Raw genomic sequence first — 72,089 nt, 5'->3', positions numbered from 1 at the left:
TCAAGAAAGACTCCTCTTCGTGCTACAAAGACCACGTTTTCACTAGGCCTGTAGAACAAATATCCAAAAGACTGCTTTGGGTAACCAATGAAAACACATTTCTCACTTCTAGCTGCTAGCTTGTCGTGAGTCTCTCGTCTTACGAAAGCTTCACAACCCCAGACTTTAATATGTGCTAACGAGGGAACTTTCCCTGTCCACATTTCGTGAGGTGTTTTGGCAACCTTCTTTGTAGGGACAAGATTGAGGATGTGGGCGGCTGTCTCTAAGGCATACCCCCAGAAGTGAATAGGAAGCGAAGCCCGACTCATAATAGAACGAACCATGTCTAACAAGGTTCGATTGCGCCTCTCAGCTACACCATTTAACTGTGGTGTCCTAGGAGGAGTCAATTGTGAGACTATCCCACATTCTTTCAGATAGTCGTTAAACTCGATACTAAGATACTCCCCGCCTCTATCGGATCTAAGTATCTTTATCTTTCTGCCCAATTGATTTTCGACTTCATGCTTAAACTCTTTGAACTTTTCAAAAGTTTCTGACTTATGCTTGATCAAGTAGATATATCCATATCTGCTATAATCGTCAGTGAAAGTCACATAGAATCGATTAGCATCTCTTGTAGTTGATCTGAAGGGCCCACACAGATCTGTGTGTATGAGATCCAACAGACCTTCACCTCTTTCACAAGACCCTGTGAATGGTGATTTTGTCATCTTTCCCAAAAGACAAGATTCACACATATCATCTGACTTTAGGTCAAATGATTCCAACACTCCATCCTTTTGGAGTTGGGCTATGCGTTTCTTGTTAATGTGTCCAAGACGACAATGCCACAAGCATGCCTTGTCTACACTATTAGACAAGTCAATATTAAGTACACTATTTCCTAAGCTATCAACACAAGTCACTGTTTCATACACACCATTACAAGGCAAAGCTTCAAACATAAAAACACCATTCTTATAAACAGAAATTGAACCATTCAAATCATTAAAAGAATATGTAAAACCTTGTCTGAACAATGCATGAAATGAAATAATGTTTCTCGTCATCTCAGACGAATAGCAACAATTTATTAAATCTAATCTAACATCATTACTAAGCAGAAGCTGATAAACTCCGATCTTGGTTACTGGTGAAGACTTTCTGTTTCCCATGATCAGGTTTATCCTTCCTCGCTCTATCTCCTCACTTTCCTTTAGACCCTGCAAATCAGAACAGATATGAAAACCACATCCTGTGTCAAGGACCCATGAACGAGAAGATAATGAGTTATTAGCATAAATAGTGTAAATACCTGCCGAAGATGGCTTCACTTTGCCATCCTTGATATCTTGCAGATATTGTGGGCAAGATCTCTTCCAATGCCCTTTTTGGTTGCAGTAAAAGCAAACTGCCTCTTTTGGATCAGAAACATGGGGAGTGGAACCATTGGGCTTAGCCTTTGGGCCATTACTAGATGACCCAGCTTGAGCCTTGCTCTTCCAGTTTTGCTTGGGAGGACCTTTCCTCTTTTTCCCCTTTCCCTGTCCAATAGCCAAAACAGGGGCACTAGCAGGTGTGGAGGGTATACTTTTACCCTTCATCCCTGCCTCAGCTGTCTGCAACAAGTTGTGCAATTGGGCCAAGGTCTGCTCAGTATTGTTCAAATGGTAAGTTAGAATAAACTGACCATAACATTCAGGAAGTGAGTTCAAGACCATGTCAATGGCCAATTCCTCATCAAAGTGAATATTGAGCTTGACCAAACGCTCTATGTAGCGTTGCATTCTTTGCACATGTGACACAACCGACTCCCCATCTTTCATCTTGCAAGCCATGAGTGACTTGACTACTTCGAACTTTTCTTGACGAGCTCGCTTATGGTACTTTTCCATAAGGTCCTTGTTCATCTCGAAAGGCCAGTAGTCCTCATAGTACCTCTGCAGTTCTGGGGACATAGTTGCCACCATGATGCATGCCACTTTGGTAGCATCATCGTAATGTTTCTTGTAGGCAGCAAGATCTTCAGGAGTAGCTTCATTCTCATCAAGCTCTTTGAGCTCCTTTTCAAGAACATATTCTTTGTTCTCGAAACGAAGAGCCATCTTGATGTTGCGCATCCAATCGTTATAGTTTGAGCCATCCATAACGACTTTGGAGCATATATTGAGCAAGGAGAAGTTCTGGTTGGAGGAGGATGAAGTAGAAGTGTTTCCAGGAGTAGACATCTGAAAAGAAATAAAGTTTTAGTTAGATTTCAAGATACCTTAATAGAATAACCCAAAGATATAATATCAAGGTTAGGATCCAACTATGAAGATTCACAACTCAGAAATGGGATGCCGAGATCCAAGTGCAAATTTCATAAAGGTAGGCGAATGACGATTCACCAATTCCACCATTAGATGAAACAAACGAAGTGAAATTCCTAATTCTTTTGAGATACATTGAAACTATTCAATGACATGTTTTAATCTCAGATTATGCTCTTCTATTTGTGACTGGGATGCCGAGGATCACAAACAAGATGTGAATAACCATGCAAATGTGCTTGGTAACCTCATTGTCTTTATCATTAACTATTGATGTGCTGGTAAACCACACACGCTCCATCAAAATGAAAATTATGAGATACCCATTACTACTCTTTATTGGTGCCTTTTAGTGTGCTGGTTAACCACACACGCTCCACTAACGACCAATAAAGCATAATGTGCAATTTCATGGATTAGCATACTTTTCACATTTTTCCTAAAGTAACTAGAGTTGGGATTTTGAAAACAATGTTCTAGTACTTTTAATATCATTATACTTTTAATGAGAAGTAGTTGTCCTATCAAATCCATTCTGCTAACGACCCTCCACTAATCAAGGAAGCGGTGGGTGAGAGTGGACACCCATTCAACTACCATTTTATAGGCAGTTTCCTTATACCCCCCTTATAGATTAGCTTCGTGAATGAGGCATACTAGCGATTTGACTGACCATATTCTTATACATATAATATTAAAACTTTAATTATAATATATATAAGGTGTGTTTTAAAACCTTTTAAAACTTCAAGGGTTTATATAAATTTCGAAATTTAAGCTATTAAATTTAAATTTAAATAAACCAATTAACTAGATTTAATATTTATCTTTTAATTAACTATTAATCAAATTATTAAATCTTGTAAGGATTATCTAATTAAATTAATCAATTAATTTAATCCTAATCCTTATCCCTCTAATTTCGAAAAATAGGGTAAGGATAATTATCCAATTAATCTAATTAAGTAACAATTATCCAAAAACAAGAAACCCTAGTTATCTTCTTAGCATATTTCGAAATTCATAAGGGAGGAGGCTAGGGTTTTCAAAACCCTAACCCTAATTTCGATTAGGGTTCTTTGGAGGCTAGGGTTTTCGAAAAAACCCTTTGATCCAAAACCCTAGAAATCAAAAGATTGGCCTTTAGGGTTTAATAGCTATAAACCCTAATTTGCAATTCAACAATTGTAGCAATTCAATTTAAAACAACAATGGCTCTGATACCACTTTTGGGTTTTAGGTACAACAAATAAACTAGAAAACAATTCCTAAGTTCACATGCAACCTACTTTGGATCTATGTTTTAACTATTGAACATACAACTTTGAATTGCAAAACAAGAACCCTAGAGGAGAGAGGCTAATTTCGAAATTAACAAACTAGGGTTTAGGGTTTACATACCTTTCAATTGTTATAGCAAACAATTGATAATCCTCTTGATCTTCTTGGAAACTTTAGCACCACAAGTGTAATGCCTCTAATGGAATCACACCCAAACTAGCAAGAAGGAAAGTAGAAGAGAGAGGGGAGAGGGAGTATGCAAAACTCGGCCTTAAGGTTTCTTCAAAAGAAAGAGTGACCAAAAACATGAACCAGGAGACTCCTTATATAGCTGAGGGATCTAGGGTTAAAGGGAAACCCTAGTTATCCTTTGCTTAGGGCCTAAGCAAACCCAAGGGCCTTATCCAAGCCCCTATGGACGAAATTATTAGGGTTTCCCCTAAAGATTTCGTCCACCCTCTTCCAAGGGGGTTCTAGAGCCTTCCACTCAACTATTAGATAATTGCAAACTAGTCCCTACACCTTATAATTAATTCTTTTAACCCCAAAATCAATTCTGATTAATTTCTGGCTAACAATTAATTAAACATAATGATTTCTAATTAATATATTAATCCATTAACATATTAATAAATCATTTATATTAATTTATTAATCTTATAAATTAATATCTCTCCTTTCATAATTTCCTTGTCCAGTTGCTAGGTTGAGGGCAACCCAAAAGGACTGTGCTGCTATCAATTCAAGTACATACCAATTATAGTTAAGGGCTTAGACACCTAATCCAACAGTAACATCCCAATTTTCAAGGCCAAAAATTTCATTTTTAATTAAGAGACTTATAAAACAATTTACTGAAAAACATCATTGGTTCATATCGTTTCATAAAACATAGCAACGTGTCTCAAACCATATCATCAAAATAGTAATAATGTCATAGTACAATCTCATGGATCTCAAAATGCGGAAATCATATGTGTGCGATACGCTGCTATCGTGCCGGCTCCTTCCCCTTCACTGAAGAGGTACCTGCAACAAAACTGAAAACTGTAAGCATGAAGCTTAGTGAGTTCCCCCATCATACCACATACCATACATCATACATACTGTCAGGCGATTCTGGGGTGCCTGACCTACCCATGTCAAGCCATTATGGGGTGCTTGACTTACCCAGGTCAAGCCATTTTGGGGTGCTTGACTTACCTATCGGTTCATCTGAACCGGCTACGGGGACTATTTCACCCCTACTACTACTACCATATAATAACATAACATAAACATACTGCCAGGCAATTCTGGGGTGCCCGACCTACCCTTCGGTCCTTACGACCGTGACACGGGGATATTTCCCCCTACTACTACTATCACATATCATCAGATCATGCTAACACATAAAACATATCAAGTAGTAGCAAACCTAGATAATTATCACAAAGACAATCATCTAATCAAACAACTCCTACTAGTGGGCCGACATTGTGGCCGTAGACCCACCGCTACTGGAAGGTAACTCACCTCAATGTCATGCCGAAACTGAATTGTCCTCGCTGTCGGGGTCAACTCCACTCAGACTCCTACACATGACATTCTTCCTTAATTATTATCCCATACTCTTGACCCTTCAAAGGTCAACTCAGGTCAAAGTCCAAGTCATGGTCAACACCTTGGTCAAAGTCAACCTTTGGTCAAAGTCAACATCTGGTTGACTCAACTCGCCGAGTTGGTCCACCAACTCGTCGAGTTCCATAATTCAGAGAAACTCGAATTCGCGATCGGACTCGTCGAGTTACCCTCTAACTCGTCGAGTTTCTCCTTTTGACAAAATCGAGACTTTCCACTTGAACTCGTCTAGTCCTTCCTTGGACTCGTCGATTTCTCCTTTATACAGATCAGGGCCTTTTGCCTATGACTCGCCGAGTTCATCCTTGAACTCGTCGAGTCCTTCTTCATGCAAGTTGGTATGTTAGTCCTTGACTCGCCGAGTCTTTCCTTGACTCGTCGAGTTCTTATTCATATACCTTGGGACATTGCCTTGAACTCGTCGAGTCCTTCGATCTCCAAGTCGATATTCCAGTCCATCTTGTTGAGTGCTCTTCTATACTCAACCAGATCGACCAGAAACAGAAAAGGTTGGGGACCATACCCTGACTTGCCGAGTCCTATGAGCGACTCGCCGAGTCCCCCAAAGTCCAAGTCTACCAAGTCGATTTCAGTTGAGCTCATTGCATCCAAAGGATAGATCTGACCTCCTAGGGTCGATATAACACGTAAAGTCACAAACTTTACGCCCATGCATGGGTCTTCAAGCTCAAAAGACCCAAAAATGAAGTCTACAAGATGCATGGGGCTCTCATGGCCATAAAGTTGGCACCTTTATGCCATAAGAATCCTCCAAGGTTCAAGATCTGAAGTCATCACTCTACTATATGCTCTACACTCGATTGTGACTTAGAAATGCCCCAAAAATGACAAGATTCAAGCCCTAAGGAAGATCTAACAAATGGGAAGTCAAGGTTGAAGCTTTTTACCTCAAACAAGCTGGAAATGTAACCAAGACTCTGGATCCACTGTCTTCTTCTTGAACCTCCAAGCCTTTCCTTCCTTCTCCAAGCTTCAAATAACAAAAATAGCACCAAAGCTGGAAATGTAACCAAGACTTTGAAAATAGGGACTAAATGCGCAATTTAGCACTTGAGCGAGGGATGAATCGTGTAATTTACTCTCTCTCTCTCTATATATATATATATATATATATATATATATATATATATATATATATACATACAAAGAGAGAGATATAAGTTTGTGTTCTTTACATCTATTATATGAATCGTAAGAACCAATCAAAATTTAACAATAATTTAATCATTAATTTAACAATAATTTAATCATTAATTAAATTAATAAGGATAAATTAGCAATATATATATATATATAACCATTGATAACCCTTTATGTTATGAATCTGTTTTTTATTTACCTATTAAAACCCTAGATATGCCGTCTTCATCAAAGAATACATTATCGTCTTCATATTCTTTCTCCACTACAACCCATCATACACCACCATTAATCCCCACAAATTACATCAAGACCAACAACCTTATACCAATAACAAATTTGATTAGCAACCCTTCACCCACCATGCGTCATCTTTTTTATCACCATCGTCGTCCTTTTCCCATACCTCACATTTCTTTCAAGCACCTCACAAGCAATAATGAGGTTTTAAAAGCTTTACTGGTTGCTGAATTTTGCCGTAAAAGATGAATATCATCGGAAAAACGGATCTATCGACTATTATATTGTCAAAAGTTCTCAAGATTCAGATCTTTTACATAAACACAATAATGGATCAATTAAATCCAATGATGGAAGATCTGAAAATTCTTGGTAAGCAAGAGCATGGGATGCTAGAATATTACAGGTAAATTTAAGAAATATAATGTGATTAGTTATTTATTCAGTTAAATTGAAATAACTATATCTATCTTCATCATAGTTGAATACATAAATATTATAGTTTAATGAATGAAGAGAAAGGGAGATGCATCTCATTCAAGAAGTCGAGATTAAAATTACAGTTCTTCATCAATCCATTTAACCTTTTAGTAATCACCAAATGTCCCTAAAGTCTACATTTCAAAAAGAAAGAAAGATGCAGCTAAAGAAAAGGATGAAAAGGTATACATATGGTCATATCACTAGATGTCACCTTTTGTTTGATTTTCATTTATGGTCCAAAGGGAAGCGGCCGACGTGATTGCACTCCATCCCTGGAGTTTATTTCGATATTATTTGTTTTGATTTACTATGATATTTGGAATACATTTAAACATTGGTTGACTTTTGAACAAATAATTGTATGGTTTTTGGTAATTTGAATTTTTTTTTCTTGACCATATGAATTTTCATTAATTTAATTATCATCGTACAACGAGTGACATGGAAAACGAGCAATAAGTTGCGCTGCTAAGCCTTTTTGTATGGTAAAACTAATTCTTTTGATGACTACATCCATAGATCTAGAGGATATAACATTGTTATGCATGATCCGTTGTACTCTATTAAGATGCTCCACCGCATCCGGCGAGAGGAAACCAAACGTATCAAATGCAAATTGTATGAACACGTGTTGATTTTCCATGCACGATTTCTCATATTTTGTGACTTTGCCTGTAGTAGCTTTTAAAGCAGTTTGTCCTGCCGTGAAACCCCCAGCCCTCAAGCCCACGAGAGGAGATACCCCTGTAAGGTCCACACATGCGTGTTTCCGTCCACCCATCCAAAAATCAAAACGCCAGCCGGTCTAAGGGTTGACCTTCCTTCTGTCGGGTCAGTCAAGAAATCCACATGTGCCTCTTTCTTGGCGGAAACCCCGACACGATTAAATATATCAAACAAAACATCCCTAACCATATCGTGACTGTATTTGAACCCCGAGAGTTCTTTACAGTGAACTGCATGCTCTCCAAAAGAGTCCAGACATGCCTTGCGACACACTGGACATATCTCGTCAGTTGGGAATATTGAAATCATGATTTGATATTTGAGGATAGTACGATACTCCACAGGAGACATATGTTGGCCAAACCCATCTATAGGGATATCTATAAGAAAATCTTGAGCATGTGGTTCATGTAAGAACTGGAAAACGGCTTTCTGCCGAGCCGTCATGTAGAGATGCACTTCCATATCTTGGACAATTTACGAAAAATGGCACTCGACGATGTATTTTGGGATTTAGGGGGGTGTCTTTAGTAGTAAAACTGCTAAGGTCAATATACGGAAGCTTGTTATGAAGAGAAGCCAAGGCATAATCATAATCAGAATCCATACCATATATGTCACTATCCCGTAAGATGTGGTCTTGTAATACCCAAGATTGGGCCCTTGAGGCAACAAAAGCATATGAGGTAGCATCGACTGCCGAGTATAAAACCAAACCACCAAACCTAATGGGTAAGGAAGCAATTCGCCATTGTATGTCGCCAAAGAAAGGGTCACCACAAACAACAATGTCCTTAATCGCCCTGTGCAACCCATTGTCAAAGAATATGCCGCCTCCATGTGAACGGGTTGGAACATCCTCAGCCCAAAGAAAAGCTTAGCAATACCCATAGAAGACCGAAGTAGAAGGAGCTCACTCTGGGGGTCAGACAATTGTGGAAGAAGGCGCATCAAATTCACAGCGTTTTTGGCTCTCTTTATGGCTAAGTTGCTAATGAAACTAGCATCTCTACTAACAGCTCCCCCAAGAAGTTTCACCCCCAAAGGCAGCCTCTCGATGCCAGCCGGGAATAGCCCCTCACGTAGCTTCCTACCATCACACAAGGGCCAAAAGAGCTCGATTTTCTCTATATTCAGCTGAAGGCCAAATTTTGGGCCAATCACCTTAATAATGTCCAACGCTTTGGTCACCTCCTCCGAATCTCCAATAAGTGTGTCATCATCAAGGTACCATGCATGGAGAAGAAGCTTGCGATTGTCTCTAATATTATGCAAGAGCAGGTGCAACACAAGGGAAAAGAGAAGTGGTCCCAAAGGGTCTCCTTGCTGAACCCCAGTAGTGGACCAAATATGTGTGTCGCCTGGATACAACCTAGGTGCTTGACCATATATGAATTCTACCCACAAGGATATAGAAGGACACCTCAATCTAACCTCATTAAGTAATGCAGATTTGTCGACAAGGTTAAATGCATTAGAGAAGTCCACAGTAATAATGGAAAGAGATCTGTCATCGTGGCACTCACTCAGCACCCTATTGGTGCTATGTAATACGACCTCAGTGCCACCCGATACCCCGACCCCGAACTAAAAATCATTGAGATACTTGGCCATTTCTTTACCAACACATTTCATAGCCAAATTGGAAACCAAACATCTCCATAGAGTGCCTACTGCAATAGGTCGTATTCCCTTGTCAAGTTTTAAGAGCGGCGTGGGAGGAGCAAAGGCAACAAATTCTGCCAAACTCGAAGGGTATCTTCCCCCTAACATAGATTAACCACAGATGTAATAACACCAAGGTTGTAAAAATCGCTCGACGGTAGCTCGACGGTCGACTGGTGTTAAGGGATTAATCGGTCTTGGCGGGGATTAATCGGAAACCATAGATTATTAATAAAATATTAAAATTAATCAAATATTAATATATCTTAAGAAAAACAAGTACTTAAAAAAATGCACCAAACACACACTTTTAGCCTCACACACACACACACTAAAAAATAGGGTTAGATCGATTAGGGTTTTCTTCTGGACGTGAAAGGGTGGTAAGGAGGCTGGAAGGAAGGACTCCAGGTCCTTTAAATAGGGTGCAAACCCTAAAAATTAGGGTTTTCATGCACAACCTCTACTCGTCGAGTTAGGGTCCACCAACTCGTCGAGTAGGTCCCATAAACCACGTGGCCATATCCGTCTCTACACGACGAGTTGCGGCAACCAACTCGTCGAGTAAGTCTCTAATAATGAATATAAAACTTTTAAAATTTATACCTGAGAGTCGGGGTGTTACATAAACAAGGAACATGAAAGAAATCCTAGATCAAGAGTTCCCAGGCTATTCTACATGACTACATACAACCCTTAGAGCACTCAACTAGACAATCATCGAACTTCGTGTACTCTAACCAAAATATAACTACTTCTATATCTTATTATACAAGGATCTACTATAGTGAGGAAACTCACCTGAAATGCAGACTGGATAATACTACAACACTCTCAATTCCTCGCACATGACAGGATTGCGAGTCGACTGTCACCCAACAAAGGTCACACCTTAACCAACAACACCAACCTATAAGTTAGAACCAAGGTCAAACTGGTGAAAAAGTCAACGTTTAACGGTCAACAAAAGTCAACAGTCAACCAAGTCAATGCTTACCACGTCATGGAGACCTCTTGGACACGTTGTGGGCATATCAAAACTAATCAATTGACATACAGGACACCACCACATTGTGGCAAGCCCTTGGCTACGTCATGGTTCTTGGCAAAATGTCATATCCTTCATTAAGTTCTTAATCCTTACGTATCTAAACCCATGACTTCAAATCTGATCCTTTTCAGTGACTTAATGGATAAAGTTTCCAACTTTATCCATTTGGACATCACTACAAGGCAAGATCTACAATCTGAAGTCCATTAAGTCCTTAATGGGACTAAAACATGTGCATGGACACAAGGTGACTCCAAACATGACTCTTTTTCTCAATCATCAGAAACTTATAAACCATTATAGGGCCATAACATGCTCTGGAGTTCCTCAAACTCCAAGAGCATCCATGGAAGGGACCAAAACCACCCAAAATGATCTCAAACTTGTATCTAGAAGAATAAATGCCAAGGTATGAACTTTATACCTCAAATAGCTTAAAAATATGAAGAAGATGTTGGATCCAAGGTTGTTCCTTGCTTCCTCACTCCAAAATTTATTCCTTACTTCGTTAAGCTTCACCAAAGTCTAAAGAACAAGCCCAAATCAAGCAACCAAGCTCTCAATCATGCATGGAGGGTAGGGTTTTGTGTTGAAGGGTTGGAGGCTGAAGAGGATGCGCTAATCCTTTAAATATGGAGAAAACCCTAAAAATCATGGGCTTGGGATGTAACAGTCGTCACGTCGTAGCATACCTCCTACCACGTCGTGGGTTTAACTTAAGTTCCATGCCACGTCGTGGTTACCAACACACCACGTCGTGACATATGTTTTTTTTATTATCAAAAACCATATCTTTGGCCCTTATCAGTCTTTAACTAATCCGTTTTGGAAACTAGGTTTTACACATCATGTCCCAAAAAAAGTTCATTGTATTGATTGTTTTACCCTCCTACTTAAACTAGTAAGGATTGGGTCACAAATGCAGGGGCTTATCATTATAGTCTACATCCTATCACACGTGACCAGGCCCGACCCATCAGGGGGCAAGCTGGACGACAACCTAGGACATGTAGATGGATTGGGGCCCAATCTATGTATATATATATATATATATAAACATATATGTATATAATAATAATAATAATAATAATAATAATAAATATTTATTTTTAGACAAACTTGCAAAAATAGTCTCAATGGTTGTCAAAATTATATAGTTTTGGTTTAAAAAAGTTTGGTGGTGCATCAGTGGTCTAATTTTGGATATCTTGTGTGGTTTTGGTCCCTATTATTGACATTTTTATGTGGTTTTGGTCCACAACCAACTTGAAAAGATTAATATGTCTTATATAATTCTTTTTAAATTTTTTATTTAATTTTTTATTATTTTTATTAAGGAAAGAAAAAGAAAATACTACCCACCCCACCCCTTACTCCAATCACTTATTATCTCTCTCTATCTCTCTCTTTCTCCCTCTCCCATTCTCTCTCTCTTAGCAACATCATCACTGGTCTACCCGACCACCACTTGGCGGACAACACCACATGTCAAACCACCAACATCATCAGACCATCACCACCTGTCAAATATGCCATTGAAAGTCGAAAAACGGTATCTATCTTAGTAGAAAACCCAAACAACCTTTTAGCCACCACCAACACCTTCGTCTGCATCCTTCCCCGGCGAGCCGCCAGTGCTTGTGGATCCCCTAAAGCCACCATCCTTCTCATTTTCCGACACATTAGCATCTTCGTCAAGCAATCTAAAGTTGTCGATCTGGAATATCAACCATTAACACCACCGATCTGCATCGTTGATCATCTCCAGACTCCGCCGGAAACCTTCAGACGTCATTGATCTATGCTCTAACTTTGTCGATCTTCACCATCGATCTCCATAGACCCAAACTCCATCGATCTGCATCATCGAACTTCAAATCCATCACCGACATCGATCTGTACACCCGCCTAGTATGTGGCGTTGTTTGTCCCTACTAGACATCCGCCGACACATCTACACCCACGAATATGAAGACACTCTCCTTTCTTGTATTTATAGTATGAATTTTGGTTTGGATTTTTTGATTTTATTATTGGTTTGAATGTAGTTATGTGTTTGAATGATTTTGAAGAGTGTTTTTTCTAGTGGCGAAGGTGGTGATGCTTTACACCGGTGGCAGAGGTGGTGGTTTTTCAGTTGGTTTAGAAGGAATAGGTGGTTCCCGGTGATAACGGTTTAGGTAGGGAGAGAGAGGACAGTGATGAATGTGGTGGGTGAGCCTCACTTTTAATTTTTTATCTTTTAAATATTTAAGTATTATAACAATTACATAAAAAATAAGAAAAAAGTAGAGTAAATTATAGTTTTGGTCCCTATGGTTTGGTCAGATTCTCACTTTCATTCCAACCTTTGAAATTTTGACAAGAGACATCTATGTGGTTTAAAGACATTGCACTGCACATCCTCGGTCCATTTTAAAAGACAGTTTTACCCTTACTTTTATATTTTTGTCTTTCTTATATATATATATATATATATATATATATATATATATATATATATATATATATATATGGGTGAGATCGGTTGAGAACTCATAGTTTCTCGAGAACCCGAAAACTAAAATTGGAACTTTGGATCAAAAGTAATTCATTAAGGACATGATCGTCATCTTACCAATATCCTTTAATGTTTAATTTTTTTATGTTATTTAATATATTAATATAAATGTCTAAAAATTTACATCATAAATCAAATTTTCAGATTTTTTCAAATATAGTATTTTTCGTTTTTTTTAAAGAAAATGCAGATTTTTTAATTTTTTTTATAGAAAATATGAATTTTTAAAAAAAAATGGAAAAAAATAATTTTTTTTAAAAAACTGTAATTTTTTCAGAAAACTGTAATTAAAAAAAACTGCAATTTTTTTTTTAAAGAAAACTGTATTTTTTCAAAAAAAAACTGCATTTTTTTTAAAACTGCAATTTTTTCAAAAAAACTGCAAGTTTTTTAAAGAAAGTTACATTTTTTTCAAAAAAAAACTGCATTTAAAAAAAACTGCAATTTTTTCTAAAAAATGTTGCATTTTTTTTAAAAAGTAAATTTTTAAGTGCATATATGCATATTTTTTTCAAATGCATATATGTATATTTCTTGTACTATAATATTCGTATGTAAATCACAAAAAAAATCTCATTTTTATTAATTAATCTATAAACATGATAGTACAAATATTTTATTCGATACAAAATAAAATATAAAAAATAAAAAATGCTACAAATTTCAAATCGTTTTCATGTCTTCGTGTCAATATTTCCTTATTTTCTTCAATTTATCATTTTCACCTCTTCAATATTCACCACAATTTCTTCCAAAACCTAAAAGAAAATTAAAAAAAATGATTGATGCAAAAACACTCCCAAAAATACATATGTGATTTTCATGTGATTAACATACGAATCACATGCGATTCACATATGAATCAGATACGATTCCCATATGAATCACATTTACATATGACATCATATGTAAATGTGATTCACATGTGAATCGCATGTGATTCACATATGAATCACATGTGAATCGCATGTGATTCACATATGAATCACATGTGATTCACAGGTAAATCATATGTGATTCACATGTGATTTACATGTGAATCACATATGATTTACATGTGAATCACATATGATTTATATGTGAATCACATGTGAATTATATGTGAATCAAATGTAAATTACATGTGAATCAAATGTGATTTACATGTGAATCAAATGTGATTAATATGTGAATTACATGTTATTTTCATGTGATTAACATATGAATGTGTGCATATATACGTAACTCATATGTAATTCACTTGTGATTTACATGTGAATCACATATCATTCATATATGATTTACATGTGATTAATATGTCAATCACATGAGATTTACATGTGAATCACATATAATCTACATGTGAATCACATGTAATTCACATGTAAATATATGAATCACATCCAAATTAATACAATGGATATTATATACGACAAAATAATTAAATTTGGATAATAATGTAACGAGTTGTTGCTAGATAAATAATTATTGAGATATATGTAAAATTTCCTAACTATCCCTATCTTTTAGCAAATGATTACTCATTTTTAAAATGCACATCCAAAAACTATCTAGGACCCATGTCATAAATAAAAGAACAAACCTTAATAGGCGCGGTGCATAAATACAGAGGGCTGACTCTTGAGTTTTCAGGAAAGCAGGTTGAATGCTGAAAACAATAGACTATCAGGTCTATTTTTTATCCCAAGATGGATAAAAATTACAGCTTTTTGTCCCACCTAAAAAGGTGGGAAAAAATATGTTCTCAAAATTATTATACTTTAAGAAATATATGTAATTATAGTAATGCATTTTTTATTAATTAATTAACAAATGGAAGTAGGATGTTATAAATATAATAAACAAATTGACAAAAGTAGAAAATACAAATGATAAGAACCTGAAATTGGCAGGGGAGAAAACTCCAATCCAGTCATCATTTGATGGATTCAAATTGCTGATGTACACATTCACCCATTCAGAATTTTGGCCCTAGAAATACAAAATAACCAGCATAGATATGTGAGAATGATTAGCAAAATTCAAATATATCACTTCATTATCCTCAAAAACTTTCATTGTTGTAACAAAATAGAATATGATTCTTTTAATTATATTGTAATAACATGAATATGGGGAACTTTGGAGTCACATCGACTAATGATCCATTTAACAGATGAAACAAGATACAAATCCACTTACATAATAGTTGATCGATACAACTGAATCTATGTACAACTTCATTTGGATACCCGAAGCTTTCAACTCCAATAAACCATCAGATTCTAAAGTAATTAAACTCCATCTACGTTGTCTTCCACACATGATTATAGTGGATTCTTGTTCACATATTTGTAGAGCAAATAGCGCGTGGGAATTTTACCAAGTGCAACATACCTGAACAAAAGATTCACAAATTATAATGCAATTAATTTGTTTAACACACACAAAAGATATGATCTAATTCAATAATGTTCATCAAGTCTCTTGCCATTGAGGCACAAATGTAGCCATCCAGATTGAACCCCAAATCAAGATATATGACAAAAACATATATGTGGTTTAAGATTTCAGATCATAAGGTAAAAAAGAAGCACCTATTGATTCTAATGAAGCCAATTATTAAGCAGGTGCAGAGAAATCCAATTACAACAACAACATCTGGATTAACAGGAGCACGACCTTTCCACCAACCAGTACTCAGTATCCAAGTGTACATGGTTGAATGCCCATTTTCCTACCATATTTGATCTCTGATCAACTAATAATGCTTATCATTTTTGCCTCTATTATGTAAACCTGAAGAGAAATATTACCTCAAACATGTGATCTAAGAAGAAGTGGGATAAAGAACCAGCTGATATGAGCAAGAAACATTGGTTCAAGGTAAGGGGGATCTGCACCAAAACATCAGAAACAGTGAAAATATTGTAAGACCTCATTTAATTTTAGGGCACAAAAACATTTGGAACTAGACTGCTATAATATATGATGAAAACAATAATCGATAAAGTGAAAACGAGAATGCAAGTTAGAGAAAATGTCACTTGATGTATTCCAATTTTCGCAAAAGAATGATCTCAATGTGATGTCACTTCTTCTGAGCTCAAAAGAACCCAAAACTCTCTGAGGCATTTCATCGAACAGGTGGTGAGCGGAAGAAGGAGATCACCACTCTCGCGAAAATCAGTGGTTTTGATTCAAAGAGTATTCTATGTCAAACAACATTCGAAGAATAGAATTAAACTGAAGTAAATCAGATTAGCAACATTTCAATGTAACGGATCGAGGTCATGAAAACATATTCAATCATGAAGTGATTGATGATACTTACTTGATAATCGATACATAGGTGGGAACTGTGGAGGTTGGAGCCATATGTGACAATCTTTGTGTAGTTTGTGGCGGTCGGAGGTGCGATTGGAAAAGAAGGCATTGGCGGTATAAGATCCTCGCCAGATAGAGGTGATCCACAAATGTGATTCGACGGTTTATTGTTGCAATCGAACATAAAAATGAATGAAGTATATTTCTTGGATCGTGGATTTGACGTCGTTGATATGCCAGACGAGGACCGTGGATTGGTAGTCGTTTTTGGTTGTCAGAACAGGTAGAGATGGAGGATGGAAGGAGGAGGAAGGCGGTAGATGGAGTGGATCGTCGATCCTTAGTCTGTGCGTCAAATTCGATCCTCAATGTGGCGGTATCCTTGGCGGAAGTCGGTGACGGAAAGATCGCATGGAGAGATATTCATCGGAAGGAGGCGGATGATCGCATGGAGAGATATTCATCGGAAGGAGGCGGATGATGGAGTCGTGAAGAACCTGAGAGATGAGAGATGAAGGGTCCATGTTATGGTTTGGGCTAGGCTTTTGGATGTATAGGTTATTTATACTTTGAGTGTTGTAATAGAAGTGTTTTGGTGTGTTTACGGCCAAGAGTGTGTTTACGGCCGTAAACAAGTTTACGGCCGTAAACCTGTTTACGACCAAGTCCTGTTTACGGTCAGGTCTATTTCCCTATATATATGTTCAGTCTGTGTCTGTTAGTTGTTGTTGATGATCCATACAGTTTACGGCCATTGTCAGAGTTGTACCAGACGTTTTCTGAATACAAACGTGTGCAAGCTTTGATTCATTCTTCTTCTACTCATTTCTCATGTTATTTGATTGTTAGATTGCTTGATCACTGGTTAAGATCCTATTTCTAGGACCTTACAATTGGTGTCAGAGCAAGTCCGGTGTCAAAACATCTTTCAATCACGTTTTCGGTCAAAGGATTTCAGTTTCATCATTCTTCGAGACTGCATTTGGTGTTTTCGTGACATTAGGGGATCAGATCTGCTTACAATTCGCATTTTCATCAAGTTCTGGGCATTTACGGTCAAGTGTTTACGGCCGTAAACTCCCATTCACGACCGTAAACAGACAATCTTCATTGACCGTAAACAGGCAATCTTCAGTGACCGTAAACAGACAATCTCCCTTAACCGTAAACTCTCCTAGACCGTAAACTATCCTCAACCGTAAACTCTCCTTAACCGTAAACTCGCCTAGACCGTAAACTATCCTCAACCATAAACTCGCCTAGACCGTAAACTATCCTCAACCGTAAACCCCTTCCAACCGTAAACTCAACCGTGAACATTGACCGTAAACTCTTGTTTACGGCCGTAATCGTGTGACTGCAAACTACCTTTTTGGCATTTTATTTTATTTTTCAAGTCATTTTCAATTAAAAAAATTAAAAAAATGGATTCTCAAGGTCAAGTACTTCATCATGAATTGGATTCCATCATGGGAACAACTACTCGCATTCCCCGATTGTTATCTGCAGAAGGGTTCCCGGAATGGAAATACAGAATCGAGAAATACATCAAAATGAAAGATTTCAAGGTTTGGAGAAGCATTCTCAAAGGACCAGTCAGAATCACTACGAATCTTCCAACTGGACAAGTAATTGACAAGTTATACGCTGATTACACTGATAAGGATTTTGAAAAGGTTGAAGAACAAGAAAGAGCACTGGCTACTTTGACTATGGCTCTATCACCCGATATTGCTCAAGGTTTCATAGAATACACTTCAGCCAAAGCACTGTGGGAAGCTTTGATTGAGGTCTACGAGGGACATGAAGATATGAAGGAAAGCCGTCAGGATATGTTAAGACGAAAATTCAACATGTTCAACTATATTGTTGGAGAAACCCTAGAAGCTCAGTTGCAACGATTTACTGCACTTACTAATGAGATGAGTACAGCTGGGATTTACTTGACTAAGACAGAGATAAACAAAAAGTTGCTGAACTCACTTCCAAAGTCATGGGACATGAATGTGGTTGTTATCAAGAAGACAAAAGATCTGAATCGTCTTAGTCTTGCTGAAACAATGGCAATCATCAAAGCCTGTGATCTTGATGACAAGAAACGAGAGATTAATCATGTGAATTCCTACTCGACTGCAAATCTTGGGATTTCTTCGAACAACGCCTTTTCATCCTTTACCTCCTCTCCAAATCAAGTTTTTGCTGTTCAACAACCTCAGAATCAAACCTTTACTACCCCATCCGTTGCACCATTTGTTGCCTCAGCATCCGTTTCTCATCCACAAAGTCAGTCTTTTGTTGTCCCTCAAGTTGTTTCCTCCTTAAATGCACCAGTTATGGTTCCTGCTCCCCATTCCAAAGAAAACGATGAAAACTTATCTCTTGCCACTGGACTTGTAAATTGCTAGAATGCTTTTGTAGCTGGAGAGCTTCCACCTCAACTCTTATTTGCTGACCTGGATCAAATTCATCCAGAGGATGTGGAAGAAATGGACATTACTTGGCAGATAGCTATGACAGTGTTCAGGGCAAAGCAATTTGCTAAGAAGACAGGAAAGAATAACTATGGAATGAATGCGGATAAGAAAGTAGGGTTTAACAAGGGAAAGTTGCGTTGCTACAACTGTCACGAGCCGGGTCATTTTGCTCGTAAGTGTCCCAAACCAGACAGAAGAGTAAGTAGTGATCGAACAATGGTTCCAGTGGGAAATGGTCGCGGAAATGCTGCTGTCAACAGTGAGACTGCTAATCTAGCAGTGGTTGCTTAGTCCTTTGACTGGGAGGACCAGATTCAGGCACTGAATATTTCAGGACCTGAAAATGCTCACTTGGCTCAAATCAATGATACTCCTGTGGAAGAAGCTGAAGTTGATCCTGAAGAAGAGATGATGGAGTTGCAGTTTACTTTCATGGTATCTTCTACTTCAGAACCTGAAAAAAATGAGGTAAGTCAGTCTTCTTGTTCTCAAACATGTATTGATAAAGTTAAAAATCTTCTTGAGCATATAGAATTATTACGTAGAGAGAACGAGGACTTGAGATATAAAGGGTATAAACTTAGAAAAGGACAGAAACCCCTGAAGGCTGAATTAGAAGCAAAAACCAAAGACTTTAGAAAACTTCAGGAAGAGTATAGTACTAAGAGTGCACATTATAGATATGTAACTGAACAACTTGTTGAGGTAACTGCTGAGCTTGACACATTGAAAAACAAATTTGAAAATGCAGATTTTACTTTTAGAAAATTTGATGTGTCAAGTGAAGTAGTTGCATCCATGATAGAAACTAATTTGCAATTCAAAAATAATTAGTCAAAGGGTTTAGGATATGATAAAGTGCCTCCTCCTTTTAATCATACCTATACTAATGTTCCTTTGTCAAAAGAGGAAATGGATAGAGAGCCATTTCTTAAATATGGATTTGTGTCAGGAGGTAGTATTAATGTCGAAAATACTAATGTTTCTACTTCCCATGCAGATCAATCTTTATATCACTCAAAGCAAGAAGCTGAAGGATGTGTTTCTCAAAATAAAAATGTTTCTGAACCTGATGTTTTTGTTTCAAAAAATGACTCTTTTGTTTCAAATGTTAAAATCAATGATACTTCTTGTGATGCTTCTGCATCGGATCATGTTGACTCCAATTTTTTTTGACATATTTGATGATTTGTTTGATAATTCTGATGTTCCTGAATTTGATGTTCCTGTTTCAAGCACATCCACTTCACCAATCACACAACCGGATTCACCCCTACCTATCACACATTCTGATTCTTGCACATGTTCTTGTGGAAAAAGTAAGAGTGTCAGTAAAGAAAGCAAATCAGACAAAGGCAGTACCAGTTACAATAATAATAAGCAGATTTGTTTTAACTGTGGTACTGCCGGTCACATCGCTAGGAATTGTCCTAATAGGGCATTTGTGCATTTTTCGTCTCAAAGAGGAAAGAACGAGTCTCGAGGAAGGTCTTTAACTAGAAAGTCCTCGAGATCTCGTCCTCGAGATGATGATTGGAAGACTAATCAAAACAAGAAAAGGGCCGTTTTTCAAAAGAACAAACAAGTTTTCAATAACAAAGTCACAAACAGTTTGCCAAAATCGAGCTCGGCTAAGCCAAGGTCGGTTTCGTCAAAAAGGGAATCTGGATCTTCAACCTCTTCTGGTAGAAAATCCAAATGCCCAAAGCAAACTGAAAAGAAAATTGTTTCAAAATCACCCGTGAGTGTTAAGAAACCTAAATGCCAGTGGGTGCCCAAATTATCTTCCAACCAATCATCATCATCCTCTGAAATTTTTTTACATGATGATTCAAAATCAAAAGGATTAAAAGATAAATCAGTGAATGTTAAGGGTCAATCCAGAGTTGTAATGACCTGGGTCCACAAATCTAAATGATCCCGCTCATTTTACAGGGACAGTTGCGGAGGAATGTCGTCAGACCATGGTATGTCGACAGCGGCTGCTCCCGACATATGACAGGAGACATCTCCCAATTGACCGACATTCAGACTTTTTAATGGGGGATTCGTTTCCTTTGCGGGCGGTGAAGGCGGAAAAATCACTCAGAGAGGAACTGTAACAAACGGAGTGCTGAGTTTCGAAAACGTCAACTATGCTCCTGAGTTAAAGCACAACTTGTTAAGCGTCTCTCAGATTTGCGACAAGGGTTATTCAACGCATTTTACTGATAAAGAGTGTCTGATCTTAAAGCCGGGCATTGTCATCCCGGATGAGTGGATTCTTGTTAAATCAAAGCGGGATGGAAATGCTTACATCATCGACATGAATAGCAACATTCCTGAGCAAGTCACCTGCCTCTTTTCAAAAGTCTCAGAACAAAATGCTATGTTGTGGCACCGACGACTCGGTCATGCGTACGCTAAGAATCTGAATCGCCTTGCTAAAAACAAAACGGTGCGTGGCCTGCCTGTCAGAGACTTCATAACATTTGAAAAGTGTGTCATGTGCCCAAGGAAAGCATCACAGGAAACCACATCTGCCAAAACAGATCAACTCAATCAGCCAGGTGCTCCAATTGTTGCACATGGATTTATTTGGTCCGGTTAATGTCCTAAGCATCAATAGAAATTCATACTGTCTAGTTGTGATTGATGAATTCTCGCGTTTCACGTGGGTTTTCTTCTTAAACAACAAAGTTGGGGTATCTGATCTGATCAAGAAATTCATCGTAATGATTGAGAACCAAACAAATAACCGGGTGAAGGCAGTTCGAACTGATAATGGAACAGAATTCAAGAATGCAGTTCTTGATCACTTTTGCGAAGAAAAGGGAATTGTGCGTCAATACAGTTCAGTTCGCACGCCTCAGCAAAACGGTGTTGCTGAACGGAGAAATCGAACGCTGCAAGACGCTGCAAGGACGATGCTGTGTGATTCAAAGTTACCAATTTTCTTTTGGGCTGAGGCGATCAACACTACTTGCTATGTTCAGAATCGTGTTTTGATGAATAAAGCCCAGATGAAGACTCCATACGAAATTCTATACAGTTACAAGCCATATGTCATCCATTTCCGCGTATGTCGCTGCCCTTGTACCCTTCTTCTGCTGGAGTCCAACCCGAAGTTTAATGCCAAAGCTGATGACTGCTATTTCGTGGGGTATGCTGCTCGCACTGCGTACAGGGTCTACAACAAAAGAACAAAGCAAATTGTAGAATCCTTTTTTTGTGCGTTGGCTGAAGGAGAATGAAACAGATGCTAGAGTGGGTCCTGATTGGCTGTTCGATTACAAATCTTTGTTCAAATCGTTCAATATGTGTTCCGATAGTTTATCTGGTTCTACTTCTGATTCGAAGACTGTACCTGAAGATGAAGACGAAGACGTTGTTTACAGACCGCCGATAGTTTCTTCTGCGATTCCTTCGGTGGAGTCATCTGTTCCAATTACTAGTCCAGAATCTCCAAGCCAACAACATGCTCCTGATGCTAATGCCAATCCTCTTACTCCTGATGAAAGAGAGTTCATGTCACGAGATGCTTCCGCTATTACTCAAAATTTTATGGAACTTCTCTTTCTAGAGCAAATTGCAAATGAGTTTGTGGCAGATCCTACTAATGAGATAGGTTTGTCTGACATGGATCCTTCGGCAAATGATGGAGTTATCAACATTCACAATCTTCCTGTTTCACTCAATGACATCATCCAGGAGATACCTTCACGCATTCAACGCGATCATCCGATCGATAATGTCATTGGCCAGCTGGGTGATGGTGTTAAAACAAGATGCCAGAGTGGAGATGTTAATACATGTCTTTATTCTTGCTTTATCTCTCAAATAGAGCCAAAGAACGTTGAAATGGCTTTGAATGAGCCCTGCTGGGTAGATGCTATGCACGAAGAGTTAAATCAATTTGAAAAGCTCAGAGTTTGGACGCTGGTTGAACTTCCTAAAGGCAAAAAGTCTCTTGACACTCGTTGGGTATACCGCAATAAGCAAGATGATTCCGGAGTCATAGTGCGCAATAAGGCGAGATTGGTGGTTCGTGGGTTTAGACAGATTGAGGGTCTTGACTACACTGAGGTTTATGCTCCGGTGACTCGCTTGGAGGCTATCCGTATCTTCCTTGCATATGCTTCCTACATGAACTTCACTGTTTATCAGATAGATGTCAAGACATCCTTCTTGTATGGCAAAGTGAATGAAGAAATCTACGTTGATCAACCCCCTGGGTTTGTTAACTCGAAGCTTCCCAATCATGTCTACAAGTTGGGCAAGGCGTTGTATGGGTTACATCAAGCTCCTCGAGCGTGGTATGCAACTCTCACAAAGCACTTGCTCGAACATGGATGTTCTCGCAACATTATCGATCAAACTTTGTTGATCAAGCATGTGGGTAATGATCAGATTCTAGTCCAGATCTATGTTAACGACATTATCTTCGGGTCTACAAGTCCACAGCTTTGCAAAGAGTTCGAAGGAGTGATGAAAAAGCGGTTCGAGATGAGCTCGTTAGGCGAAATGACCATGTTTTTGGGGCTTCAGGTCCAACAAAGATCAACCGGAATCCTGATCCATCAAGCAAAGTATGTGGTCGATATACTTGAGAAGTTCGGGTTTCAAGACGCAAAACCTGCTTTGACGCCAATGGCCGAAAGACCCCTGCTGACTCCAGATACTGATGGTGAATCCGTAGATCAAACTCATTACAGATCAATGATCGTTTCGTTGATGTATCAAACTGCAAGCCGACCAGACATCATGTTTGCAGTTTGTCAATGCGCACGTTATCAGGCTAATCCTAAACTTTCACATCTTATTGTTGTCAAAAGAATCTTTCGGTACCTCAAAGGCACCCCAAAATTGGGTCTTTGGTATCCGAAAAATTCTGAATTTGATTTATATGCATTTGCTGACAGTAATTATGGAGGTTGTGAGCTTGACAGGAAATCTACGTCTGGGGGGTGTCAATTCCTTGGTGACCGGCTAGTGTCTTGGCAGTGCAAGAAACAACACACCGTCCCAACCTCAACAGCAGAAGAGGAATATGTTGCTGCCTCTGCCTGTTGCTTTCAAGTTATATGGATCCAACATCAGCTGTTGGATTACGGTTTGAATTACTTAGAAACCCCTATATTCTGTGATAATGAGGCAGCGATTCAGATTGCTAAAAATCCAGTCCAGCATTCGAAAACCAAGCACATTGACATCAAAATTCATTTCATCAGAGATTGTTATGAGCGTTCGCTCATTTGGCTGGAACAGGTTCCTACTGCTAAAAATGTGGCGGATCTGTTCACAAAGCCGTTTAACAAAGCTCGATTCGATGTGCTTGTGAGCTTTTTGAAAATGCTACGTTTTGAGGACTAATTTTTGCTTTAGGTTAGTTTAAATTTTCGCATTTTAATTTCATTCTCACCCATGCACAAATTTAGGGGGAGAAATAAACAAAAACCCAAACAAAAATTAGAAAATTAAAAAAATCCAAAAATAGTGTTATTTCTGTTTTATTTTTTTCAGAAAATATTCCAAAAACATTCGAAAATCAGAAAATCAAAAATATGTTGTTAATAGTTTTTGTTTGTAGGTGATGTGCTGGGAAGTGATATAATCATGTGATAACAGACAATCTGAATCCGTGTAAGGTGCCAAAGTCGAATTGTCTAAGTTCTGTGTTCGATGCGCCGGTAGGCTCGAAAGTTTTAAAATGGACTTGACTAGGATCAGATGAACTTAAGGAATCTAGAGAACTGACAAATCTTGACCTAGATAGTTCCATTTGGCCTGACAATACGACGCTTGGGTAGGTTGAGCAGAGAGATATACATGAAAAACTGCGGATACATTAAATGATATGTATCTAGAACTGTGGATTAACTTTTCCTCGATGTGCGGACTCTGTCCTTAATTCCGGTATTGACGGGGCAACTGGGAATTCCGATAAGTTAGGTCTGTAGAAAGTTATTTTCTTTCTTTCTTTCTTTTAGTCATATATTGTCTCCTCTGTGTGATTGAAATACATCCGACCTGGACTACAACATATGCAATTCTATTTCTCTGCATCTTCTATCTATGCAATTCTTTCTACCTGTTAGCCATATGCTGTCTCCTTGCGTGATTAACAATCCGACCTGGTACACAACATATGCAACCTTCTACTTCTCAATCCCTCTAAACTCTAGTTAGTCATATGTTTCACTCTCTGCGTGATTGGAAGAGATCCGACCTGAGTGTATAACATATGCATTCTAAATCTAACTTCTTCCTTAATAATTGTTTGCTCATCTGATGTAAGGAGTATTCTGGAAGAACTTGATTACTGGGGTATATCAGGAAATGCGAAATGCGTTCTAATACAATTAAAATTGAACATTTTATAGATTGTCTGTAGATCTCGCTGCTCAATTTAGGTGGACAACAATATTCTTGGTGGTCGTCAGCTGAATGGTCTTTTAGGAAAATTATCTAAGTTCATAGGATCTAATGTCTTGTCATTTATAGTATATCCTAAATTTGTCACAACTTTTCGTGTTTAAGTGGACCACAATACCGGCGATCGACCAGACATAGACATGAAGGTAGAAATACCGATAAGCGGAGTAAGGCTGTCTAATAACATTGATCCCAGTGTGTCAAAAATATTTTTAGTATTAGTTAAAGGTGAAATAAGTTTTATTTCTCTTTAAATTTGAGAGAATTTTATTTTATTTTTATTTTTATTTTGATAAAATGTTTGATAATTTTTTTTAAAGATTAGTTTTAGAAATTATTTTTATTCTACTTTAATTTTTTTTTTCTATTTTTGTCCTCAAAATGTTTTATTTTTATTAAGGTTTTCGGGTATTGGACTTTATCATTGTGGATTGCGGCCCATTAATTTTTTGGACCAAGTATATAAAGAAGAATCAGACGTGAACCCTAGTTTACTTCTCATTTTCAACCTCCTGGCCGCAAACTCTCCAGATTCTCTCTCTCTCTAAATTTTTTTTGGTGAAAAATAGTGAAATTGATCCGATAGCTTCAAAGGTATGCTGATTCCGACCAGGAATATGCTATTTTTGCATCAAATCGACATGTTTTCAAGGTTTAATCGAGGAAAAATCAACTGTCGGCGTTTACGGCCAGGCAGTTTACGGCCAAGCTGTTTACGGCCGTGAACTCCCTTTTTGGTCAATAAAATTGATTTTTCTTCGTGTGTTTCACTGAAAAGCTGCAAACATGAGTAAAACATCAATTTTAAATGTTTAAATATATTGTTTTCTCATTTGGCTTGTTTTAGTGCAGATTGAAATGGCAGAGCTCAAGTTTGCTGACAGTTACAACCTGGCTATCCTCTTGGCTGATCCTCCGGCTGCTCACGGAGAATTCAAGTCGATGATGCATGGACTGCGAGAGTGTTGCATGTCTACTGCCCTGACCGTTAATCCAGACATCTATCAAGGCTTGACCAAGGAATTCTGGAGGTCAGCAAAGGTGAAGAAAGGAAATGATGGAGTTGTTTCTGTTGAGGCTTCAGTCAAAAACTGCAAAATCATCATCACTGAACAGTTCATCAGAAGTACGCTCAAAATTGACGACCAATCAACCTTCTCATCTGAGATCGAGATTTCCCAAGTTGAAGAATTTCTTGTCAAAATGGGATATGAAGGTGTCTTCCCTCCAACTATAAAGAAGTTGCTGCCACCGTTCTGGAGATTCTTAGCTCATGTCTTCGTGAGCTGCATTTCCGGAAGAAAGTCTGGCGCAGATGAGATTTCTCTAAGAAACACTGGTGCCATCATCGCTCTGGCTGCGGGACTGAATTACAACTTCTCAAAGTTTATTCTCGAAGAACTGATTTCAAACATCAAAGGAAAAACTAGGGACAAATTCTTGTTGTATCCTAGGTTCATTCAAGTGTTCTTTGATGAACAATTTCCCGATATGGCTAAAGATGGAGAAGTCCTCGACATGAAGTCTCTTGGGCCGAACACCGTCGGGTTAATGAAACAAAACAGAAAGGGAAAAATTACTTTTCAAGGAAAGTTTCCCTTGGTGAAGTTTGGCTTGTTTGCCGATTCTTGTGAGGCATCTGAGTCTCATGTTTCATCTGACCGTGTGACCTCTGAAGACGATGTTATTCCGGTTTCTGATCACGAAGATGTTGATGCTACTCCTGTTGCGATGGTAGCTGAAGAGCATGATTTACACTCTGTAAATGTTGAGAGTGATTTCAACAAGGGACAATCAGAGGATGCAACAGAGAACGAAGAAAATGATTCCTTTGAGGATTTGGATCTTTCGGGCTTTGACAAGGATGATATTCCCTTGAATCTTGGAGGCAATGCAAACTTCTTGTCAAATGACGATCTTGACTCTTTCTTTGACACTATCCATGATGTTGCTCATCCAGCAACGAAGATAAGGGAGTCAGAAGACGTTCTTGAGACTACGCCTCCTTCTCCAAAACAAATGGCTGAAACTTCAACTCCTATGGAGACATCTTCAGAGATTCCTCCCTCTGAGAATGTTCCTCCTACTATTGAGCCAACAGTGAGTGAACCACTAACAACTCAGACTTCCTCGCCTTCATTGAAGAGGAGAAGACTTGATCATAGACCGGGTGTTCTTGTGCCAGAACTATCTCAAGGCTTGTCGACTCCACCAATATCTACTTCTATTGCTACTTCACCTACTCCATCCAATAAAGGACTGAGAACCTTTTATGAAGCTGGTGGTTCATCAGTTCCTTCAGGATCATCTCCTCTTAGGTCCTATCATGATGTTGCATCTGAGAGGCTTGCTCTACAGTTGGCCCACGAACAAAGCTCAGTGACTTCCTCCCAAGCTAAGGGAATTTTTATTGAGGAAGGCCACTCAAAAGAGGATGATCCCACCATAACTGGACTTCAAAAGGAAATTAGCGTGCTTAATCAGAAGAATATTAAGCTTGATATTCGGGTAGCTGATCTTGAAGCTGAAAAAGCCCAACTTAAAATTCAGGTTGCAAATCTTGAAGCGGATAAATCTCTAAAAACTCAGCAAATTTTGGATCTGCAAACCCATTTGGGATCCTTGAATGCAAGTTATTTTGATCTTAAGAAGAAACTGGCAGAAGAATTTGGCGACAAATTCAAGTCTTTAGTTCAACATGTCAACGCTGGCCAGTCTTCTGATCAACAAGTTCAAGACCCCCCTGTTGACCCGCCCACTCAAAGAAGTTGACCCGCCCACTCAAAGAAGAACTACGATTGTCGATCACTTCGATAAGGAACCAGCTCAAGCACCAAGCGTTGTTGCACTCAAGCGTGCCAAGTTAGAAGCTTCTGACAAGAAAAAGCAACTTCTTTTCGAGAAATCCTCTGATCAGAATGCTCCTGAGGGTAAACCCACTATCACCGTCACTGATCTTGAAAAGAAGAAATTTGGACACAGGTACGGTGACAGAACAGGAATTGTCTCATGAGGCTTTCATGACGGGCTAAACATGTGGTTAGTGAGACGTAAAAGCAAAAACGTGGAGTATTACAAAGACTTCCATGATTTCAATTCCTGGACTAGGGTTGACCTTTCAGAATTAGCAAATGCTCCATTCGCCAATCCTTCTGGAGATCTAAAGGCAACTCATTTCAAGCTGTTCTTGGAGGACCAAGTAAAGAAGGGATTTTCTGGCATGAAGACTGCTGAGTCTTTCATTAAGAAATTTCCTAATGTACTGGATCCCAAAACAAATGAGCCCTTTCAGAATGTCATGTGGCCACCAACCAATCAAGTCAGACAAATTCCAGTGCTGCAGACCTTCAGTGATGGATCTCTCGCAAACATGCATTACTGGGTCTATGATGAAACTACCGCGTCTGCTGTCATCAAGTTCCAAGATGGCTGCTTTCGCCTATATGACAAACAAGACCTACTTCAATTTGGGAAGTGGGATATTCATCATCTGGCCCTACATCAGATCAAGGTAGCTGAAGATATTTTCGAGCCTGCTGCTAAAGAGTACACAACAATGGTTGCCGAGATTATTTCAAAGGAGATGTGGCAAGGGGCAATGGGAGGGTCCGATGTACTTGTAATTGAGAAGGACTGAGTCACAGCTAGCCCCAAACCAAGGGGGAGATTGAAGGGTCAATGTTATAGTTTGGGCTAGGCTTTTGGATGTATATGTCATTTGTACTTTGAGTCTTGTAATAGAAGTGTTTTGGTGTGTTTACGGCCAAGAGTGTGTTTACGACCGTAAACTTGTTTACGGCCAAGTCCTGTTTACGGCCAGGTCTATTTCCCTATATATATGTTCAGTCTGTGTATGTTAGTTGTTGTTGATGATCCATACAGTTTACGACCATTGTCAGAGTTGTACCAGACGTTTTCTGAATACAAACGTGTGCAAGCTTTGATTCATTCTTCTTCTACTCATTTCTCATCTTATTTGATTGTTAGATTGCTTGATCACTAGTTAAGATCCTGTTTCTAGGACCTTACAAGAGAGAAAGTGAGAAACACGTGTTTGTGTGTGTGGGTTTTTTTAATTTGTTAAATTGATTATTACGATTGATACTTTTAATTCCTAATTTACCCTTATAAATATTTAAAAAATGTCTAAGATACCATCGAAACAAGTGATAATTACAATTACGCCATGATCAATCTAAGTCATTCAAGATTTTGATCTAACGCTCCATCTTTAGTTCTCGGGTTCTCGAGAAACTTTGAGATCTCAAATGATCATTCCTCTTTCTCTCTCTCTCTCTCTCTCTATATATATATATATATATATATATATATATATATATATATATATATATATATATATATATATAATTTTTTTACATTTTGCCGCTTACATTTTATTTTATTTATATGTTTATGATTTATATTTTTTTGAAATTTTATTCGAATATATTTTTAATGTTTTTTTTTATATTTTGGTCGTTTACATTTTTTGACTTTTTTTTATAATTTTTCTAGTATTTTAATTTTTTTTTTTGATCTTTTGTTTTTTTTATATTTTTATAAAGATTTTTATAAATATTTTTTGTATAAAAAAATATAAAAAAGTTTGTTAAAAGTGAACATGATTAACACATATTAGGTATAAAAGTATTTATTTTGATATGGTTATTGTAAAAGCTAACCGGAATTTGAAACGAGTGTCAATGACTTTGAGTTCAATTTTTTTAATTTTAGAAATTATTTTACATTTTGTTCCGAATAGCAAATGCTAATCAGAATTCCTATAACTCAAACACATGTGTCAATGTTTTCGAGTTCATTTTTTATTTTTAGAAAATTTTTTATTTTTCGAGTTATATGGTTTCCAATTAGCCATTATATAATTTGAAACCCGTTTTCGAATTTCGGTTACCCTATCTATTAATCATATTAGAAAATAATTTTATACCTAATCTATGTTAATAATATTCACATTTAACTAGTTTTTATATTTTTTACAAAAAATATTTTAAAAATAAAAACAAACAAAATGTCAAAAAAAGATTAAAATATATTCAAACATCACGTCAAAAAACTAGAAAAATTATTCAAAAACATAAAAAAAATAATAAAGAACAAAATGTAAATATATTGTTTAATGTTTTTTTTTACATTTTGTTCTTTATTATTTTTTTTATGTTTTTGAATAATTTTTTCTAGTTTTTTTTTTACATTTTGTTCTTTATATATATATATATATATATATATATATATATATATATATATATATATATATATATATATGAAAATTTTCAATAAAGAACCATTATAAATGGTTTTCCAAGGAACAAAATATTTTTCAAGTTTTAGAGTTTGTTGTTTATCGAAAAAAAAAACAAAAAAAAAATCTAAATTCATAACTTCAAATTGTGAATGCTAAAAAATAAATTATATATTTTTCGGATTCACCGTGTGAACTTAGATTCACACTGAGAATCTGCATAGATTCACACTATGAATTTCATGAAAAAAAATAATTTTTTTTATCGAATTTGATATCATTGAAAAAATGATAAAATGTTATCAATTTCTGTATTTTTTATTGATAAAAAATAAATTGTAAAAGTTGAAAAAAAGATTGGTTTGTTGGTTCAATCGTTAATAATTGTTATATATATATATATATATATATATATATAGAGAGAGAGAGAGAGAGAAAGAGAGAGAGAGAGAGACATACACACACATAAAAGAAAAACAAAAATATAGAAGTAAATATAAAATGGTATTTTTAAATCAACGTACAATGTAATTTCTTTGAACCATAGGGATAGGGATGCATCGTATCAAATTTTCAAATGTTGGACTCAATGTGTGGATCTGACCAAACTACAGAAACCAAAACTACAATTTACTATTATTTTTAAAATACGATGTCTTAATAAGCAACAGGTGGAAGTACAATGTTGTAATAAAAAGAAATGATAGGGAAATATAAAATTGTCATTTTTATTATTCAGTATAAAAATTCAGTGGCTTAAACCAATCAACATGTTAAAATTCAAATATTAAAAATTTTGATTTTCTTAGAAATTCAGACCTCTTAATTAATATTTAGACAAAATTGCAAAAATGGTCCCCGTGGTTTCTTATTTTATGTGGTTATGGTCCAAACGTTTGAAAAGTTACAGATTTGGTCCTTTTCCACAAGTTTTATTGTGGTTTTGGTCCTTCATCCATTAAGTTTAACTGGTTGGCTGTTAACTTTTTTAAAATGACAATTTTACCCTCAGGGACCATTTTCGCAGTTTTGTCTTTTACCATACCATAAGGACCATTTTTGCATACATTCTTTTTTATTTTATTGAAGTATTATATATTAATAAATATTATTTTTAATATATAATATTATATATTAATAAATATTGTTTTATTGGATTATTAATTTATTATAGTTGATTTTTTTTAATTTTTTTTGTTAGAGTAATTCTTTTTATTAAGTTATTATATATCAATACATATAGTTTTTAATATATAATATTTATATCATAATAAATATATTATTAGATTATTAATTTCTTTTAGTTAATATTTTTAATTCTTTTTATTTAAATTATTTTTATTGGATTATTTAATTTATTATTTTCTTCATATACTAAATATTGTTTTATTGGATTATTAACTTATTTTAGTTAATTATTTTTTTTTAAAAACAATTGTCGAAGTAATTATTTTTTTATTGAGTTATTATATATCAATAAATATAGTTTTTAATATATAATATTTATATCATAATAAATATTATATTATTGGATTATTATTATCTTTTAGTTAATTTTTGTAATTTTTTTTAAACTATTTTTTATTGGATTATTACTTTTAATTTATTATTTTCTTCATATACTAAATATTATTTTATTTGATTATTAATTTATTTTTAATTATAATAATAGTTCTTGTTAATTTTATTGGTTCCACCATAAAGTCATGGGATACGCAAAACCGTCGTCTCTCATCATCGAAATCGTTAGGATTGCTGCCAAACACTTTCATTTCATCTAGCTTATAATGAGAAACCATAGGGAAAATACCATCACCATCACTCGGTCACTACTACCACTTATAAATGTTATAGGGGTTTGTTGTGCATTATGTGGGATATGAAGGATTCCAGTGGATTATGAAGAGGTTGTCGCAGGTAGCTACCAGCAACGCTAGGTGGAATAGGGTAGGGTATCTATTGAACCTCCAATGAAGGTGTTTGGAGGTGATCCTGCCAATATTTGACGATGATAAGCGACACTTTTACGTATTTCGACGACTTTGTGGTGACACTAATAAAATTAAAAACAATTAATAGTATACATTAAAAATAAAATAATAATCCAATAAGATAATATTTATTATATTAAAAAAATAATATATTAAAAGTAATATTTCAACAAATTAATAATTCAAAAAAACAAATTACAAAAATTAATAATCCAATAATGTATTATTTATTATGATGTAAATATTATATACTAAAAATAATATTTGTTGATATATAATAATCTAATATAAAAAATTGCTCCAACAAAAAAGAAATTATAAAAAGAATCAACTAAAAGAAATTAATAATCTAATAAAATAATATTTTGTAATATATAATAATCCCATAATATAATATTTATTATGATATAAATATTATATATTAAAAACTATATGTACTGATATATAATAATTCAATAAAAAAGAATTACTTAGCCAAAAAAATTAAAAAATATATAATTAACTAAAATAAATTAATAATACAATAAAACAACATTTAGTATATGAAGAAAAAAATAAATTATAAGTAATAATACAATAAAAAATAATTAAAAATTACAAAAATTAACAAAAAAATTTGATAATCCAATAATATAATATTTATTATGATATAAATATTATATATTAAAAAACTATATGTATTGATATATAATAATTCAATAAAAAAGAATTACTCCAACATATTTTTTTTTAAAAAATCAACTAAAATAAATTAATAATCCAATAAAAAATATTTATTAATATATAATATTATATATTAAAAATAATATCTATTAATATATAATACTACATTAAAATAAAAAAGAATGTATGCAAAAATGGTCCTTATAGTATAGTAAAAGACAAAACTGCGAAAATGGTCCATGGGGTTAAAATTGTCATTTTAAGGAAGTTAACGGATGAGGGACTAAAACAACAACAAAACTTGTTGAAAAGGACCAAATCTGCAACTTTTCAAACGTTTGGACCGTAGCCACATAAAATGAGAAACCACAGGGACCATTTTTGCAGTTTTGTCTAATATTTAATACCAAACAACCCTTAAATTTTTATTTTTTTAAGTGTTTAACTTGGTTATGTTTATATATTTTAGTGTGTAAGGGTGTAAATATTGAAGTTTTATTATTATTATTATTATTATTTGTTGTAATTAAAATATCTTTAAAGAAAATGATAAATTTAAATTGATAAAAAAAAAAGTATGATAATACCCCTCCTAAATATCAAGACGTTGAAGAAATATACAAAAAATAAGATGATGTCTACGTAGCAACAGTTTAACGTGATAAATGTGAGACAACTTGTAGCCTAAAACAATATTTTATTATCTGTTGTTATCTAGGAATTTGAAATATCAAAAGCAAGAAAATTAATAAAATAACTAAAATTGAGGGGGTGTTTTAAGTAAGAAAATTTGGGTTTTTGAAAATGACCATAAGATCCGTAGAGAGGATTCTGCAGATCGCTTTGAACCTCTGAGGAACGATGAATAGTACTGATGAATTGACATGACATCACTCAAAGACAAAAAAATATGGTGGAATCCGTAGATAAATCAACAATTCCGTAGAGGTGTTGTAGGGATCCGTAGAGACGGCTTTGCGGATCTGTTGAAGAGGAGTAACTACCATTTTCTTAGAGAATTTAAACTTCCACAGAGGGTTAAATGTATCCGCAAAGCCACCTCTGCGGAACCATAATACCCATCATATTTTTTTGTTTTTTAGTAAAGCCACGTCAATTCCTCAATATTATTCATATTTCCTCATAGTTTTAAAGGGATCTGGAGAGCCCTTTCTGAAACTCATGGTTATTTTCCAAAACTCCAATTTTTTTTAGTTAAATGCTTAAAACACTCTTCAATTCTGATTATTACATGAATTTTCTTACATAAATATTGTCTGCCTATTGAAATGCATTATATAAAATATTAAAATAATAATTAATAAATGTGATCGTGACATTTGCTGAGGGAGCAATGCCCGTCGTATTGTCAGGCGGCTTGTCACACTCACATTGTTCGTATTAGTTGGTTGCTCAAGATTTATCCGTTCATGTGAACTTTTTTTTTTTTTTTTTTTTTTTTTTTTTTTTTTTTTTTTTATAGAATATTCATATTTTTACTATCAATATTTTGTTTGAGGAATTTTGTTTTTACATACTAAAGTTATCAATATTAAGGGTTTTTAGCTTGAATGATTTTATTTTAACGAATGCTTCTATAGAGTTAAATTGATATTTATCGTTTTCTATATTTATTTATAAACAATAATATATTTTATGTGTATGATCATTAACGAAATGCAAGTTGTAAAAAAGAACAACTCTATAGCCATTTATTAACTCCTGTTGTCCACCTATAAATTAAATACTGCAGTTGCTTCGCGCCCGTTCTTCTTGCCATCGACGGTCTCGTGAACAAAGCACTACAGAAGATTTGCAGAAACCTGGAGGCAAGGTTTTTCTCTCAAAAATCTCGATTATCTGAAGTTTATAACCGATTAAAGATTGTAGAACTTACGAAAATGCGGTTTATTTGAAGTTTGAAACTCGTTTATATACTACATATATATTATTATTAGAACGCCAATTAACTCCAACCAACTTTAACATTTGATCCGGAAGTACGAAGTCGAGACCATTTTAGATTTTTTTTGTGATCATGTTACTTTGACGTAACTACCTTCTTCTCGTTCATAATACCCGATCCTATTTCATCACTTTGTATCAATGAATATCATCAAATATGTACATAACCTTTTTAATCACGAAAAGAAGGGAATCATTCACGTATTTGAGATATCGAAGTTTTTATTATCAAGCGGGGTTAAATAAAGGATTTAGGACGCTAGCTGTAGCTAGCATTCATGTGGAGCATATTTAGGATATTTTATCCTACTTATCGCATGCATGTTTGATCTTCATTGTCTTCTAGTCTTTATTAATTGAATCTATTTGGTTTCGCGTTCCATTTGTAGCCATGAAACTTCAACGCCTAAGCTCCGATATAATCAGCAAGCTTCCTCTAAACACAATTGACAAAATTCTCACTCTTATGCCAATACGCGATGCAGTGAGGACGAGCATTCTGTCAAGGAAATGGCGGTATCGTTGGACAAAGATACCTGTACTTGTATTTGATGACAAGCTTGTTAATGGATCATATAGAAGAAGACAACTTAAAAGATATAAGCTTATCAATTCCATCTTTCTTGTTTTGTTACTGCATAAGGGTCCCATATTGGATTTCAGTATCTCTATTGGTGATAGAGAAACTGTTAATGAGCTTGACCAGATAATCCTCCATCTTTCAAGGAGCAACAATAGCAAGAAATTCAACTTTAAGTTGTGTTTAGCTGAACGCTTCGAGATCTACAAGATACCCTCTTCGTTCTTTTCATTGCAAGGATTAGAACACCTAGATCTTACATATTGTGCTTTTGAGCTTCCTTCAATCTTTCATGGATTTATTTTCTTGAAAAGCCTGAGGTTTCGCAATGTTGAGATAGCTGCCAAAATGCTTCAAAAACTACTTACCAGGTGCCCACTGCTTGAGAAATTTATACTGGTAAGGTCCATATAACCACTTATGAAGCTCCAATTAAAGACTTTCTTACAAATGTATTATGCTGCAGATTGAAAATCAAGAAGGCTTTACTACAGGAGGAGACACATGTACATTTATCGAGCTGTTTGAGTGTCTACCTTCGATTCAGGTTCTGAAAATCTCTGAGACTTATATCAAGGTACGTTAAGTGTTAAAGACTAAACCTGATAGTAATTGTGATTAATTAATCTTGGTTTTTGTTATTCGGTCAAAGCACTTTGCTGCAGGTGGTATGCCACAAACGCTCCCCACTCCACTAATCCACCTAAGGATACTTGTTTTCAATGTGTGTTTTCTGGAAAAAGATGAGCTTTCTTCTGTTCTTTGTGTGATCAGCAGCTCCCCTAACCTGGAGAAGATAAGAATGGAGGTGAATATGAACCACATGCTATCACATATGGTAACTTATCTTAGTAATTTTATTGACTATCTGACTTGTATTCGATTAGATGTCTAGCAACGATAAGTTGTCTGCTCAAGAAACTTCCAACAACTTCCTTGATCTTCAAGACTACTCGGGTCTCAAGTTGAATCATCTTAAAGAACTGGAGATAACAAGATTCAGTATTTTGGCTCTTGAGATGGAGTTTCTGAAGCTCATCATGGTAATTTCAACTGTCCTCGAGAAAGCACGAATAGAGCTTAATCCAAATGTTTCGGTTGACCAAGAACTCAATTTGCTTCGAGATTTGGTACGAATGTCATTTCCAAGGGCATCACCAGCAGCAGACGTCATTATTGAACGCCCCAACAAATCTAGGAGTAAATGCAAGTAACTTTTGGTGATTCCAACTTGATTGCTGGTTAAAAAATATGGTTTTTGAAACTGTTAGAATTATAATCTAGACTTGATCTAGTCGGGGTAGTTAATTTAGTTATTATAACCGTCATATTGGTAGTTATTTGGCGGCTATTTTGTATGTCTATATATGTGTACAAAAACAAACCTGTGTAAATCGTGTTAATGCATGTATGATACAAAATTTCTGTGGTTTATTCGGTTTATTCTCTTAAGCAAGCATTTTGCATTCGTAATTTATCCCAGACGAGCTTTAACAGAGCCATCCTCCATGGCATCAAATAGTGATGCTCTGCAACTTCATTTTCCAAAATTAAGTGGCATGAATTACAACCATTGGAGTATACAAATAATGAAGGTAATATATGAATTCAATATTTATGGAACACCGTTGAAAAATGGCATTGCGAACGAAGATCAGACAAGCCTGACCCACAACAAATTACCGATTTGAGTGAAGAGAGACATGAAGGCATCGTTCTTTATTTATCAGACAACTGATGAAGTTATCTTGATATTTACAAAAATGACCAATACTTAATAGTATAACAAAAACTAATCTATTTTTGGATTGAAAAATGACCACAGTTAAGTTAAGGATGCAAGAGAAGAGGGGAACCAAATGGTGCAGGATGTAATAAGAAGTTTGTTTGTTTTTTAACGTCTGCAGGTTACTGCAATAAACTGAAATTTAAACAAACTAACTTTACAAAAATACAATAGTTTTCAACAACAAATTTTAATAATTTCAGTCTTACAACATTAAAATAAAATTCATTACATTTTTTATAAAAACATTCAATACTATTAAATATTATTTACAAATTAAATGAATTAACATTAAAATTACATTGTTTTAGCTAAATAATGTCCTGAATTGCTTCAAATTGCTCTTGATTTGGAGTTCCTTCACAAAAGCTTGATTCAATATTTGGAGCAACATTCTCTTGGATCCTGTTTGCCTTTGTTTCACTTGCCCCACAAATACATGTGTGATTTCAAAGATCATAAATACATCACGTTTTTACCAACATACTTTTGATTACAAGCATAAAAACATCATATTTTTATACTTTTATAAAGAAATTACAGAGATGTGCCAATAGCTTCATAACATGCACAAGCAAATTTGACCATTTACATTTGTTACTAGACATGTGTCGATTAAGATCAAATGAAAAGCAATTAAACTAAAATTCAATATTCTCTCAAGCATTTCATCGAGCACCTGTAATACACAACTTGTTTCCCTCTTAAATTACTACCACTAGATGTATACAGATCCATTCCACTCTTTAGACATCCAATTCAACAAAGAAAGGAAACATATACATGGGTGGAAGCAAATCACCATAAGGGAGGAGGGAGTCATTCCCTCCCAACCCACTGAACCCACTGCCACATCACTTTTTCTCTTTTATTTTTCTTCATCTTTCCGAACCCATAACACACGGAAACCTATCTTTTTGAACCCACTCAACCCACTCAATTAAAAAAAATACAAAACAATCAAATGTAAAATTTTAATTAGCAATAGAGTTATCGGCAGTACCACTCCCGCTTCAACGAGTGGGTTGATTGGTTTCACTAACCCACTTTATCATCTCTCTCTACTTTCTCTTTCTTATTTTCTCTTGTATAGGAATGGCAACGGGGCGGGTTCGGGGCGGGTCATGGTTTCCCAAACCCGCCCCGATAATTTTCGGGTATCTTATCGGGGCGCCCATTGGGTTTCGGGTTTTCCCGTCGGGTTTCGGGTATCTTATCGGGTTTATAACAATTCATAACAAAATCTTTATTCCGTTTTAGGGTACCCTGATGTCTTATAAAAAACACATGTTCTAACCTCCCTTTTAAATTAAAAATATGATGCATCACTTTAATAAAATAAACCGGACGTTATATTAAAAATTATTTTATTTATGTTTAGTATAATACGTCAAAACATAAATAATTGTTAATAACTAAAAAGATTATTTGATTTAAGTTTAGTGTAATATGTCAAAACATAAAAAATGATCATTCACACCAAATTTTTAAACACTAAAAAGATTGTCCACAGTAAGTATTTTATCTTTGAATGCGTGCAATTAACATCAAAAGGATCGTGTGTGTGTGTGTGTGTGTATATATATATATATATATATATATATATATATATATATATATATATATATATATATATATATATATATATATATATATATATATATATATAATCGGGGCGGGGCGGGTCGGGGCGAGGAGAACCCACTCCCTGCCCCGAACCCGATAAAAAACTAAATAACGACCCGTTACCCGACCCAAAATGATCGGGTTTCGGGTTTCCCCGTCGGGTTCGGGCTTTTTTGCCATCCCTACTCTTGTACCATGTGTTTTAAAACTTGTACCTTAGTTGTTTTGTATTTTTTTTTAATTTAGTGGGTTGAGTGGGTTCAAAAAGATAGGATTTCCGTGTGTTGTGGGTTGCAAAAGATGAAAAAAAATAAGAGACAAAAATTGATGTGGCAGTGGGTTCAGTGGGTTGGGAGGGAACGACTCCCTCCTCCCTAACAAAAATCAGATTTTTCCTTGACATTTATCAAATAAGAAAATCAATTTTGAGCAAGTCTGTATATTTTAGCAAATCAGAAAAACTGCAAATCAGAAAAACTATTTCAGCAAATCAGAATCAAAATCGATTTCAGAAATCAACATAACAAAACCTATTTCAGGCTATGCAAAAAGAAAAGGATATGTCGATGATTCACGAGGGATGTGAATAGCTGGGTTGCGACGATAAGAGATCAGGCAAAGAGATGGGACGACGAGATTATATGGAAGGAATAAGATCGGAGCAACATTTACGATACGATGCCCATTTTTTAAGGTTTAGAAGGGTTGAGAAGTGGTTTGAAGAGGCATGCCAACAGTTATGTGGCGTAGAACACACGTAGAAGTTTTTATGTTATAACCCTTTAAAAAACAAACAACTACGAGATAACAAGTGTTGCACATGTGTTGCGCGACACAACTAAAAGTGGTTAGAAGAGGTTTAAAAAAAACAAAAATCTCCTAAGTCGTTTTGGAATCGATAACCTTCGGACTCCGATCTGGGTAAGTGGTCTCCCATATTTAAAAAAGAGAATTCAACTCTGATGGTGAAATAAAATTATAGTCTTGAAGGTGTGATTTAAACAAAAAGAAAAATCAGGATTTGTTTTCTCTGAAAGGTATGCAATGATTTTTGTAACATTTTCTATTTTATAGATGTATGTCTTTTTTAATTCAAAGTGCGATAATTATTTACTATATTGAATTGTATGTGATTAAGTTTTGGATACCTTTGTGGAAAATGAAAAAATTAAGATTCAATACTGTAGAAATTTGGGATGTAATAGAGCACTTGAAATTCTGAGAATCATGTTGAAAACTTTCAAATTGAAGTATTTCGGTGGTACTCCCGAAATCCTCAATTGGATAAGACTTAGAAATGAGAGAAAATAGAAGAAGAGAATGAGAGGTTATGAATTCGGTTCTTGTACCAGAATATGATGACCAAAATTGGTTATAACCATCCATGTCCAAAAACTGTCACCAAATTGTTTTCTATGTCTGGAAATTGCCAAAAACTATCCTTAGACAGTTTTAGCAACCAACAAAATTGCCACAAATTCGGGTTTTCCAAGGATGGTTAAACCAGGTTAATTTTCAGAGAAGCAAATTTCTGATGCATTTTTAATAAAGCAATACAACCCAAATTCAGCTCGACCCCAGCTAGGGGCTCTGCCATTTGGACCCAAATTTCTTATAAATTTAGCTCGACCTAAATTTCTAATAAAGCAATACAACCCAAATTTCTAATAAATTCAACTTGACCCCAGCCAAGGGCTCTTCCCCTTGGACATCGCCAGGGGCTACCGCCCCTTGGACCCCACTCCCAGGGGCGTTGTCCCCGGACCCCCGTTCGTTCAGGGGTTTCGCCCCTAAATGACAGTCTACTTTCAATCTTGAATAAACTTAAACAAGTGTGCACTCCACACCTTCCTTACTTGTTTAATATTCATCAAGATTGATTTTGGTCAACAAATTACACTTAAATACAACTATTAAAAAAATTCACCAGCACATACTTTTCTTCTCTGGGAGTCTTGGCCAAGTTCTTTTTGAAGCAAAACGTTAACTTTAAAATTTAACATTTTTTGCTTCTTTTATTCTTTGTCTTACAACTACTTGATAGATTTGATACCCCTAAAAAATCTCACGGTTTGGATAAAATATTATTTTCTCGGTCTACTTAGTTATTTCATTTTAGTTTTATTAAGAGCTATTTGGGAGTTACTGATTTGAATATTGACTTATTGCTATTTCACATTCACAATAACATGTTTTAAGTATTTGAATACTAACCGGATTATTGTAACATCCTTAAATTTTAGGGTTAAAATATTTTTATTAAATAATTGAAATAAATAAATAAATAATCTGGATAATAATATAGGAAATTAATAAAAACAATAAATATTAATAAAAAATGGAAAATGAAATTAAATATTTAAATAATAAATTATGATTTAGATAAAATTTATGAAAAATAGTCAAACTTGACAAGTTGTTAAAAGATAAGTTTGACAAATGTATTGACTATATTAGGGATGAACATTTGACCTGGTGGAACCGAATCAGCCCGAAAAACACTAGAAGCAGAACTAAATTATAACAGGGTTATAATGTCGATTATTACAATAATCACTTTTTAAAAAATCTTATCTAATAATATGTTCCATCTAGATATTCTCTTTTAGCGGTCTTATCTTTTTAGGTTTAATGTTTACGAAGATTTTATGTTTTAGTTGTTGATTCAAGAAGTGAATTATACATAACTATTTGGATCATGTATGTGTTTTGAAAGGAGTGTTGCAGATTGATAAAATCTAAAACTCTAAGGTTGTGTTTAGTTACGGAAAAACAATTTTCATTTTCCATTTTTTGTATTCCCTTTTCAATTTTCATTTTCCGTTTTCAGTTTTCACTGAAAGGTTTAAAAAACGCGTTTAGTTAAAACTTATTCATTTTTCATTTTCAGTTTTAGAAAATTAGAAAATGTGTTTAGATGTGTATTTTCCTATTGGTTTTCATTTTTAGAAAACAGTAGTGGTGGTAGGGCGGGGTGAGGATGGCGGCGGGGGCAGTGGTGGTTTCGATGATGGCGACGGTGGCAGCGACAGTGGGGTGGCGGTGATGACAGACAGTGGTGGTGACGGCGGCAATTGTGGCAGTTGTGGTGATGGTTGCGGTGGTAGCAGTGATGGTGGCGGCGATGGTGGTGGTGTTGGTGATAGGGTGGTGGTGGTGATGGTGATGGTAGGTCGGTGATTGTAGTAGTGGTGTTGGGTGGATGTATTTTTTTGGGGGGGTGGGAGTGGGTGTGGGTGTGGGTGTGTGTGTGTTTGTAGATTTGTATGTGTTTGTGGGGGTGTAGGTGTGTGTTTGTGGGTGTGTACGTGGTTGTGTGTGTGTGTTTGTGGGGGTGTGGGTGGGGGTAGTTGTGGGTGGGTGTGTGGGTGTTTGTGTATGTTATGGGGGTGTGGGTTTGGGTGGGGGTGTGGGTGTATGTTTGTGTGTGTGTGTGTGTGTTTGTGGGGATGTGGGTGGGGTGAGTATGGGCGTGTGTTCGTGGGTGTGTGTGTATGTGTGTTTGTGCCTTTGTGGGGTTGGGTTGATGTGTGTGTGTGTGTGTGTGTGTCTGAGGGGGTGGGGGTAGGTGGGTGTGGGTAGGTATAGGTGTGGTGGGTTGGGGTGTTAAGGTGGGGGTAGGTAGAGGCGTGTGGGGTGGGAATAGGTGTGTATTTGTATTTTAGAAAAATTTTGAAATTAGAAAAATATGAAAAACACTAATTATTAGTTTTCTAAAAAATTTCAAGTTCTTTGTAATTTTGGAAAATGAAAATTTTTCATTTTCCGTAAAATTTAGAAAAATTGTTGAACTAAACACGTTTTCAAAATATACAAATTTTTTTTCCAAAAAACAGTCTATTTTTTCATAAATAAACGCACCCCAAAATATTTTCTGTGATTAAATAAGAAAGTATACACCGATCAACCCTACTATACTAAGGGCGGGTGGTGGTTTGGAACAATATTTTTTATACAAGGGATAAAATGACATGCCCAGCCCAAATCAAGGGCCGCTAGACCAAGTTGCAACATAGGGCCCAAACAGCCAACAGCCCAACTTGGTAAATCTGGTATTGAGCCTAATTTCTTTCCAAAATCATATAAAGATTGTGCCACAATTAAATTCCTTCAATTCATAAAATATTATTTATATATATATATATCACAAAATACATTATATGTATGTCTCTTTTTTGTAGATTTTCAAAAAGATTCTTTATATTTATTGAATTGTTACAAATTGTGTTATATATTTTTTGTTGCAATAATATTCAAGTTAATTGTTTGTTTTATTAGAATATTTGTAGTGTGAGACATAAATGAATTTTAAGTTTTTATTAAATACGTTAGTGTGTATAGATCAAAATCTTGAAGACTAAAATTATCATATTAAGCTTGACACAATTTCAAATATTATATTATTCTTTTACACTAAAATGGTGCAACCAAATGAGATTTGGTGTTAGGTTGGAGATGTCATAATAATGATGAGCGAAGCGCAATCATAGAAAGTAACAGTTATCATAATGCTAACAATCAATCCAAAAAAGACATTTAAACGAGTTCAAATGGACAATAAAGGCATTGTGCTTCAACAATCCTTAAACTTAACAAAGAAAACTAAAAGCCCAATTGCATCCACATATAATTGTTTAGCGTTCAACAATGATATCCACTCCTAGTGATGCACGTGGAAATGTTAATCGCAACAAATCTCGAAGAATCTTATTTTCTTTATCCACAGAAACATCTGAATTGAGTTCTATTCGTGCTTTCTTAAGCATAGGTGATTTAGCCATGATGAGTTTCACAAACTCCATTTCAGGAGCATAGTTATGGAAACTATTTATCTCAAGTTCTTCAAGGTGATCCAACTTCATTCCCAAATAGTCGTCTTGAAGATCAAGCAAGTCCTTGCAAGTTTCTTCACCACACAGCTTATGGATCCAACACAGCTGATCAAAAAACATGTATTGTATATATATTTTTGTCAACAGAATTGAAGATCTATTGTTACTATGTATGTGATTGTGTGTAGTTTATATCTATCTACCTCTATTTTTATTTTCTCCAAATTTGGGGAGCAGCTGATCACACTGAGAGCATTCGAAAGCTCATCTTGTTTCAGAAAACACAAATCAAGAAAAAGAATCCTCAAGTGGACTAGTAAAGTAGGGAGCTTCTGCATACTGCCTTTAGCAAACTGCTTTAGCCGAATACCAAAACTAGAATTAAAACACAATATTGTTGCATGAGATAAAAGCATCAAGTTAAGTATTTATTACCTTGATATAATACTTTGAGATTTTCAGAACCTGAACCGAAGGTAAACACTTGGATAGCTCAAGAAATGTACACTTGTTTCCTAGTGCAAAAGTGTTGTTTTGAGATCCAATCTGCATCAATATACTTTGTAAGAAGGTTTTAACCAAAGGCGCTTTCATAAATGGTTATATTGGACTTAATTACCAGTATAAATTCCTCAAGTATTGGGCAATTGGTAAGTAATTGTTGAAGCGTCTTCACAGTGATGTTGACATTGCATAACTCGAGACTCCTCAAGGTAATAAATCCATTAAATTTTAATGGAAGCTCAATGATGCAATGTGTGAGATGTAGGTGTTCTAGTCCGTGTAATGAAAAGAACACCGAGGGTAGCTTGTAGCGCTTAAAAAATAATAACTTCATGACGTCATTTGACCAAAACTTACAGATTAGTTTCTTAATATTTTTGCTCTTTGAAAGATGAAGTATTATTTGGTCAATCTGATCAACAATTTCTGTATCAATATTAATAGAGATACTGAATTCTGATACTGGACCATTGTGTAGCATCAAAACATGGAAGATGGCATTGACAAACTTATATTTGTTAATTTCTTTGCTACTTGATGAGCTATTCAAGTACTTGTCATCAAATACAAGTTTAGGCATTCCCTTCCAGCAATGCCTCCATTTCTTTGACAAAATGCTTGTCCTCAATGCATCTCTGATTGGCATATGAGTCAGAATTTTTTCGATTGTGTCTTGAGGAAGAGCGCTAATTCTGTCCTGACTATTGCCTTTACCTTTACCTTTCATTTCTTCTTTTGATGACTTTCTCAAATGCTGCAAAACCAAATAGATTTTCTTTCTTAATTTTATACATATCTAACACAATATTAAAGGGAAAGACCACTGAATTCAAACAACTTATTGGTTTTTTGAAAAAGACTTAAAAAGTTGTGTTTACCGAACATTTTTTTAATTTATTGACTTTTTCAAAAACATTTTGAAATTTGAAAAGCACTCCGAAACACCCCTTTATTCTATGTATTCCACTGAATATTATAATACTTTCCTGAAACCGAACCCAACAAAGACATTGCCTTCGAATCGAACCCAAATGATGTGCTTCATACTTAGATAACCTAGTTCACCCCAATTGGATCGAATCCATCTAAATGAAGAACAAATGGATACCCAGAAAATCAATTGGATTCTTACCTAAAGGAACGTTCGCTTGATTTCGTAGGAGAATGGCTGACAAAAGTTTGTCCAGCAATTCCGAAAACGATGAACGACTAGTAGACTTACCTAAAAGAACGTTGGTTTGATTTGGGTGTTGTTTTGATCGTTTTTCAAACGTCTTCGCTCCAATATGTTGAAGTCAGAACTGATATCACTGAAGTCGCTCTAAGCTGATAAAATCGGAACTGAAATCACACTAAGCTTTTGAAATCGGAACTGAAATCACCGGCGATTGAGCTAGGGCATGGAAGAGAGAGTGAGGACTCATCGTATGTGAGAGTGTGAGGAGGGCAGCGGTGGAGGATGACTTCAGTGGAGGACAAATGTGAGAGAGAGAGGAGAGAGACCGATGAAAAGGACATGTGGGCAAAGAGGCGCTTATTAGTATTTTTTTTTTCAAATTGTGTTATCAAATTTGTTTTTTAATTTTAGAAAGTTTTTATTTTTTTAATTTCTATCGTGATAGAAAGGTAATCAATTTTTATTTATTTATTTTTTATGGTATTCTTTGTGGTTTCAATTTCTATCGTGACTGATAGGGGTTTTTGGTTTTGCAAACCGAACAACAATTAAAAAAAAATGAAAAAAAAATCCCATAAACCGAAATTGAAACTAAAACTGACGGTGTGGTTTTTGGTTTTGCAAAAAATGAAGAATTTCGATGCGGTACGGTTTTTATACAGTAAATAACCGAACTGCACCATATATATATATATATATATATATATATATATATATTATAATATGTGCCGGTGTTCAAATATAGAAAACATACAATGTCTATATGTTGTATTGTGTATATGTTGTGTAATACTATTAAATATGTGTATTATATATATATATATATATTAATATTAATATGTATTAATAACATACAGGCCCGACTTAATACATGGACGAGTTGAGCTTAAGCTCAGGGCATCAAACTAAGGTGGGCATAAATTAAGTCCACTAAGTACTTTGGCCCAAAAATTTAGTCCAAGAAGCCAAGAAGGCAGTCGACTCGACGTCTTGCAAGAGCGGGACTTCTTGAGCGGGACTTTGAGAATTGGAATCGTCAAATCAGGTATCGCCCCAAGAAAAACGTTAGAGATTGAGAGATCGAGGAGACCTCTAAGGCACTAAAGTCTAAATCGAGTTGGAGAGATCGAGGATCTGTTTACCATCCTTCTACATAGGGGTGAGCATTTGGACCGAACCGGACCGGACCGGACCGACTCTTGGACTGGACCGGTTATGGAGAATATTGTGGACCGTGGACCGGACCGGATGAGTCGTGTACGTGTCTGTGTCCGGGTCCGGGTCCAGGTCTGGGTTTTCCGGTTCTTGCACTCGTTTGAACCGGTACAACTTAATTGCATAGAGTATAAGTCGTTAAAATAAGTTTTTGGGTTTGATAGAACTCGTTAAAACGAATATGTTGTTGGGTTTGATACGATACAACTTGTAAAAATGATTACGTTTCCGTGTCATGCATAACTAATCTACCTTGTTGTTATAATATTATAACTTGCAAAATTAATTTTCCAAATAAAAGCGACTAACATATAAATCAAGTTCACCAAGATCCCTTTCATATGATTTATCTGTCAAAGATACATAAAATTCAGAATTATAGTCTAAAATAATAGTTAAAAAGCTGAAATATTTCAGCTTTGATAGCTCAACTTTGAAGGATTGTAACTCACTGAATATAATACCAAAATCAAGAAAATTATAGTCTAAATTCATCTACAAATTGTAAACTAAATGTTTGAAAAAACTGCAGGTCAATCTGATTTAAAACGAATGAGTTATGGTTATTTAAAAAAAATTCACAGATTAAAAAATTTTAAAAATGTTGCTGAAAAGCTGAAATTTTTCAGCTTTGGTAGCTCAACTTTGAAAGACTGTAACTCATTGAATGTAATACCAAAATCAACAAAATTATATTTTAAATTCATCTACAAACTGTAAATTAAACGTTGGAAAAACCGCGTGTCAATCCGACTTAAAACGAATGAGTTATGGTTGTATAAAAAATTTCACATATTACGATTTTTTTTAAATCGGGTCCAACCGGTTCTAAACCCGGTAAAAACCGGACTGGGCCGGGAAAAAAACCGGACCGGTTTTGATGGATTCCCAGAACCGAGAACCGGCCCGGGGGTCCAAAAAAACGGTCCGATGAATTTTTTTAAACAACCATAACTCATTCGTTTTAAGTCGGATTGAACTGCGGTTTTTTCCAACATTTAGTTTACAATTTGTAGATGAATTTAGACTATAATTTTCTTGATTTTGGTATTATATTCAGTGAGTTACAATCCTTCAAAGTTGAGCTATCAAAGCTGAAATATTTCAGCTTTTTAACTATTATTTTAGACTATAATTCTGACTTTTATGTATATTTGACAGATAAATCATATGAAAAAGATCTTGGTGAACTTGATTTATATGTTAGTTGCTTTTATTTGGAAAATTAATTTTGCAAGTTATAATATTATAACAACAAGGTAGATTACTTATGCATGAAACGGAAATGTAATCATTTTTACAAGTTGTATCGTATCAAACTCAACAACATATTCGTTTTAACGAGTTATATCAAACCCAAAACTTATTTTAACGACTTATACTCTATGCAATTAAAGTTGTACCGGTCCAAACGAGTCAAAGAACCGGAAAACCCGGACCTGGACCCGGACCCGGACCCAGACACGGACACAGACACGACTCATCCGGTCCGGTCCACGGTTCACAATATTCTCCATAACCGGTCTGGTCCAAGAGCCGGTCCGGTTCGGTCCAAATGCTCACCCCTAGTATTGCGATTTCAGATTTGCAAGTTGGAATTCGATTTATGATTGTTCGATTTTCTTAACCAGTTAACTGTTAACCTGAAGCAAAACCGGCAAGGAAAGTAGAAAGCCAGAAAGGTCTTGTTGGATTTTTTGATCTGATTTCACTTGAACTGTTTTTGGTGAGTTTTATACATTTATTTTTCTTAATTTTTTCTAATTTCTTTCTAAACCTCCTGACATTGGTTGTGGTTTGTTTCAGGATTTTGATTTTTACCTGTTTGATTTCAATTATAGTTGATATCTCGATTTCTGATTTCTTTTCAACTGATTTGGGTGTTTGGGTGAGTTTGATTTGTATTAATGTGATTATAATTTCTCTCTATACCTGCTGCCCTGAAGTCTGAATTCTGACTTTTGTGGTTTTTTTCAGGAGTTGGGTTTGTATATTTGATTACAGTAGAATGGACCTGGGAGTTTGATCAATTCCAAAGGTCTGATTTCTATCTGTTTGTTCTCGAAATATGTTGGTTTATGTTTGATTTTTGAGATATGCTTTAGGTAAAACTTTGGCTTTTTGAGGTTTGCTTTAGTTACAATTTCTACTGATTTCGATTTTAATTTCTATTCAAGCTTGAAATCTGCTTCCATCAATCTATCTCCTATTAATATGATTTTTGTGGTTTGTTTTAGGAGTTGGATTTTTTGTTTTTGCATGTTGGAGTTCGATTATGATTGTTTTCGATTTTAATTTCTCCCTATTTAAGCTCGAAATCTTGTATCTGGCTTGCTTCAGGTACCACTGTGGTTTGCTTCTGCTATAAATTTCTAAAGTTCCTTTCGTAACTTTTTTGTTCTTGTTTCTTGATGTGAATCTGGAGGCTGATTGAACTTCTTATTTATGTATTTGTTTCTTTGTTTGATGCTTCCAAACTAGTTTTTTTAGTTGATGATGAATAAAAAAATGTTGTTTAAATCCTGCAACAAATTTGACAAATGGTGAAGAATATGATATTGAAAGAATCGGTTTATATATTGAATTACAAATTTTGTAGAAAATGTTGCCATGAAACATAGAGAGCTGAAATTCCTTTGACATCTATTCAAATAATAGAGTATGCAAGTGTTGGATTAGATGTCTAAGCCCATAACTATATTTGGTATGTACTTGACCCGGTAGTAGCATGGTCCTTTTGAGTTGCCTTCACCAAAACAACTTGACTGGATGAATAATTGAGAAAGAGGATAAATGTGGTTTATTAATATATTACGTGAATAATATATTAAAAGATAAATCATATTATTTAATTAACATTGGTCAATAATTAATTTAGAATTAATTTGTGGTCAAAAGAGGTTAATTAAATTAAGGGGACTGATATTGTAATTATGTGATAGTTGCAATATGGGCTGAGGAACCCTAAAGAAGGGATTGACGAATTCTATGGGGAAGCCAACATAGAAATCGTCCAAGGAGCCTTCTGGAAGGATCCTTTGGGCTGCTTAAGGACTAAGCAACTGGATTAGGGTTTTGACTGAAACCCTAACTGCTTAGCTATATAATGAACCCTTGGGATAGCCAAAATCGGCCACTGAACCCTAAGAAGGATAGCCAGCCGACTTTTGAGCCTCCTCCCTCTCTCTCCAAGATTCTCCAATTTCTTTGGTGTTTGTGATCGATTAGAGGCATCACATTTGAGGTGCTAGGTTCTCAAAGGTTCAAGATTATCAAGCTACAATCAAAGGTAACATTCTAACTTGTTTATTAGATGTAGTTTTTCGATTATAGTATGCTAGTATTAGGGTTTACAAGCTTTGGATGATTATTGCATGTACAATTAGAAAAACCTAGATCCAAAGCTTTAGGGTTTGCATGTGCACCATAGGATTGATGTTTTGCTCATAACCTAACAGTGGTGTCAGAGCCTATGTCGTTTTTCTTTTGTTTTTGATGAATAACTAAATTGTTCAAAGCTCAAAAGTCGAAAAATTTGCATCTGACTGATGAACTCGTCGAGTCACCTGATGAACTCGACGAGTCAGGGCTACTCGACGAGTCCAGTCTGTGACTCGGCGAGTTGGCTCGTCTGTTGGCAGATTTTTCGGGATTTTAGTCAGAATTGAATTGGGATAATTACCAAAAACATTTTTGACCGATAAAATTCGAATTTTTCAATATGGTATTGATTATCCTAATACAATTAAAAGATAATTGTCAATAAATAAGATAAAATTAATTATTTGTATTTTTTATTTGAATTATCTTGCCTTGAAATAGATTAGGTCAAATTATGTGATAAAGATTAATAATATGATTAATTAATTATTTTTCAAATTTGATCTATAAGATGTTTTGAAAAGTTTCAAAAACTTGCCCTCAAGTTTTGGAATTTAAATTTTTGATTAATAGTTTTAATTTTGAGATATTTAAATTCTAAACCCTAGAATTTTACAAGTTTAAAATTCAACCCTTATACTATTATAATATTATAAGATTAATAGTTATATATATATGTATAAGATAAGCTAGTCTTACTGTTAGTAGGCCTCATTTATGAAGCCGATCTATAAGGGGGTATAATGTTACTGCCTATAAAATGGTGGTTTAATGGGTGTCCAATCTCACCCACCGCTTCCTTGATTGGTGGAGGGTCGTTAGCCGAACGGGTAGGATAGGGCAACTGATTCCTCATTAATAAGTATAATGATTTTAATAAAGTAACTAAATGTTTTTATAAATTCCCAATTTTAGTTACTTTAGGTAAAATGTGAAATGATGCTATTCCATGAAATTACACTTTGCACCTTGCCCAGTCGTTAGTGGAGCGTGTGTGGTTAACCGACAAACTAATTTAGGACTAGCAAAGGTGGCAAAGGGTAGCTAGATGTTTATCATAGATTAATGGAGCGTGTGTGGCTAACCGACACATAACATTTGCATGGTTATTCACACCTTGTTTGTGATCCTCGGTATCCCAGTCATAAACTTGAAGGGCATATCGAGATTTAAACATGCCATTGAAAAGTTCAATTAATCTTAAAAGAATCTAGGAATTTCAATTCATTTAAAACTTAAAATCATTTTCGTTTTTCATGGTGGAAATTGGTAAATTGTCACCTACCTTCATATTATTTGCAATTAGATTACGACATCCCTCTTCTGAATTGTAAATAATCATGTTGGGTCCTAGCCCTAATTTCTCCTTTGGGTGTTTAATTGAGGATTATTATCTAATCTAAACTTTGTTCATTTTCTATTTCAGATGTCTACTCAAAACAACAACGCTTCTGGCTCGACCCCTTCTGGCTCATTCTCACTCATGAACTTGTGTGGGAGGGTGATATTTGATGGAACCAATTTTAATGATTGGATCTGCAACATACGCATGGTGACCCGCTACGAGGACAAAGAGTATGTTCTCGACAAGGAGCTGAAGGAAGTTAACGTGAACACTGCTACTCCTGAGGAAATTGCGGCGTACGAAACTCATGAGCGAGATGCTATGAAGGTTCATTGAATCATGCTCGTAACAATGACTGTTGAACTCCAAAAGTCCTACGAGGACTACTATCCATACGAGATGCATCAAGATTTGATGGAAAGATACCATCAAAGTGCTAGGCAGGAGAGGTACGAGATCATCGCCTCGATGATCACTACCAAAAAGAAGGATGAAGAGTCCATCACGGGCCCACTTGCAGAAAATGCAAAGGTTTGTGGACCGCTTGCTAAAGTTGAATGTGAACTTCGACGAGGAGCTGCCATAGATATCATTCTACACTCGCTACCTCCTTGTTATGACTAGTTTCGTATGACCTATCATATGAACAAGGAGGAGGTCACTCTGAGCAAGCTTCAAGGCATGCTAAGGACTGTTGATTGTAGTCTAAAAGGGAAATCTGCTGCATCTACTCCTACTACTGTTGCCCCTGTCTTGGCTATTGGGCAAGGGAAAGGAAAGAAGAGGAAGGCTCCTTCTAAGAGCCACAGCGGTAAACCCCATGATAGATCCTCTTCTAGCGGGACCAAAGCTGGTACTGGTACTCCTTCTTCCAACCCAAAAGAAGCAGAGTGCTTCTACTGTCACGACAAATGGCATTGGAAACGAAGCTGCCTGGAGCATCTGCAGGACATCAAGGATGGGAAGATAAAGCCCTCCTTCGCAAGTATTTATACTATTCAATTAACAACTCATAATTCTTGGGTCCTTGATACAGGATGTGGTTTTCACATTTGTTCTGATTTGCAGGGTCTAAGAAGAAGTAGGGATGTGGAGCATGGGAAGATGAACCTGATAATGGGGAATAGGAAAGCGTCGCCTGTCACCAAGATTGGAGTTTACTCTTTAGTGTGTAGTAGTGAGTTAGGTTTAGATTAAATGATTGTTTCTACCCGTCAGAAATGGCGGGAAACATTATTTCTTTTCATGGTTTGTACAGACAAGGTTTTAGATTTTCGTTTAATAATGAAATTGGTTCTATTAATGCTTTCTTGAATGGTACTTTCTATTTTGAAGCATTGCCTTGTAATGGAGTATATGAAACTATGAATGTTGTAGATAACTTAGGAAATAATATGTTGCACATTTATTTGTCCAATGGTTTGGACAAAGCATGCTTGTGGCATTGTCGTCTTGGACATGTCAACAAGAAGCGCATAGCCCAACTCCAAAAGGATGGAGTGTTGGAGTCTTTCGACCTCAAGTCAGATGACACGTGCGGATCTTGTTTACTTGGAAAGATGACCAAGTCACCATTCACTGGTTCTTGTGAAAGGGGTGAGGGTTTATTGGATCTCATACATACGGATGTATGTGGACCCTTTAGATCCACCACAAGGGATACGAACTGCTTCTATGTGATTTTTACCAATGATTATATCAGATATGGGTATATCTACTTAATCAAGCACAAGTCGGAAACCTTTGAAAAGTTCAAAGAGTTTAAGCAAGAAGTGGAGAATTAGTTGGGCAGGAAAATTAAGATGCTCCGATCCGATCGAGGATCCGAGTACCTTAGTATTGAATTCCACGACTACCTCAAGGAATGCGGAATCGTTTCGCAATTGACGCCACCTAGGACACTACAGTTGAATGGTGTGGCTGAGAGGCACAATCGAACCTTGTTGGACATGGTTCATTTCATGATGAGTCGAGCTTCGTTACCTATCTCATTCTGGGGGTATGCCTTAGAAACTGTCGCCCATATCCTTAATCTAGTCCCAACTAAGAAGGTTGACAAAACACCTCACGAGATGTGGACAGGGAAGGTTCCCTCGTTGGCACATATCAAGGTTTAGGGTTGCAAGGCTTGCGTAAGACGAGAGACTCACGACAAGCTCGAACCTCGAAGTGAGCGGTGTATTTTCATCGACTATCCACAAAAGTCCTTTTGATATCTCTTCTATAGACCGAGTGACAATGTTGTCTTCGTTGCGAGGAGATGGGTTTTCTGAGAAAGATAACTCATATGCCAAGAGGACGGTGGGAGGCAAATTGATCTTGAAGAGCTTCAAGAATCAAACGATGAAGGAACCTCTAACACTGGCGCTCAACCCTAAGAGGAAACTCCTGTTGAACCGATTGACGAATCCTTACCTCTTAGACGTTCCAGTAGAGTTAGTGTTCCACCCGTGTTGTATGGTTTCCATATAACAAGTGAAGGTGATACTTATTAGTGATAGTACACTAATAAATTTGGATGAACCTAACAACTACAAGGAAGTCATGGCAGGCCCGGAGTCTGCGAAATGGAAAGAGGCTATGGATAGCGAGATTCAGTCCATGTATGACAATCAAGTTTGGAACTTGGTTGACAATATGTCAGGTCGTAAGATGGTTGGGTGCAAATGGATCTTCAAGAAGAAGACCTACATGGATGGGAAAGTACACACATATAAGGCACGATTGGTTGCGAACGGCTTTACTCAAACTTCTGGAGTTGACTATGATGAGACCTTCTCACCAATAGCAAAAAAATTAAGTCTATAAGGGTTATGCTAGCCATAGCTGCATTTCATGATTATGAAATATGGCAAATGGATGTCAAAACCGCTTTCCTAAATGGGAAGTTGGCTGAATATGTTTACATGAGTCAGCCAAAGGGTTTTGTCGATGCGAAGCACCTTAATAGAGTGTGTAAGCTTGAGAAATCCATCTATGGATTGAAACAAGCGTCTTGCAGATGGAATCTTTATTTTGATGAGAAATTCAAAGAGTTTGGTTTCTCGAGAAGCGAGGATGAGTCCTGTATATATGTCAAACCCAGTGGGAGTATAGTTAGCTTTCTCATTTTGTATGTGGATGACATACTGCTCATAGGAAATGACATACCAACCTTGCAGGAGGTTAAGTCCTGGCTTGGGTAGTGCTTCGCTATGAAGGACCTCGAAAAAGCTGCTTATATTCTAGGGATAAGGATATTGAGAAATAGGAGTAGGAGGCTAATAGGACTTAGTCAAAGTACTTACTTGGATAAAGTGTTGAAACGTTTCAGCATGGAAAATTCCAATAAAGGGGAGTTACCGATCCAAAGCAATACCAAGTTGAGTAAGACTTAAAGTCCGAGTACCGATGTCGAGATAGCAGAGATGAGCATAGTACATTATGCTTCCACAGTTGGCTCAATTATGTATGATATGACATGTACTCGCCCTGATGTGGCCTTTGCTTTAAGCATGGTCAGCAAATATCAAGGGAATCCTCGTATAACTCATTGGACTGCGGTAAAGAACATTCTTATGTACCTGCGGAGGACTAAAGACTGGGCTCTTGTCCTCTGTGGGAGCGATGACTTGAGAGTGCGAGGGTATAGTGACGCCAGTTTTTAGACCGACCGAGATAATTTCCGCTCTCAGTCGGGTTGGGTCTTTACCCTAAATGGAGGAGCAGTGACCTGGAAAAGTTCCAAGCATAAGACCGTAGCTGATTCAACGTGCGAATCAGAGTGCATAGCAGCGAGCGAAGCGTCGAAGGAGGCGATATGGCTAAAGAACTTCATCGGAGACCTTGGAGTTGTACCTGCCATAAAGGAGCCTATGGATATTTTCTGCGATAACGAAAGTGCGGTTGCCTTAACCAAGGAACCGAGGGATCATGGTAGATCCAGACATATCGACAAAAAATATCACTTTATTAGACATTGGGTAGAAGAGGGACTCCTCGTAGTGAAGAGGGTATCGTCAGAGGATAACCCAGCAGATCCCTTTACGAAGGGACTGAGTAGGGTTAAGCACTTACAGCATGCTAGGAGCATTGGGCTGAAGGACGATATTACTTTTAGTGATTAGATAGCTTTTAGAAACTTGTAATAGATAAATTGTAATTAACATTTGATGATTAAATAAAGGAGTATTATTTATAAGTAATGTTACTGTCTTATGTTGATTATTTACTATTGTTTCACTTTGCATGTTTTGACTTCCTAAATAATAAGATTATTTAAACTATCCACAGTCGATCATACGTTGGGAGTAAGTATGAATCAAGACTGTCATGAATTGGCTTGTAGATTGTCTAAGTGTTTAGACATAGCAAAGGTTTGCTGCAACATTCATGAGTGCTTATGAAATATGATTTGAGTATTGGATTAAACCCGCGCTCACATGAATCACTTCATGGAGACGATAATATCATATAGTATTTAAACCTAGATATATGAGTTGTTTTTTACGAATTGGTTGTGTATTGATAATGCGTAAACGCATCAGTAACTTGATGTTATAAAACACATTGTTTTGTACAATTTGATGAGTAAATAGTGCAAGCATATAAGTCGAAGTTTATCTGTTCCTTTCATCCTACGAGGATAAAAGCGATATCTTGGGCCCCTCGATGATTTTATTTTGACTTATGTGTCGGGCCCGATCAGGACTGAATTGATGTGTTCAAATGAGTTCCATGTCAGACAAATGATAAATCGGGAAACAGACTGTTGGACAATAAGTATGACTATGTTCCATGTGATTGTCCACTCGATATCTTGAGAACGGAGGACTATACGATCCCTTATCTATAGGACATGTCAGAGTTCGACAGCAGCTTTTGAGAGCTACGATTGTTAATCAGATTTTGAAGTCGTACTTGCATTTATAGTTATTAGACTTATCCAAGTGGGAGACTGTTGGATTAGGTGTCTAAGCCCATAACTATATTTGGTATGTACTTGACCCGTAGTAGCATGGTCCTTTTGGGTTGCCTTCACCAAAGTAACTTGACTGGATGAATAATTGAGAAAGAGGATAAATGTGGTTTATTAATATATTATGTGAATAATATATTAAAAGAGAAATCATATTATTTAATTAACATTGGTCAAGAATTAATTTAGAATTAATTTTGTGGTCAAAAGAGGTTAATTGATTTAAGGGGACTGATATTGTAATTATGTGATAGTTGCAATATGGGATGAGGAACCCTAAAGAAGGGATGAACGAATTCTATGGGGAAGCCGACATAGAAATTGTCCAAGGGGCCTTCTGGAAGGATCCTTTGGGCTTCTTAAGGACTAAGAAACTGGATTAGGGTTTTGACTAAAACCCTAACTGCATAGCTATATAAGGAACCCTTAGGATAGCCAAAATCAGCCACTGAACCCTAAGAAAGATAGCCAGCCGACTATTGAGCCTCCTCCCTCTCTCTCCAAGATTCTCCAATTGCTTTGGTGTTTGTGATCCATTAGAGGCATCACATTTGAGGTGCTAGGTTCTCAAAGGTTCAAGATTATCAAGCTACAATTAAAGGTAACATTCTAACTTGTTTATTAGATGTAGTTTTTCGATTATTGTATGCTATTATTAGGGTTTACAAGCTTTGGATGATTATTGCATGTATAATTAGAAAAACCTAGATCCAAAGCTTTAGGGTTTGCATGTGCACCATAGGATTGATGTTTTGCTCATAACCCAACAGCAAGAAGAATAGATATGTTCCCTAATGTGTTTGTTGCATATAAGATATTTTTGACGGGCCGTCATGGTTGTTTCTGCGGAAAAAAGTTTTTCAAATTTGAAGCTCTTGAAATCGTATCTTTAAAGTACCATGACTCAAGAAAGATTGAATGGATTAACAATTTTAAGTATCGTAAGTGATTTGTTACAAAATATTGATTATTGTAAAATAAAAAATGTTTTTGATTCAAAAAACACACTATGGCATTGTTTTAGGTGGTTTTTGCTTGTATTATTTGTTTGATTATAAAATTTATTGCATTTTTTATTTTTCAAATATTTTATATGTAAGGGCATAAGGTTCTTAACTCGCCACGGATAGTAAAAAACAATGGACCGGCCCTGATAACATATATGTAATGTTTGTGTTATGTGTAAAGGAACAAAGATGAGAAAAGGCAATCAGGTGGCTATCACATATCGTCTGGTGGAAACAAAAGAGACGAAAAATAACCTCTATATAAGGTGCACATCTAGTATTGTTTCAGTTCAAAGAATCTAGTGTTATGCTGAAACAGCTGGTTCCAATGAACCACCTGGCTTTTGGTGAGCCAATGGTTTATTATGAGTTAGACATTTTTCCATAAATTTGATCCTTTTTTTTTTGAAAGAGTAATTTGGTCCTTTGTTGGTTCAGTTTAGACTGAGTTTGGACCAAGTTGTTCGGATTTGGTTTAAATTTGGACTGTAAAAAAGTATCAAAACTATGTGGTTAAAAACTGCATAAAAACGAACCGTTAAAAAAATTGCATAGACTCGTTGAAAAAATAACTGCACCCTTCGGTTTTGAAAATGTAATGACCGCATTTTCCATTTGCAGTTCGGTTTTAACCAATAACCGCACTAAACCGCACCATGCTCACCCTCGTGGTTGGTACATCACCCATATACAAAGGCTTTTATTCCCTTTTTAATATATTTTATATATTTTTTTAAATAAAATTATTCAAGAAAAGAAAGAAAAAATAAATATATTACACCCCCACTCCCTTCTTTTTCTCTCTACCCATCAATTTCATCCTCCACTTTCCTTCACCAAAATATTTTGTCGGAAATCACTGAACATCCACATCTCTTCATTCGATTTTCATGGAACCACCACCAATCGAATCCTCATATGTCCGATCAAACCCCACCCCTTGATTCCCCTTCCACCTGTTGTTAACCATTGTGTGACGCCACCTCCAAAGTTGTAAATCACACACAAACCATTCCATCCATCGGTTTTTGCTGAAATCACCTCCATTGGACTCCCTTCGGTGTGTAGGTAAAACCACAATCGACCACAACCTTGTATAACCATCGGAGCTACCTTCGACAGTGTAACACTAGTGTTCTAGGTAATTTCCTCTTTAGCTTCATATTTTAAAAGTTGGCAATATTGGGCGTAGTGTCACAAGTCAGTGTTCTAGAATTTTCCAGACCAATCAAAAAGATGGTGGAACTAGTAATAATCTACCATGAGTCCCTAGAACGACATAGAATTCTCTAGGTAGCATAGAATTGTGTAGAACTTTGTATATATATAAGGATCTTGTAAGAACGATCTAGAATACTCAAGAATATACGAAACCTAGGAACTTCCCTTTGAGGAGGTGTAAGTTGCCTATAAATAGGGGGAGGACTCATTTGTCGAAATCATTGAAAAGATTGCATTGTAAAGAGTTTGAGTTCTATAATATAAGTTTTCTTTCGTACTTAAAGTGTTCCTTGTCGTGTCTCTTGCTTTTTAAGTTCGTGTGTATATCTAGATCGTCAAAGTTAGCCTAACTTACTTGAAGAAAAGCTAAGTGGCGCACGAAGATCGATTCATCCTGTGACACGTGGTATCAGAGCCCAGAGTTCGTGCAAGCAAGAGATTGTAGCAATGGAAGGAGGAAGTAGTGAAGTAGTTAACATGCCCCCTGTCGTCGAAGAGAGAAGAAGAAAGTCCAAGAAGAAGGACCAATCGATAGATGCCTTAGCAAGCTTACAAAGGTAGAAATTAATGTCGGTGAAATCATTGAGTGGAAGGATACCGTCGAGCAGTTTGTGGGTGACATTAACGACACGAGTGATGGAATGAAAGAGTCCATCAGTGTCATCAAAGAAGAAGTCCTCGTAATGATAAACACCTTAAGAAACGAGTTTCATGAGAAGATAGGTGCCTTAGAAGCTGAAGTAAATATGTGCAAAGCCGCAATTGCTAGAGGAGCTGTCACAAAGATGACGCCACACACCGATGCACCTAAACCCTTGAAGTACGGGGGTAAGGGTGATCCTAAACTTCTTGAAGAATTTTTCTGGTCCGTAGAATGTTATTTCAATGCAATCGAAGTAAAGGACGATAAGTCCAAGATAGACACGGTCGTCCTATACCTATGTGAGAACGCCGCCCTCTGGTGGAGGCGGAAGCATAGCGACATAGAAAAAGGGCTATACGCCATAGAGACTTGGGATGAGTTCAAAAGGCAACTCAAGAAGCAATTTTGTCCCCATAATGTCGAAGATGTAGCGATGAAGAAGCTTCGGGGATTGAAACACGTTGGGTCGATTAAAGATTATTTGGCAGAATTTTTACTGCTTTAATGCTCGAGTTGCCTGATTTACAAGAAAAAGACAAGTTATTTTATTTCCAAGATGGACTACAATCTTGGGCTTATAACGAGCTCAAGCGAAGGAATGTCCAAGATGTTGATGAAGCTATCGCCGTAGCGGAAGACCTTATGGACTTCCAAAGAGATGCCTTGACTAGGAGGACTACTGGGGGAGATAAAGTTACACCACGACCGTTACCAAGGGAAGATAGACCCGCTGGAAAACCCTCAACTTTCAAAGGAAAGGCGATCGAAGGAGGGACTCGTAAGGAGGTGAAGTGTTATTTGTGTGACAGCCCCTATCTGATAAGAGATTGCCCCAAGAAGAAAAGCTTCAACGCCATGGTCTTTAAAGATTAAAATGAAGAAAGGGACGAAGCACAACTAAGCTCGATACGTCTCCTCAACTCGGTGGCCAAGGAAGAGACAAGAACAAAGAAAGGAGGAGACCTTATATTCGTAAAGACAAAAGTAAACGGAGAAACCACGAAATCCCTAGTCGACATAGGTGCGTCTCCTAACTTTCTTGATGAACACAAAGTAAAGAAAATGGATATTCAATATACAAAAGAGAATGGATGGTTGAAAACAGTAAACTCCCCATCTGAACCAATCATTGGAGTTGCCCATAACGTGCCTATCGAGATAGGGGGATGGAAAGGCACCATAGACTTAACAATAGTCCCTATGGAGGATTATCGTATGGTGCTAGGAATGGAGTTTCTAGACGAAGTACGCCTTTTTTCCTTTGAATATCAAACCATGCGTCCCACCAAGGGCTCTACGATTCACATCGTACCCTTGGAAAGAAGTAAGACGGAATCTCAAATCATTTCCCCTATGCAGTTAAATAAAGGACTCTGGAAGGGCGAAACGACGTTTTTAGCCACATTAAAAGAAGAAGCTGAACTCTCCAAGTTGGAAGTTCCAAAGGAAATCCAGAAGTTGCTAGAAGAGTTCAAAGACGTAATGCCACCGGAGTTGCCAAAGAAGTTACAACCAAGAAGGGAAGTAGACCACGAAATAGAACTAGAACTAGGAGCCAAGCCATAAGCGATGTGTCCTTATAGAATGGCTCCACCAGAGTTGGAAGAACTAAGGCTACAGTTAAAAGAGTTACTAGATGTTGGGTTTATTAGACCTTCCAAAGCCCCGTTTGGTGCACCGGTGTTATTCCAAAAGAAGCATGACGGCAGCTTGAGAATGTGCATCGACTACCGAGAACTAAACAAGGTGACTGTGAAAAACAAGTACCCGATACCTTTGGTATCAGATCTATTTGATCGATTAGTAAAGGCACGATGGTTTTCAAAGTTAGATCTGCGATCAGGATATTGGCAAGTGCGTATAGCAGTTGGAGACGAACTGAAGACAACATGCGTGACAAGGTACAGATCATTCAAGTTCTTAGTAATGCCCTTTGGTTTAACCAACGCACCTACCACATTTTTCACCTCGATGAATAAGATATTACAACCATTCTTGGACAAATTTGTGGTGATGTACTTGGAAGACATCATAGTGTACTCCGAGTCGCTAGAGGAGCACATTGAACACCTACGCTCAGTTTTCGAAGTACTTAAGGAAAACCAACTATTTGTAAAAGCATAGAAGTGTTCCTTTTCCCAACCTGAAGTATCATTTTTAGGACATAAAACTATGGGTGGGAAGATCCATATGGACAAAGACAAAGTGTGTGCTATCAAAGAACGGGAAGCGCCAAAGAATGTGTCTGAACTACGATCGTTCTTAGGCTTAATTAATTATTATCGAAGGTTCATATCCAACTATTCGGCTAGAGCAACACCATTGATAGACCTACTAAAGAAAAGAACGGCTGGCAGTGGACGGAAAAGTGCCAAAAGACCTTCGATGACCTGAAGAAAGTTGTCATGGAAGAACCAATCTTGAAGCTACCAGACTATTCCAAACAATTCCAAGTACAAACTGATGCTTCTGACTTTGCTATCGGAGGGGTATTAATACAGGTGGATCACCCTATGGCGTATGAAAGTCGAAAACTAAATGAGACCGAACGAAGATATCTAGCGCATGACAAGGAGATGATAGTCGTTATTCATTGTCTTCGTGTATGGAGACATTACTTAATTGGAAGCTGATTCGTAATCCAAATAGACAATGTTGCCACGAGTTACTTTCAAAATTAGAAGAAGCTTAGTCCCAAACAAGCTCGATGGCAAGATTTCTTTGTTGAATTCGACTATGTCATGGAATACAAGCCAGGAAAGACAAACGTGATCGTAGATGCATTAAGTCGCAAAGCGGAGTTTGCAAACATCACCCGAGTAACCTGCGATCTATTCGACCGAATTAGAAAAGGATTAAGCCACGATCCACTAACCAAGAATTTGATGGAAATGACTACGCAAGGGAAAACCAGGAAGTTCTGGGTTGAAGACGGACTTCTACTCACAGTTGGAAATCGTATGTATGTCCCCAAGTGGAATAGCTTAATGAGAGAAGTCGTAAGAGAATGCCATGACTCAAAGTGGGAAGGGAATCTAGGGACACATCGAACCAAGGCCATCATAGAACAAAGTTACTACTAGCCATATATGCGAGATGATGTTGACGCTTACGTACAAACTTGCCTTATATGTCAGCAAGACAAGGTTGAGCAAAGCAAGCCAGCCGGTTTGTTAGAACCAGTACTGATCGCCGAACATCCTTGGGAAAGCATTACAATGGATTTCATCTCGGCTCTACCCACATCATAAGGATGCAGCTTGATAATGGTGATTGTAGATCGCTTATCAAAGTACGGTACTTTCATTGCTGCTCCAAGAGATTGCACCGCTTAGGAAGCCGGACAGTTATTTTTCATGCATGTAGTGAAGTATTGGGGACTTCCTCGTAGCATTATCAGTGATCGAGACCCAAGATTCGCAGGAAAATTATGCAAGGAGTTGTTTAAACTCATGGGATCGGAGCTCCACTTCTCAATAAGCTTTCATCCACAAACGGATGGCCAAACAGAAAAGGTGAAGTATCTTCTAGAAATTTACCTTAGGCACTTTGTTAGTGCCAATCAGAAGAATTGGGCGAAGTTACTATACGTTGCCCAATTTTTGTATAACTTCCAGCAGAGCGAGGCTATAGGGCAAAGTCCCTTCCAAATCATAATGGGACAGTGTGACAACCCGAAACTTCTATCATGTACCTTAGTCAAATTCTATCAATGTTAAACTCGTTTCAGCTATCTTTAGCATTGTTTTGAACTTGTTTGGATGATCTAAAGCCTTGTACAACCAAAGTTTGAATTAGGGATGGGTTGGTTTAAGATTTAGGGTTGCAAATAGGCCAAACACTCCATCAAAAGGAGTGTGTGGCCACACACATGAGTGTGTGGCCGCACACCCGAGTGTATGGCCGCACACCTGAGTGTATGGCCGCACACATGAGTGTGTGGCCGCACACCCGAGTGTATGGCCGCACACATGAGTGTGTGGCCGCACACCCGAGTGTATGGCCGCACATATGAGTGTGTGGCCGCACACCCGAGTGTATGGCCGCACATATGAGTGTGTGGCCGCACACCCGAGTGTATGGCCGCACACACGAGTGTGTGGCCGCACACCCATCCTCTAGCCGCACACTCATCCCTATTTATATAGGGTGACCCCCTTCACTCATTCCTTTCATTTGGCTGCACTCTACTTTCTCTCTCTACTTTCTCTCTCTAAAAACTTCATCCAAGAACACTCTCAAGGCCTCAAAAACGTGAGTTTTCCATCACCTAGCTTATCATACATGAAGGACCCATTGATCTAAGCCTTTAATCATCAAAGTTTCATCATGTTCTTCATCATATGAAGGTGTACGGCCGCACACCTTCATAAGGGTGGCCGTACACTCTTGAAAGACTCTCCAAAGTGAGAGTTTGGCCTCCATTTGCTAGTTGGACTTGGTATTGACTTGGAAACACTTGAAAATCAACATCTTTAGCATGAATGAAGAGTGCACGGCCGCACACCTCTATGTACGGCCGCACATTCCCTTGTACGACCGCACACGTCCTCTGTACGGCCGCACACTCCTGTGTGCAACCGCACACACATGCTGACCGCACACCCTGGCCGCACACACACACTGTTGGCTGTACACCTCCCTCGTTTGATCATATAGGGTCCCGACAAGCATTTCCAAGTCTCTAGAGTGGTTTTCCATCACTTATAGTGGTGAAATACCTTCATTTGACTCTTTTATGTGTCATTGCGTGATAATTAGGATCGAATCGTGATTAAGGCTTCACTTGAACACCCAACTTTCCGTATCGATCCTTTAATCAAACCACTCGCTCGAGGTAAGTTCATACTCCTACATTTTCCGTATTTTTGATGTTTTCAGGGGGGAATACAAGCTAAACATAAATGTTTTCAAAACTCATGAAATTCTCGTACTTTAACCCTTTTGTATTGTGTTGAGCATAAGGGACGTTTTCACTAAACTTGCATGGTTTTTTTTCTGGACTCGCTAATCACTACGTTTTACATGCAAACTATAATCGGTATAGTTTGGGATTTTTCTAAACATAACAAGTATAGAAACTTTCACTACTAAACGTATGCACTAAGACATAAATAGTTTACAGTTTGCATCACTACTTTATCGCGTTTTCATAACTGTAATTATCACTACAAACAATATACATTCGGATTTTCACTACGGTAGAACGCTACTACACTACATGTAAACTAGATTGTACGATACTGTGAGGCGCTACTTCACTACTGTACCCTTAGGTGTACAGGGATAAATCCTATCATAGTATAACCAGAGTCTCCTGGAGGGAGAGCGTGAGATTTGTGAATAGATCTATTCGGGACTGACAATCCCACACCCGAACTGCTAGCTACAGTTGGGCAGGCATGCCCAGGGTGACAAATGTCATTTAACTCGATGCCTGAAGAACGTTGGAAAGGTCTCTAGTCATATCAAGTATGGTTATACGACTCACATTATGTATAATTCACCCTTTAGTTTACAACCTGTCACCCTTCAATGGTTTTATTTATACTAAATAGAACTAACACACTACGTATAAAGGCTGAAGCCAGGGTTTTCAACCAAAATCGTTTATGCAAGGATTTCATATACAATATACTTATACTTCATGATTAGCCTTAGCTAGTCACATGAAGTAGTATTTTCACATATCACTACAGTTTTCAGTAACGAACATTCATGGTTTATATGGAACGGATAACACTACATTTTTCACTTAAAGAAAGTATCGAATTTTCTTGACGTTATACAAAATACTTTTTACGAGCTCATCAACAAGTTTTCATTACAAACTACCGCTTATGAACTCACCAGCTTTATGCTGATATTTTCAAACTGCTTGTATTCTCAGGAAATCAGTAGACAGGTACCTGCTGGATTTTTGAGAAGCTGGAGCAATAAGAGTCTTATGTTTATATTTTATATATACTCTCTGATGTAATTCAAACAAGTTTCAAATTGATGTAAAGATATTCATATATGTATACACTGTGATGGTTGTGTTGCTATGGTTGCTATTTTACATTGGTTGTGATGCTATACATGACGTCCTCCGCCCCGGAACGATTCCGCCATCACGGTTTCGGGGTGTGACAAATTGGTATCAGAGCCCTTGTTTATAGCGAACTAGTACACCGAACCTTACATGGTATACAACTATAAACACTAAAGGGGCCTAAGTGCTCTACACTAAAAGTATACTTTCGAAAATATAAGTACTTTTATAAAAGTATACGACCATGCATACCTAACAGAATTCGTGTCATTAGTGGAACAACACAAAAATTATTTGGATGTTGGGACACTGCGGTCAAACCTGGGCAGTTATGTAATCATGTTTAGGGTGAATATAGCCTGATCAATTATATTCAGTCAAAACATGACCAACATGTGCTAGGGAGTGACGGTGGTGTTATAGCAGGACTAAAACGACAACACTCCGCCACCACCACCACCCCCTCAGTTCGACCCCGTCATGTTCCAGGCAGCAGTTACCGCCGCTGTAACTACAGCAATGGCACAAGTGAACTCTGGTGGGGCTGGAGGTGGAACCGACCCACAAAGACAAGACGGAAGTCAGGGACAACAAAAGGAATGTTCCTACAAGGACTTCATGACCGCGAAACCCAAGTCCTTCGACGGAAACGGAGGAGTCATCGCTCTGACTCGATGGTTCGAGAAGATTGAATCCATCTTCGAAATTTGCGCCTGTTCCGAAGCCAACAAGGTGAAGTTCGCCGCCTGCACCTTCACTGACAGAGCTTTGACCTGGTGGAATGGTCGAGTCAAAACCCTAACCCTGCCAGTGGGTAATGCCATGGGTTGGGAAAGACTGAAGGAACTTATGCTGGCTGAATACTGCCCGAGGGGCGAGGTGCAAAAGTTGGAGCACGAACTTTGGAACTTGAAGATGAAGGGTTCTGACATTGCTGCTTACACTGCTAGATTCTGTGATCTGGCACTTCTCTGTCCGGGAATGGTCACCCCGGAAAGCAAGAAAATCAAGAGGTGCATCTGAGGACTGACACAACCCACCAAGGGAAATGTCTTGGCTGCTAGACCGAATACATTTGAGAGCGCCAAGGATCTGGCATAAATTCTGATCGATAATGGGGTTGATCTAGACGAAGTGGCAGCTGTTTCTGAGCCACAGAAGGAAAGTGGTGGGAAGAATAAGAAATCATGGAACAAACGCAAGGGTCAGTCTTCGCAGGAGCCCTCCAAGAAACAACAAACAGTGGCAGTTCATGCTGTTACTGCTCCTGCTGCTGCTCCAGCTACTGTTCCAACCACCTAAACTCCTACCGGTGTTTATGCTGGGAAACTACCTGTGTGCAACAAGTGTAACTTCCATCATCACGGACCCTGCCGTGAGTTGAGTTGCAACAGCTGTGGGAAGAAGGGTCACACAGTTCGATACTGCAAGGTGCCAGCCCAACCAACCAACCAGACTACGGGAACAGGTGTTGGTCAAGCTTGTTATGGATGTGGAGAGGTTGGGCATTTCAGGAGAAACTGCCCCAAGGCAACGACTGGTGGCAATACAGGGAGAGTTTTGGCGATGGGCCAGAATGAAGCGGTCGCTGATCCTACCGTTGTTACGGGTACGTTCCTCCTTGACAACTCTTATGCATGCATTCTTTTCGATTCTGGTGCGGAGAGGAGTTTTGTTAGTCATGCATTCAAACATCTAATCAAACATAAATCCCAACCTTTAACCGAAACGTTCATCGTCGAGATGGCTAATGGAGAGAAAGAAAGCGCGAACGACATATTCATAGGATGTACTCTTACCTTAGGCAATCATTCCTTTCCTATCGATCTTATGCATGTATCTATCAAGAGTTTTGATGTCATTATCGATATGGATTGGTTAAGCCCCAATCATGTTGATATCCTTTGTTTCGAAAAAGCTATTCGCCTCAACCTTCCCTCTGGCGAAGCCCCTCATGATTTATGATGACAAACTTAGTTCGAACCTTCGTATCATCTCGTGCATCAAAGCTCAGAAGTACCTACGGAAGGAATGCTATGCGTTTCTAGCTCATGTTGTTGATGAGACACAAAAAGTTAAAGACCTCGAGAGCATTCCCGAAGTCCGCAACTTTCCTGATGTCTTCCCTGAAGATCTCCCAGGAATTCCTCCCGAACGTCAAGTCGAGTTTCGTATCGACTTAATCCCCGGAGCTACTCCTGTAGCTAAGTCTCCCTACCGTTTAGCGCCAGCGGAGATGCAAGAATTATCCAGCCAGCTCAATGAGCTGATCAGCAAGGGGTTTATAAGGCCGAGTTCCTCACCTTGGGGAGCTCCGATCTTATTCATGAAAAAGAAAGATGGATCTTTTCGGATGTGCATTGACTACCGAGAACTGAACAAGCTGACAATCAAGAACCGCTATCCTTTACCCAGAATCGACGACCTTTTCGATCAACTGCAAGGAGCCAGTTACTTTTCAAAGATAGATCTAAGATCAGGGTACCATCAGCTGCGAGTTCACGAGAGTGATGTGCCCAAGACAGCATTTCGAACTCGCTATGGACACTACGAGTTTGTACTAATGCCCTTTGGTCTGACTAACGCACCGGCAGTATTCATGGACCTGATGAATCGAGTGTGCCGCCCTTTCCTAGACAAGTTCGTGATCGTGTTCATCGATGACATACTTGTCTATTCGCGGAGTGAGAGTGATCATAAACACCACTTGAGACAGGTGTTGGAAACATTAAGGGCGGAAAAGCTATACGCGAAATTTTCAAAGTGCGAGTTCTGGATCAGGAAGGTAAGTTTCCTTGGGGGCGTGGTTAGCAAGGAAGGTATTCACGTAGACCCTTCCAAGATCAAAGCAATAGAGAATTGGTCTGCACCTAAGACACCCACAGAAATCCGGCAATTCTTGGGCCTCGCGGGCTATTATCGCAAGTTCATGCAGAACTTCTCCAGAATCGCTAAGCCCTTAACTCTCCTGACACAGAAAGGTGTAACCTTTAGTTGGGGATTCAAGCAAGACATTGCATTTCAAACATTGAAGCAGACCCTGTGTAGCGCACCTATCTTGTCCCTGCTCGAAGGGACGGAAGACTTCGTGGTCTATTGCGATGCATCCAATCAGGGCCTAGGCTGTATGCTCATGCAGCGAGGAAAGGTCATCGCCTATGCCTCAAGGCAGTTGAAGACACATGAGGTCAACTACACAACTCACGATTTAGAGTTGGGAGCAGTGGTATTCGCGTTAAAGATCTGGAGACATTATCTCTATGGAACCAAGTGCACTATCTTCACTGACCATAAAAGTTTGCAGCATATCTTCGACCAGAAGGAGCTAAACATGAGGCAACGGCGATGGGTTGAGCTACTCAGTGATTATGAGTGCGAAATCCGCTACCATCCCGGCAAGGCCAATGTGGTGGCAGATTCCCTCAGCAGAAAAGAGTACTCAGGTCGTAGAGTGAAGGCACTGACCATGACTATCCATTCCCATTTATCCGCGCAAATCAAGGAGGCTCAGCTGGAAGCCTTGAAACCAGAGAAAGTGACGGATGAAGCATTGCGGGGAATGGACAAGAACTTAGAGGTTAAGGGAGACGGAGTGTACTATTTCATGAACCGAATCTGGACCCCAAGGTTCGGCGGGTACAGAGAGGTTGTCTTGAATGAGGCTCACAAGACGAAATACTCCGTTCACCCTGGTTCAGATAAGATGTATCTGGATCTCAAACAGCTCTATTGGTGGCCAAACATGAAAGCGGAGATTGCAACCTTCGTGGGCAAGTGCTTGACTTGCGCCAAGGTGAAGGTGGGATATCAGAAGCCCTCAGGTTTAATTCAACAGCCAGAAATACCTGAGTGGAAGTGGGAAAGGATAACCATGGATTTTATCACCAAATTACCCAGATCTCCGAGTGGGCACGATGTCATCTGGGTAATCGTCGATCGGTTGACGAAGTCCGCCCACTTCCTGCCAATCAAAGAAAACTTCAAGATGGAGAGACTCACACGAATCTACATTCAAGAGCTAGTTCGCTTTCATGGGGTACCTGTATCTATTATCTCCGACCGAGATAGCAGGTTTACCTCGAGATTCTGGCAATCACTACAGAAGGCTCTTGGAACTGAATTGGATATGAGCACGGCTTATCATCCGCAGACTGATGGACAGAGTGAGAGAACAATTCAGACATTGGAAGATATGTTGAGAGCCCGCGTCATCGACTTCGGCGCGTCATGGGACACTCATCTTTCTTTGGTCGAATTTTCCTACAACAACAACTACCATACCAGCATCAAGGCTGCGCCGTTTGAAGCCCTCTATGGCCGCAAGTGCAGATCCCCTCTGTGCTGGGCTGAAGTGGGTGACACACAGCTAGTCAAGGGTCAAGTCCCCGACAGCACTCTCACTGGTCCCGAGATTATCCGAGAGACGACTGAAAAGATCGTTCAAATCCGAGAACGACTGAAAGCTTCACGAGATAGACAAAAGAGCTACGCCGATAAACAACGAAAACCCTTGGAATTCCAGGTCGGTGACCGCGTCCTTCTGAAGGTCTCGCCCTGGAAAGGCATGATACGTTTCGGAAAAAGGTGGAAAGCTAAACCCAAGGTACGTTGGACCATTCGAGATCCTTGCTAGGATCGGTCCCGTAGCATACAAACTCCAGTTAACACGAGAGCTCAGCAACATCCATCCTGTCTTCCACGTGTCGAACCTAAAGAAGTGTCTGTCCGACGAGACACTTGTGATTCCTCTCGACGAGATCGATCTGGACGAAAGTCTACGTTTTGTGGAAGAACCTGTTGAAATCATAGACCATGAAGTCAAACGTACCAAGCAAAGTCGCATCCCGATAGTGAAGGTCCGCTGGAATGCCAAGCGGGGTCCTGAATTCACTTGGGAGCGCGAGGATTCAATGAAGTAGAAGTATCCTCATCTCTTTCCAAGTTCATGATTGTACTCTATTCTTGAATTTCAGGACGAGATTCCCTCTAACGGGGGGATGATGTGACAACCCGAAACTTCTATCATGTACCTTAGTCAAATTCTATCAATGTTAAACTCGTTTCAGCTATCTTTAGCATTGTTTTGAACCTGTTTGGATGATCTAAAGCCTTGTACAACCAAAGTTTGAATTAGGGATGGGTTGGTTTAAGATTTAGGGTTGCAAATAGGCCAAACACTCCATCAAAAGGAGTGTGTGGCCACACACATGAGTGTGTGGCCGCACACCCGAGTGTATGGCCGCACACATAGTGTGTGGCCGCACACCCGAGTGTATGACCGCACACCCGAGTGTATGGCCGCACACATGAGTGTGTGGCCGCACACCCGAGTGTATGGCCGCACACATGAATGTGTGGCCGCACACCCGAGTGTATGGCTGCACACATGAGTGTGTGGCCGCACACCCGAGTGTATGGCCGCACACATGAGTGTGTGGCCGTACACCCGAGTGTATGGCCGCACACACGAGTGTGTGGCCGCACACCCATCCTCCATCCGCACACTCATCCCTATTTATATAGGGTGACCCCCTTCACTCATTCCTTTCATTTGGCTGCACTCTACTTTCTCTCTCTACTTTCTCTCTCTAAAAACTTCATCCAAGAACACTCTTAAGGCCTCAAAAACGTGAGTTTTCCATCACCTAGCTTATCATACATGAAGGACCCATTGATCTAAGCCTTTAATCATCAAAGTTTCATCATGTTCTTCATCATATGAAGGTGTACGGCCACACACCTTCATAAGGGTGGCCGCACAGTCTTGAAAGACTCTCCAAAGTGAGAGTTTGGCCTCCATTTGCTAGTTGGACTTGGTATTGACTTGGAAACACTTAAAAATCAACATCTTTAGCATGAATGAAGAGTGCACGGCCGCACACCTCTATGTACGGCCGCATACTCCCTTGTACGACCGCACACGTCCTCTGTACGGCCGCACACTCCTGTGTGCAACCGCACACACATGCTGACCGCACACCCTGGCCGCACACACACACTGTTGGCTGTACACCTCCCTCGTTTGATCATATAGGGTCCCGACAAGCATTTCCAAGTCTCTAGAGTGGTTTTCCATCACTTATAGTGGTGAAATACCTTCATTTGACTCTTTTATGTGTCATTGCGTGATAATTAGGATCGAATCGTGATTAAGGCTTCACTTGAACACCCAGCTTTCCGTATCGATCCTTCAATCAAACCACTCGCTCGAGGTGAGTTCATACCCCTACATTTTACGTATTTTTAATGTTTTCAGGAGGGAATACAAGCTAAACATAAATGTTTTCAAAACTCATGAAATTCTCGTACTTTAACCCTTTTGTACTGTGTTGAGCATAAGGGACGTTTTCACTAAACTTGCATGGTTTTTTTTTCCGGACTCGCTAATCACTACGTTTTACATGCAAACTATAATCGGTATAGTTTGGGATTTTTCTAAACATAACAAGTATAGAAACTTTCACTACTAAACATATGCACTAAGACAGAAATAGTTTACAGTTTGCATCACTACTTTATCGCGTTTTCATAACTGTAATTATCACTACAAACAGTATACATTCGGATTTTCACTACGGTAGAACGCTACTACACTACATTTAAACTAGATTGTACGATACTGTG

General features: G+C 37.5%; 2 protein-coding genes across 6 annotated transcripts; one reads left to right on the top strand and one right to left on the bottom strand.

The window, feature by feature from the left end:
* Nucleotides 1-34,928: 34,928 nt before the first annotated feature.
* On the top strand, nucleotides 34,929-37,171 carry LOC145109684 (F-box/FBD/LRR-repeat protein At1g13570-like). Of its 3 annotated transcripts, none has more exons than XM_079046879.1 (5): nucleotides 34,929-35,021; nucleotides 35,547-36,136; nucleotides 36,204-36,314; nucleotides 36,390-36,545; nucleotides 36,625-37,171. In XM_079046879.1, the coding sequence occupies exons 2-5, from the start codon at nucleotides 35,549-35,551 to the stop codon at nucleotides 36,949-36,951; spliced, it is 1,182 nt and encodes a 393-aa protein (XP_078903005.1). In that variant the 5' UTR covers nucleotides 34,929-35,021; nucleotides 35,547-35,548; the 3' UTR covers nucleotides 36,952-37,171. The 3 variants fall into 3 exon arrangements, with proteins under 3 accessions (XP_078903005.1, XP_078903004.1, XP_078903006.1); XM_079046878.1 differs by having other exon boundaries at nucleotides 34,934-35,026; XM_079046880.1 differs by lacking the exon at nucleotides 34,929-35,021 and having other exon boundaries at nucleotides 35,063-36,136.
* Nucleotides 37,172-43,633: 6,462 nt separating this feature from the next.
* Nucleotides 43,634-46,000, bottom strand: LOC145103915 (F-box/FBD/LRR-repeat protein At1g13570-like). 3 transcript variants are annotated; one of them, XM_079041187.1, is made up of 5 exons: nucleotides 45,618-46,000; nucleotides 44,601-45,239; nucleotides 44,417-44,527; nucleotides 44,185-44,337; nucleotides 43,634-44,086 (listed from the first exon to the last, which is right to left on the bottom strand). In XM_079041187.1, the coding sequence occupies exons 2-5, from the start codon at nucleotides 45,210-45,212 to the stop codon at nucleotides 43,784-43,786; spliced, it is 1,179 nt and encodes a 392-aa protein (XP_078897313.1). In that variant the 5' UTR covers nucleotides 45,213-45,239; nucleotides 45,618-46,000; the 3' UTR covers nucleotides 43,634-43,783. The 3 variants fall into 3 exon arrangements, with proteins under 3 accessions (XP_078897313.1, XP_078897315.1, XP_078897314.1); XM_079041189.1 differs by having other exon boundaries at nucleotides 44,185-44,334; XM_079041188.1 differs by having other exon boundaries at nucleotides 45,708-46,000.
* Nucleotides 46,001-72,089: the final 26,089 nt, after the last annotated feature.

The sequence above is a fragment of the Lactuca virosa genome, chromosome 4 (assembly GCF_052849685.1).
Source record: "Lactuca virosa cultivar CGN04683 chromosome 4, Lactuca_virosa_CGN04683_v6, whole genome shotgun sequence".
Lineage (NCBI taxonomy): Eukaryota > Viridiplantae > Streptophyta > Magnoliopsida > Asterales > Asteraceae > Lactuca > Lactuca virosa.
This window is presented reverse-complemented; position numbering and strand designations above follow the sequence as displayed.

Excerpts from the sequence above, each read along its gene's own strand:
- LOC145109684 (XM_079046879.1), top strand. The coding sequence starts at position 35,549 with ATGAAACTTCAACGCCTAAGCTCCGATATAATCAGCAAGCTTCCTCTA. Across the intron at positions 36,315-36,389 it reads TCTCTGAGACTTATATCAAG|CACTTTGCTGCAGGTGGTAT; the intron begins GTACGTTAAGTG and ends ATTCGGTCAAAG. Across the intron at positions 36,546-36,624 it reads TGGAGAAGATAAGAATGGAG|ATGTCTAGCAACGATAAGTT; the intron begins GTGAATATGAAC and ends GTATTCGATTAG.
- LOC145103915 (XM_079041187.1), bottom strand. The coding sequence starts at position 45,212 with ATGAAAGGTAAAGGTAAAGGCAATAGTCAGGACAGAATTAGCGCTCTT. Across the intron at positions 44,338-44,416 it reads TCTCAAAGTATTATATCAAG|CAGTTTGCTAAAGGCAGTAT; the intron begins GTAATAAATACT and ends ATTCGGCTAAAG. Across the intron at positions 44,087-44,184 it reads TGGAGAAAATAAAAATAGAG|CTGTGTTGGATCCATAAGCT; the intron begins GTAGATAGATAT and ends TTTTTTGATCAG.